Below are 72,089 nucleotides of genomic sequence, written 5' to 3'. Positions count from 1 at the left end.
GCTGATGTTGGATGATTAGCTCTGAATCACAAACACCACTCCAACTCATCCAAAAGGTATTGGATGGAGCTCCATTACTGCAGAGAACACAGTTCCACTGCTCCACAGCCCAGTGTTGAGGGGCTGTATACCTCTCTAGTTGATGCTTGGCAGCTCCAGAGTGTCCCATTCTATTAGCAATGATTTTCTATGGAGAAAATACATTCTATGTGATCATAATTAAGCACTTTGTGAGGATTCATGCCAGCAAAGCACAACTAGTAGTTGCAAGTTAATGTTGTAGTTTTGCTACAATATAAATGTAACTGCACAAGTAACACAATGAATTACATTTATATTTGATTTACATCTCCAACACACAATAGTCTGCACTTCTGACTGTTTTCTGTTTAGAGGCCAAGAAATTACAAATTCTTGTGCAAAAATGTAAAAGATGGCTATATTCATGACAATACAACAACTTTTCATCAAATTTGGTTCATTATTAAATACCTCCTCTTCTACTCAATACCACAAACGTGGTTATTCTAAACTTTTCACATTTGACTGAAAGGTTAGAATCTGCACTTTCAGCAGAATTTCTGTATTTGCTTTTCTGAGTTATGAATGAGAAACAATTAAACAAAATTTAAGAAGAGCATTTTATAGTGTATATGCCATGGAGGACTTAGCAGGGTTAAATAAGGATGGCAAGGTTACCTTCAGATCTTCAGTTCAAATTGAACTGTCTGGATGAGAGAGAGGAAAAGAGGCATGTCAGTCTGTCTCAGTTTCTACCTCCTCTCTCTTTTGTGGCCGTTCTGAAAGGGAGATGAGTGTCTGCTGCTGGTGATGATCACACACCAAATGTCTTTCATTCCATCACTCCTGTCTTCTGCTGACTGCTGTCCCAGACTGTGGTGCTGAAGCAGGCCCGAGTTCAGCACCCTGGAGAGTGACCAGGTCCCTCAGAACAGTGGATCCATTTTATTCCTCTGGCGAATTAATGTTGTCAGGCCATTTGCATGTGTGCTATCACTGTCTTAATTACTGTGGGAAGAAGTCTGGAATTGGTTTCTGTGTCTGTTAGGGGAGGTGGATGACTGCAGTGAGAGAGTGAGGGTCTGTAGCTGAGATGTCGACATGTCAATGCTCCCCTGCTGAGGTTTTGTCTGGATCAGACATCAAATCTGACACACACACACAACTCTTAGTCTCCCTCTCCAATCACATAACTGACGGAAAAAAACTTGAAAACCTTTATATAGTAATGAGTAGATAATTTTTTATTTAAATTTGTATATATTTATATATGACTCATTCTACTGAGTTGAAAAAACATATGAAAACATATTTCGGGCCTTTAACTCTTAACTGACTTGGACTAGTTTTCCACTTTGAGTGGCATTTAATGTGAGAAAAAATGTTAGTGTTCTGATTATTATTATTATATAAAGCCTTTTGCTGTCAGTGGGACAGGGAATGACAATTAATGAGGTTCAGATTCTGTACTGTCGCCCTTACTAATAAAATATTTGCACTTTTTCGATAAACAGTGCTCAGCTAATGGTTACACACAACACACAGTCACTCACACACACACACAAACACACACGCACACACACACACACACTGCAGGGTGTGATCAGTAGAGAAGATACTGGGTGTCACATCGAAGTGACAGTCAGAAAGGACAATGTGACATTTATCTGCCCTCAGACATTTTCACCACATACACACACACACACACACGCGGGCACACACAAACGCACACACACATACACACACACGCACGCGCGCACACACAAACACACACACACTCATATACAGCACTGCCTTTGTGCAAAATAACTTTTTCTAAAATCATTTTAATCTTTATTTCTTACTCTTATTTATTATTTACATGCTACACTGGGATAGGCAAGGTGGTTGGTTAGAGATAAAATGAAAACTGGTGAAAGCTTAATCTTATCTTACATGTGACATATTCATGACATTCACTGTGCTACAAACTAATGCTAGCTACATAATTTAAGGTCTTGCCATATGGAAAAGTAATACGTATCAACATAACTTAGAAAGTATTTGCAAAATATTATGATACAATTATGTTCTCTAACTAAAGGTACTCAAGATGTAGCCTTGAAGATACCACCACAGTGACAAGAGGGGTACCACCTCAGTGACAGTTTATTATATATAAGACTATTTGAAAATTTTAATAATAATAAAAAAATAATTCTAGCCATTAAGTTTCTTTACTTCAGAAATTCAACATATACAGTCCTTCAAACAGTTGTACAGAAGGCAGCATGTGAGCATAAACTATACATGCACTGATACAGGCACCAGAAACAGAAACTACTGATACCGTAATCTGAAGGCTGACAAACAGGCAAGGGAAGCTGCTTTCACCAAAATCATGTCTGGAAAGCAGTTTAAAATGTTTTATTCAGTATTTCAAGTTTTTGGAACACCAAACAAAAAAAGGTATTAAATAATAAATAGTGTACTGTACTTATTTATGTATAATAACTGATTGATTTGATCTTGTTTCAAATATGAGCCATTCTGGTTGTTAATTTTATTTTAACTTCGTTCTCAGTGTTATACAGCTTTCTCATTCTCTGTCATTATGCAATCATCTACAGCTCTGTTCATCATTCTGCACAAATCTGACCTCTCTTCATGTTTACCCAGCTTCATACAAACCTTCTTACACACTTTCTCCTAATAATCTTTCTCCTAGCACAAACAAAACGTGTACATCATCAATGTATGTTGACACAAGTTTACCTAGAAACTAAACATAAACACCATAAAGATAACTTAGTATACACAGGCACATACATAAATCTACACACACATAAATCAATACACAACACACACACTGCTACATATCTATATAAATGTATATGTATGTATACATAAGCCTACACACAAACACAAACACAAACACACAAACACACACACACACACACACACACACACACACACACACACACACATATATATATATATATATCCAGGCTCATTGTGACTGACCGGAAAGGGAACCCAGCACCGTTCTACGCACATTTTAAAACTGGAAAAAATGCTGTGTTTCTGTTGTTTACCGACTTCTGTGGTGATTGGTTGTCTGTCTTTCTGCTCATCTGCTCATCTGCTTACTGATCTGTTCAGACACATAAGGATGATAAGCTGGCCTGAGCAGCATGGGTCATAAGAATGGTTCAGATAAATGATGTATTAATTTGATGTGCTTTTTAGTACAGTATATGTGGCGAAAGACAAAGAGGAATAAAGAGAGAGATAAACAGAGAGAGAGAGAGAGAGAGAGAGAGAGAGAAAAAGAGAAACAATGAGAGTGAGAATTGAGAGGGAGAGACAGAATGAGAGCGAGACAGACAATCAGAGAGAGAGAATGAGTGTGAGAAAGAAAAAAAGAGAGAATGAGAGTGAGAAAGAGAGACCTGTAATGAGAGGACTAGAATGGTACTTTATCCACTTCAGTTGAAGGAATACCTTTTTCAGTGGCATCAGCACCGGACAGTGGATCTCAAAACTGGACACCTGGCAACCCCAGCTGTGAGACTGCTAACAGCACTGTTAGTGCAGCCAGCCTGCTACTGCCAAAAGTTCACTAGTAATGTTAAATATTATTGTAGGACCCATACAATGGAAAACCATTGCAGTTAGCAAAATTTTTTCTGGCCCACATATGGGTTACATCCTTGGGTTTGTTCTGGCTCAGTATTTTGCTGGGTCCTCAGCCCAGATCTGGCCCACACACTGTAAAATGTGGCTTAAATCTGGCTCAACTACATTGCTGGTTCACAACATTTATGCCAGAATTGGCCCACAAATATAGACTGAAGGCAAAACAGCACGCAGCTGTACAGCATCTGGCTGTAGCTGAACTGTGTGCTATCTGGGGAATATCTGCCAAACGAAAGTTCTCAGACATTCAGATTAGTTCATTACTACTAGTATCCTTTGTAAAAGATTATTAAATAAAAAATATTTGTGCTTAATGGATGACTTGGACGTTGATTTTTCAAACCCAGTGCAGATCATTTGATTGTTGAACGTTTTAAATCATCGCCAGAACACTAGGCCGCCTGAAAAAGCTCAGGCTGAGGTAAAAAAGTCATTAAGCCACACTTACCTAAAATTAATATATTAAATCTATATTGTAGATGTATATGTGATGATTAAACCACTGAACCTTGTTTTCCCAACTGAAGGAGATCACTGAGAAGAAATGGGGAGCTCATGCACAGCCTACCACCTTGCGCAGGGCCAACTTCTCCTCATCCTCAGCTCACCTCTCCTTCATGGGCTCTTACCACTTCATCTGCACAGCCTCAGCCAATTTGTCCTGCTGACCCTCAGGAGGCTCCCAGTGCTCAGCTCAGTCCAGCTCCTGCTGAGCACAGCGCTCCTGAGGTAAAACCTAACACACCACTGTTATTATAGTGTCACTATAACCTCATGAGTTGTAATACATGTTATAGACAGCTGGACATGGTGTCAGGCCTGAGCCTTGGCAAGTTGTAAGTACTGTGACTGCTTTAACAGTTCACAGTATAAATGGAAACTAGGTGTTTTTAATCATTTTGATTTTGGTGGTTATTTGGTAAATGTGAATAAATGAAATAGATTTCCACAGTTCCCATCTTCTGAATAAGAGGACTGACAACATTCTTCTTCAGCTGTCTCAGTGAATCATTGTTCATGTTTGAGTCACTGCCTTTCAACTGTAATGTGGTTTTTGTCATTACCTTTCAAATAATGCTTTCTTTGTTTCATTCTATAGACCATTCTGAGCATCCTGGACTGCTTTCTTCATGTCTGTGAGGCTGGCTGTCTAATTCTTGATAGCCTGGCCACCTTAAACTCCATTTTTACTGATTTTTATTTTAAATATCTCTCTTCTTTCTGGTAGCTCAGAATACTTCTCTCACTGAATGCATTGAAATTGAACTGGCACAGACTGGGATGAGTTTGACTAGCTATCCTTCAGACAAGTCCATGACACTGTTTACCTCAGTAGTTTGTGCTGTGACACTAATGTTTTTTTTATACTTCCAGATTCAGCAATTCAACTTCATAGACAGTCAGTGAGTTGGTGCTGCTTGTAGTCCTTGGACAAGCTAGGCCTCAGATATTTCCAGTAAGAAACTGATTTTGCAATGGAGTTTAAGCCATGTGCTAAAGCGTAGGGCTTGTACAGTGGATTTTGACAGAGTTCATGGATTTCGACAGAGTTCTAATTTAGGATAAAGTATCCTGTAAACTTTGATCACTTTCAGTAAGATGCGAGAGCCAGAGGGATTTCTGGCCCATCTGATGGACATGCTGGACTCCTGCTCTACCACTACCATGTAGGGAACACTCAGGGCAGAAGACTACCTGCTCCTTGTCCAGGTAACAACCAGCATCCATCACACTAAGTGACCTGCATTAGAACTCTACTCTAGCTATTCATTATAATTTAATAGAATAATGGGCCACATTTGATAACAGTTTCTCTTTCGGTGTCTGTCAAAATGAGATACTATTCCTCCTGGATGACCTCCTCTGCATGGAGGAGTACATGTATGCAGATTCTGGGTACCTGACCACTACTGTGTGGAGAGAACGTGCAGTTTTGGATTCAGTAACTCCTGGACATTCCAGAGGCCACAAACATCACAGGATCATTCGTTCTTTCATCTCCATCTTCTCCATCAATATTCACGTCAGCACCTCTCAGCTCTGGTCCTGGAGTCTCTCGCCTGCACAGTTCTCCTTGCCCAAACACACCCAGTTAAAATCATGAAGCCAATGAGTTGAGTCAGGTGTGTTAAGACAGCAGTTCTCAAACATGTTTAGTCTAAGGCCACCTATTGTGGAGAACTTCCCCCTTGCTCCCACTCACTCCCCTCTTCACCCATCCCCCTTACACCCAATAATTCCATTCTCTTAACAAACGAGGACCATGTCTCGTCTTACCAGAATCTTGTTCATATGCTTGTTCTCTTCACAGCACTTGCTAACCTGACATGGCACTGTTCTATGACATTACAGATAACTTGTGAAGTGGGTGCCGGTTGGCGATGAATTATGACTGGTTGTAACATATATTACATTTTAATAATGTTTAATAACATCTACAATTTTTAAACAAGTACCACTTTAGATATGGACAAAGCAGATTTAATAAACTAACTCAGTTAAAGAGATGCAAATTCTGAAAATTTTCAGTGGCCCACTTAGCACCTCCCTGAGCACTTAGCACCTCCCAGTGTGAGAACCGTTGTACTAGGAGCAGGGCAGGACGATCATCTGGATTGAGACACATTGAGCTACACTCTCTCTATAACACACATTTAGCCAGTGCATTTGCTATTGAAATGACCACTTAGCTGTTATATGTAATAATGACATTGATAAAATAGATAAACATTATATTACAGACTTGGGTAGGGCCAGAGTGGTACTTCTTTTCAGACTGGGAGTTACATGCAGACCAGCCCACCACAAACACTAACTGTATTTCTCCTGAAACACACACACACACACACACACACACACACACACACACACACACACACACAATCTTTCTCTCATCCTGCCCTCCAGAAGAAGTTGCCCTCATACTTCCTGCAGTCCTTGGGTGACAGTTGTTTTCTGCGTAACAGGCTACAAACCCCACAGCTCCCCAGTGTGACTCTGACAGGTTGACTGTTTGTCATTCTTCTTGGAAAAACCTCCGCAGTGCTTAATGCCTGAAGGAAATAAACAGTGAGATGGTATTTCAATCTGTAAACCAAACAATCCTTAAATAGATTTCAACTCTGTTAAACTGTCATTGTACAAAAACAATCAAATCCATGGCAATTCACACACAGCTTGGTAACCCTTTACTGAACAGTGGTGTTCGTAAGACTGCACAAGCCTTTTATGACACTGATGTTCGCCTATATAAACATTTATGAAGGCTTATTCAAACAAGCATCAGTTGTCTGAAAGTCAGATGCTTTAGTCAGTTCCACCCCAGATATGTTATGAGAACTGACGCATGTTGGAATAAGCTTTTGTAAAAAGTTAATACGTCAGTTGTCATGAAAGGCTTATGCAGGTGTCATGTAGCCCATGAGCACTGCCCCACAGTGTCACCAACAAGTTGAACATAATTTTCTTGTGAAATAACTAGTCTGGACAAAATGAACCTCATATATTTCCTGTTGAACCTTGTTGCAGTTAAACCAATAAACCAATGTATGAATTAATGAATGAATCAATAAAGTACATGAAATGAATAAAGAAATTTGTTCACCTTAACATTCTGCTCTGTCAGAATTCAAAACCACAGCTGAGAATTGAACAATAAAGAGCACCATAGCCATGTCCTCTGTTCCCTTCTGTCAGTCACATTTGCATTTAAATAAAATTGTGTTCAATACGTCTCCACTGGCTTTAAAGCACGGATGAACGAGATACATACTGACATATTATAGATTTATCAGTGAACATCAAAAAAGTAAATTCAAGATAAGGACTAGCTGGAATGAAGGCAGAATACAGCTGTGGTTTTCATGTGACTTTGAAGAGTGAGTGTGTAAACGGACTCTGAGGAGATGTGTATCCAGCTGGACAGGTTATTATTCTAACGTCTGTTTTAACCCCGCTGTGAGTTCCCGCTGTGGCGGTCAGTGAGCCGAGCTGACACACTCCAGGCTGAATGACAGTGTGTAGTAACACTCGATTAGCTCTCGCGCTCAGCCTCTGCAATGAAATCTGGGAACAATACAATTTCACTCTGCTGTTGAATCCAGTGTGATTGATTATAGGAAGTGCTGCTGGCAGAACTGATTTGATGGGCAGCAATACACCTTCAAATTTATCTGTCAATTTTGCGTCAGGCCTTTACAGTTATGTGATTTGCTGGAGTACAGTGACAGATCTGGAATGTCCTTTCAGAGCAATAAAGGTGGAAAACTTATTTCAGTGTAGTGGTAGAGTACACTGTAAAAGGATCTTCTACCTTTTCTGTCTATTTGAAAGAGAGAGAGGGAGAGAGAGAGAACAGCCCTGTTTCCTGGACCACGTTGCAGCTCATTCCAAACCTTTGACCATATTTTAAGGAGATGTGGGGTCATCCTCCATTTGGAGTGGGAAACCATGTCACAAAGGTTGCAGGGGTTAAAAAAAATCATAAAATATTAGGCACAGCTCCAAAGGTCGGTATGTTCATTAACACAGTTGACCTAAGATTAAATAATACTCTTCCCATATGATTTCTCTGATTTTTTTTTATCCTGTTTCATAGTTGCTCTGCATCTGTAAAACAGCCCATCACAAAACCAATTTTCAACATTTGAGAAAACAATTTTAATATAAAACAATATTTTAAATTTTTAATATTTTTACTTTTAACTCTTTGAATAAATTTGTATAAAACTTTTACTTTCACTTTTACTAATACTTTCAAATCACTAATGTTACACAACATTTTAAAAATATGTATTTTATTCTAAAAATTCATTTGTCACAGAGACTTTGGTCACTGGTGTTTTCAGGACTCGTATGTTACATTGGGAACATGGTATTCTCAGCTCTATTAAACTGCTTCTTTGGTCGAGGGTCATCAGAAAGGAAGCATCTCAAGGCATGAGACAGCGAATACACATTTGCTCACTATATTTCATTAATGATATAGCTTCTATGTGTCACCGGTGTTATGTGCTTTAATGGCTGGGAAATTAAAATTTTGTCAAAATAATGCCATATATCATTTTTACATGTAAATATGTTTGGAATTAAGCTCTTCTTTTTGCGTATATGATAATAGGCGATGTTAATGGACATATTAAGATTGTTTAGTTTTGGGATGAAGGAAATTGATTTTTTAAAAATGTATCCACCTGAATTCACACTCCAAATGGAGAATATGATTCCTATATGGTTCTTGGCTTGAATGTATGGTTGTAAAATCTTTAACTGGTATAGAAGAGTAACATTATGTCAGGGGTTCTCAGTCTTTTCCACTTCAAGGTGTCAAATATAAAATAAATGAATCTAAAAATGCAACATGTGTTACTGAACATAAAATATCAAATATTTTTATACCAGAAATTAGACGGAATGGTGACAAAGTAGCGGAATATTTCTGCAATTTTTATGCATACCAGTGGATGACAATTGAAGTGGACGAGTGTACTTTGTTTCTAGACACGAGGCAAAAAATAGTTCTTGCAGACTTTGCATTAAAACTCTTTACCATTTGTAAACATTTCACATTTCATTCTTCTTATTAACTTTTTTTTTAATTTTTGTTACAAAATGCCATTGATGGCCCACTGTGGACCTTTTGCTCCCCCTCAGTATTGGTTTGAGGACTGTTATGTGGAGGCTCTTTGAACTTTAAACTTCTTCATGCTCACATGTCATTTACAAAAATAGTTCTTCAAAGGACGATCCACTGAAAGATTCTTTGGGGAACCAACAATGGTAGTTCAATACCATCTCTCAAAAGAACCCTTTTGGGAATGAGTACACCTTTTGTGCTCCCATAATCCACCATATTGTTGGCAGTAAAGGGTGCTATTAACTTGCTACACCAAGTATTGTAGAACATAGTTTTATGTGGCCTTCAAGGGACCGCCAGCTTAAGGAGATTTATATCTCACTTGTTTGATAGCAGTGAAAAAGAGTAGTGAACAACACCACCACCCTGAAAACCAGAGACTGCTCAATGCCCTGCTCTGGTAAGAACAGACCTGTGTCAGCACGTAACTACAGACTGTCTATAGAAGATTTTGAGTGAGACTCTTAACACTACATTTGTCTTCATCTGAAACATGAGGAGGCTATCTGTAAATGTGCATGTAATATGCTGTAAATTCAATTAAATTTTCTTCACATACGCTGTTAGAAATAAAGGTTCTGTGCAGGTATGTTTTTGTTCATTAAGGTACAAACAATGTAAATGTACCCTCAAAGGTACAACAGTGGTTTTAAGGCCCAATTTTGTACCTGAAATAAGTTTTTTCCTGGTGGAAAAGTATATATTTGCACCTTTTCATAACTTGATGTTTCAAAACAGAACAATAAAATAAAAAGCCTGGAGACGAGACGGGGTGTGTGGAGTCAACACAACTTAGAAAATATATATGTTTTATTGGATTGTGGTACGATTATTGTGGTTATGTTCCCTGACTAAAGGTACTGAGATGTAACCTTGAGGGTACCACCCCAGTGATAAAAGGGGTACTGCCCAAGTGACAGTTTTTCACCTTTTTTTCTGAGAGTGTATAGGTTGCCCTTTTTCCCCTTGAGCCATTGTCTCCCAGAATGTCTCTGCTCTGTGGTGAAGTTAACTTGTTTTTGCAGTTATTGTGTTCATGTAATACATTTTATTATTAGCAACCACTTGACAAACTTTAATCATGTCAATACAAAGCATCATTTTTTCAGTGTACTACCTCTAATACTACTACTACTACTACTACTACTACTAATAATAATAATAATAATAACAATAATAATTATAATAATACTATCATAGTACCTTTTAAAATCCATGAAGATTAAAATAAGCTCAAACAGGTTGATTGGGGTACAACATACAAGAAAAAAAAATCAATGATATAAAAAAGTAAAAAGAGAAAGTTGAGTCCCAAAGGGGGAAAAGATTCTATTTAAATAGAATTTAAGTCTGTTTACATCTGATAAAAGTCTGTTTTAAGATTCTTTTTAAACACATTGTTTAAGAGAGAACTCCAGAGCTTTGTTACTGTAGTAACTGAAGGCTGATTTCCTCTCTTCAGCCAGGTTTGCGGGATGACCAGCAAATTGTTATTTGATGACCTGAGTGATGTAGCGAAGCTCCACCTATACACTAGCTCAGTTATTGCTCAGAGTTCCTTTCTCTCCATCACTGCTAAGTGAGGCGCTAGCCAGTCAGATAAGAAAGACAGAGAGAGCATTGATCAGTGTTCCACCACAATGAAAAAGCCTCATCTTACATTTGCTTTGGTCATGTGTCAAAGACGGGCACTTCCTTTCCTCTTTGGCCCATAAATGAGTAACTGCAACATCATATGTACAGCTGAAAAGTGATTTGGTTCATAAATTATGAACCTGTTCATTAAAGAACAAATTCTCTTCAGTGCTCAGCATGTTGTCATCATCACCCTCACCAGCGTCACAACTGTGTCTCTGCACAGCCCACACCATCTGCCTTACTGGCAGCCACAAATGAGCGTGTGTCAATTGGCAAAGTGGAGAGCAGAGAGTAGTTGAAAAGAGCAAGGGAGAAAGCGGAAAAGATGATACAAGCACAGATGCTGCCATTAAAAGAAAAGATGCTCTAAGAGAAGCTCATCCTGCATAGCATGGCTCTATAATGGGCCACTAATGACTGCTACATGTTAGAGGCTCTGAAAAATGGATAAGCCATGGGACGCCTCCAGCATGATGAACATCCTGCTGAACATCCTCATTTTCTATATTTGTGAGCAAAGGCCATGCATAAACAAAAGGGTTCTTAGCCAAGGATGGCATGGATGGAGGGGTCTTGGAGAGAGAGAGAATGAGAGAGAGAGAGCGAGCACATGTGTTAACCCTCTGGGGTCGTTTGACTTGCCAGCACAAAGAAAAAGCTTCATCTTGCGTTTATTTTAATAAGTCTAGTGTTAACTGTTGTAGAAAAGTAGTGTAAGATGCACTTTACATCCTCAAGGAAACTTCAACAATGCATTCATGATAAATGGAAAATTGGAACAAAAATGACTTAGACCCTAGAGGTGTTATGCAAAGATGGATAGGAAAGAGAGAACAAACTGAAATGGATTAAATACAGATGAAGTGCAAGAATTCAGTCATGGAAGCTGAATGCAGGCAAAAATGTTTTCATAGGAAGCAAAAATAAGTTGATCCAAGGTTGTAACCAGGGGCAAATGCCTGGCTGAAGGGCAGGCAATAAACAAAGCAGGAATAAGGAAAGCTAGGCTCATAACTAGAAGAAAGCAAAGCAGACACACATACGCAGCTCAGAAACTTAGCTAGTAAAACAGATATTTGGAAAAAACTGTAGTAGCTCTTGAATGACTTAGCATAATGATACATTGGAATGGTCCTTGTCAACTCATCAGCTCATCCTTTTCAGGTCCGAAAAATCTTTAGCAAGTGGTACATTTATCACGTTAACAACATGTTTATATGATGGGATGGACCAATTACAGTCTATCATATTCACCTCAGTAGTGATATGTCACAACTCTTGACCTCAGATAACATGGAACTTGCCCACTGTTTGAATTTACATCTTGGCAGCCATTCAAGAGCAGTCACAAGTTTACGCAGACCGTCCAAATGCACAGTAGACGTGTCTCGAAGTGAAGGCTGCAGGCGAGGCAGGAGAGACCTTGGCAGCACTGGTATAACAAGGCTCTTCTTCAGTGCTCAGTCATGGTGGTCAGATGGTCTGAACAGGCTGTGCCAACATGTCACGGTCTGCTGATGTAACCAACACGACACATTTTAACCATTACATTACAATTTACATTTTCTTACAAACTATGGTGCTGAAAAATGTCACGTTTAGACTGGTTTTTATACAGTTCTGTGCCTAGTATGAAGAATTGCAGGTGATTGAAGGTCTTGAAGGATACACCAGTTTGAGTCTGTCAGTTTCTCATAAACTGAGGGTGCATTTCTTCCACATTGGAAGGATCCTATCAAACGTGACAGCCTTCAGTAACATATTGGCTGAGAAATGCAGCCTTCCTTGCGACTAAGTCACAAGTCTTTAATGAACTCAGTGGGCAGACAGGAGTCGATGATGAAGGGGCCGGTGCTAGGGCAGATCTGGCGATCAACAGGCTGGCAAAGCAATGTGCTGGAGCCCATGAGGAGGTATGGGTGGGGTGTGAAGGCAAGTGAATGAGACAATCTCACAAACAATGCTGGTTCTAGCCTTACTCAGGGCTCTAAGCAAAACTTGACAGCTATCACAACATGAAATTTAGCTTTTAAATTTCTATCTTTGTCAGCCTCTAGGCAGGAGTCTCTTAGCTAGCTAGTAATAACTAAAGTTAGCAAACTGATTATTGATTCTGTTAGAATTTGTTCCATACACCTCTTTATAGGACATTACTTGGGTCGCAAAAGTGTGTCTTACATACAAATAATTCATTATATTGAAAGCTGTGTATACTATGACCGAAACACAAATGATTTCGCATCTTTGCATGTTTTGTGTTGTTTGGGGTTATTCGGCTTATTCATTATCTACGTAATGCACTACATCAGAACTTCAGAGGAATTTCAACTTACATAACTCACTCGATGTAAGTTAGCCAGCGTAATCCTCCTGTGAGCTCTAGCAACAAGCAAGTGACAGAAGGCTTTCAAATATTCTCAATCACTCTCTCACTTGAACACGGCGAGAGAGCATAAGAGCCACCTGCATTTTCTTTCCTCATCTCACTGTTGGCAGCTTTTTGTTGTTTTTCAGCCCCTGAAAGGTATTGGCGCTTCAATCTTTTCATGTCTGGCACTGCTACATCCATACGGATGGCAGAAAAATAGCTCATTGTTGTTACATGTGCCCAATAACACTTTGACTGAACATCACAAATTGCATAGGTGTATTGTGGTACCACTGTTTAGAAATGTATAGTAGGCTTTTCTAATAAGTAATAATGAATACCTGTGGTCACACCCCCTCAGCGGCTGGGGACCTTATGCAACCTTTAAAGTTTGCGTCTAAGAAGAACTGCTCATAAAAGGAATGCAACCCACACTCATTCACTCTATCACTCAATCACTAACCTTCAAACTCACACTTCTTATGATTGTCAAACTATCAAAAAGTAATGGATGTTAAAATGGGTAGAACAAAACTTTGTATCAACCAATGTCCACTGTTTCTCCAGACCTGCTGAAAACAAATGGGAGCACTCTGTGCAAAGACAATGCTCTAAAAGAAATAAAGAAAGTTCAATTACACTCACAATGAGGAATGGCTTCCTTCAAAGAAATCTATTATTTCAGCACAGAGCAATAGATTTCCTTTGACCATGATGAATGGGCAAAAGTCAATGACTTTGTCACTGCGAGATGTGATATGCCTAGGGACATTTATTATCGGCACCTTAGCACTGTTCACTCAGAATAGAAGTGCTGTGGTTCAACGTCTTCCTTTGTCTACCTCACAACAACATGAACTACTGTTTATCCAGTCCCACCTGCAGTAAAACAACATAAAATCATGTTAAAGACAAAGCTGCAAAGATCAGAAGGTGGTGACATTTCCTGCCAGCTTCGCTTGTAACTTTGAAATGTAAACACTGACTTTCTACCGAGTGATGATTGATATGAAACAGTACAGACAAGTGCACAGAAGCCTCCGAGGACTGTCGTTAAGACTCACTGTGTATGAGTGTATGTGTATGTACAATCTGTATGCGTGCTGCTTTTGTTGAATGTGAATGGTGATGTGGGCAGGCCACTGGGCACATTGTTCTGCCCTACTTCCTTGGCATTTTCTGGGGATAAATGTGTAGAGAGGAGTCAAAACTGGTAGCTGCTGCTGTTGGAGGGCATTAACAACAAAACGTGTTCAACCTTTTCACACTGACGAAGGCACCAGGCCTGCCACGCTAGCCAAGAGGGCAAACTGTACCACTTAATGCGTGCCCTTGAACAAGTGGTAGTAAAAGTCCTGGAAACCTTTAGCTGAGTTAAAGAGATGCTTACTCAAGAAATGACTTCAATTACATGGAAATTTCACAATTAAAAGCCATTATGTACAACAGTATAGCAAATCCACTCTATTAATTTTCTCACAACTACTTTGATAATAATGAAATTGACCCCGACACACACACACACACACACACACACATGCACACATATTTCTAAAAAGAAACAACTGAAAACTATGACTGTAATCTGTGGTGTCCAAATATTTGCGTGATGTTTGTGCTGGAATTTGGTGCGACAGGTTTTGTCTAAAGTGATGGTGCCCATTGTTTAGCTACACTGTGATATGTTGTTCATTTTTATAGTTCACAGTAAGTTATACTGCGCTATAAACCACACTGAGAAGTCCGCATGACTTTAATGAAGACCTGGATGCGGTTTCAGCATATTGAGAGACGTTTTGGGGATCTACTTATAGAAAAGATTTGTGTGTCTACCCAAAAAAAAGTACTAAACTGTCACAGGGGTGGTACCTCTCTGATCACTGGGGTGCTACCCTTAAGGGTACGTTGTCAGTACCTTCTGTTAGAGAACAGAATTGTTTCCTATTCCATTGCATTTGTATATATTTTGTGTTTACTCCACACAACCTGTCTTGTCCCCAGGCTACTTTAAAACATCAGGTAATGAAAAGGAACAAATGTTTCTTTCCTCCTGGGAAAACTTTAAAGTACACAGTTGGACCTTAAAACCATGGTTTTACCTTTTATGACACATTTACATTGTTTGTGCCAAAAAATGTACCTGCACCGTATCTTTTTTCTGACTATGTATTGACTTCTAGTATTTGTTAACAATGTTAGCTTTGAAGCTCCAATGCTAAACTAAAGAAGCAAATTTGGACAACAAACATGTCTTGGCTGATCAACTACACCTGGGGTAAGTGAAAAATTGATTGATTTTTTTGCCAAACCATTCCTTTAAAGCAGCAATTGAGTACAATAGTCGAGAAGATCTACTCAATTATGTTCATCCAGTGCACAACAATTAGCACGCCCCGTCACTTCTCCCTCTTTAACCTGCTTACTGACCTGGTTTGTTATCACAATGGTCAATTATGAGCAGATCAATGAGTCCAATTTCTTCAATCTGGGATAAAAAAGGATTGTTGGTGACTGTGAAAGAGTGCTTAATTTGAATTAACTCCTAAAACCAATCAGTATTCACTTTGTTCATCACACATTCACTGCTGAGCCAGCACATTTCTAATCCAGACCTGCACAGATGACCTGTTTCATCTCCCTCACTGCTGATCCAACACGCTAGGCCTGGCCAATCCTGAGCCAGTCACAGTCTTCTTCTTTGCGGCACTGTGTGGTCCTATATTCACAGGCCATTCAAATGTCTAGTTAGTGTGACCACTGACACCGTTTCAATCAGCAAATGTCTCTAAATCCAATTCCCCGTCGCTAACCCCCTTAGGGAACGGCTGAGGAAAAGCACATCAACAGGAGCATTTGAAAGCGAGTTTGCTCATTGATGCTTCACAAAGGGGGCTTCTTTCAGCGATGTTAATAATGCCGGATTTGACTGTAAAGCAGAGGATGAAGATGTCATTTCCATAGCTCAATACTCCTCCTCAGACTAGATCCATAGTGAAATCCATTACAGGAACACTACACATGTAGCAATAAGCCATTGCTGGTACAGATAAACATAGCACAGGCTGGATTGACAGTGATCTTTCCCACGAGGCTCTGGGGGCAGGCGTGGCGCCATGCTTTGGCGAGACTGCAGGCGGGCACTTTTTGTCCAAGCTGTCAGTGGCAGTTAGGGCCACTTCTCATCTGCTTTCACCTGCATCCTCAATCTTTTCTCCCTCCCTTTAGTGTCTTTTCTTCGAGCCATCTTCTGCTCATCTCCCTGACACTGCATTAACCTACAGCAACAATCTGGAATAATGGAGTGTGAGGGGCCTGGTGACAGAGTGTTATTAGAGCTAGCTCTCAATTACTAACAATACCCACCATGCATGAGATGAGCCCATTAGACAGTGCAGGCCACTAGATTGTGAAATAGATTATGTCATCACTCTGAGGCTGGTCACGTGACAGCAAGCGCAACCTTCTGATTGGGCAGCGCAACAGCAGTTTAGCACAACTGTAATCTATTAAGTGTTCCCTGGCTGAACTAGAGCAGCCTTTGCTACAGATTCAGTGACTGACACGGCTTCTAACCAGCAATTAACCCCAGTGACCCGGTGCTGGCTAAACTGGGCTTTTGACTGAGGTGTCACACGCATTATGTTCAAAATGGCAGTGTAATGTATCCCACTGCCTGGAGTGGAGAGTCTAGTGCACTGATTCATGCAGCTTGGATTAAAAAAGAATCATAAATGAGGACAGGCATCAGTGCGTAGCTTCTAATCACACCGGACAGCTTCCCCCAGAGGCACCCAGGGCTCAGGGCGATCTTTAACACTACATTAAGCTGAGGAATGCAGACAGATGCTCCATACTAGCAGCAGACTAACAGTAACCAAAGGCATAATACCCAAACACTATGTAGATAAGTGTGTATACTGTACTTTACGTTGAAATAATTAGCAGATCCAGATCACTTGGCTTGGTAAACAGTCAAATTGAGTTATTCATCATTATTTGTCACATGTGCACCATTTGCTTGGCTAATATAGAAGTACTGTGTTTATGCATGTGTTGGTATGTGTGTAGAGGGCTGTGCTGATAGGATGGGATATTCATGAGGGAAAAGGAAAAAACTGCATCATGGATGCCACAGGAGACAGTGTATGTGTAATGAAGTGACAACTGCATCTGAAATATACTGCTCAGGCATGACACACAATATAGATAGATAGATAGATAGATAGATAGATAGATAGATAGATAGATAGATAGAAACTGTTTTGGCAATGACATCAGCTTATTTAAGCAATGGAACGCTTGTCTGTGTTTACACTGACCTCCTATCAGTCATTTTATAAGACACTTCCCAATGCCACATTGCTCCACAGCCATCTCCTTGTGTTCAGCTAAGAAAACGTGGACAACAGTCCAGTAAGCGACTAGCGCTGCCAAATTGTAGTACTGTGGGAAAAAACACTGTTCTGCCAAAAAGCTGTTCAATAAGAAATGTGCTAAAACAAGAATGAATGCTGGAAGTGGTTTTCCAAGGAGAGAATTGTTACATGCAAAAGGGATGAAGCTGAACACAGAATTAGCGATGCTCCTCCTGGGTGCCCCCCTCTGCTACGTACAAGCAACCACACTCAAATGATGAGTATAGCATACATGAGCCAAGTTATAGCTTTGTGACAACTTGCTTTGATGCTTAATTTCATGAATTTCGTGAAGGAGTTCTTCTCAATTCAACCCTTTTTTTGAGGTTACAGATATTTCGCAACACCCTCTTTGTCAACCCACCCTCCTCTCCACACACATACCATATTCATAATCGACATTAGCCTGTCTTCCATGGCCTGAGGGTGGAGCCACTCAGCATAGTTTGTATGGACATGTGAAAATGATTTTCTCTGTGTTTAATAAGGTACATGTCCTGTAGCAACACTCTCATGACCCCTCTGAGACCACATAGCGACCCCCAAGGGGGTCCCTGACATCCAGGTTTAAAAACCCTAGAAGTAGATAAATCTTTGTCACTCAGAGAGGCAGATAAAGTAATGCTTTGGATGAACCTCCTTCATAAAGATGTATGTAATAGTCAACTGCGTCAAACTCCTGTGCAGGTAACAATGCTAACCAGCTGACAAAGATATTGTGATGTTTTTTTGAGTATGGATTTGCATATTTTCCCACCTGCCTGTATGTTGACCCCTGCCTGCTACAACAGTAAGTATCAGAATGCCCCCAATACAGTCATTTTGTGCTTGCAACCTGACTCAGCCCTTATGTTACATGCATAAGTCATGGTGCTTTATTAACCAGCTTATGTTGGCCACAGCTATGCTGTACATAAGCACTTTTCTCTTTACTAACAGCTCGTTCACTCCCCATCTCATGTCTAACTCTCACAGCTCCCTGCTCACACACACATTTACCAGGCCGCTACTCCCCCCACACTTCATATTAAGAGTCCTTGCTAAATAAACCAGTACATAAGTGCTGGAGAACAAATAACCTAAGCCTAACATGCAACAACATTTCTTGAACATGCACAATATTGTGCACTGAATAGGGTGACATTCAGTCCTTGCAATTGCTCACTGGAAAATTCCGTTTTAAACTGTTAGATATTTTGCTGATGCATTTTTGGAAAAGCTCATAAAGGGCAAGGCCTTTATTGGATATTTTACTTTATACCTAAGCATGGTTGCATCACCTGTTTAAGATGTTTTCGTGAACAATTCACAATGTTCCTAGTCTGAAACTGCCCCATCCCAGCTTTTATTGAAACATGTTGCAGACATCAATTTCACAATAAACATATATTAATAAAAACAATGAAGCTGACAAAGTAAAACATTTAATATCTAGTCTTTGTACTGTTTTCATTTAAATACCAGTCAAAGTAGATTTACAAATCACTGCTTTCTGTTTTTATTTGCATTTTAACTGCACAGTCCCAAATTTTGGGGGAATTGGGTTTGTAAATCTGAATCTGAATCTGAGAGAGAGAGAGAGAGAGAGAGAGAGAGAGAGGAAGTAGAAGTCCTCGTTGAGAAAAAATCCCCTGCAGAACAACACTAAATTGGATCGATGCACTTAATGAACTCAGGTATTTAACACCAACAAAAGTTAGAATTCTTTGCAGAATCCTGAGGATATTGATTTTCCGGGGCTAGAGGAGGCTACTGATGCTATTCAGATGAGAACTGACACAGCAAATCTAACAAAGAATAAAGAAAAATACAAATCTGCCTCGTCTGTATGAATATAAATAACCACACAGCAAAATTAACACCCACAACGTTGCATCTGCAACCACACTGCTCAGCCGAACACAATTGAATCCTATAGATGTTAATTCAACTCTGTGAGAATGAATTCAGCACCGGGGGATGTGCATAAGTAATGGCTCTGCTTCTCTTGGTCATTTTCAGATAATGAACGCAAAACTGATTACAATTTCACTTTAATAATTTGTGACTGCAGTTATATTTATTTAGACTGGGCTCAACATGCTTGGCCTTCATAGATACGAACAGTGATGACGCTGAAGGTACTTCCTGATGTCCTGAAGCATGTTTGTCACAGAGTGTACTGTCGTTTAATCTGAGGTCAGCAGAATGAATCAGTAACATGATTCCACTCAGTACTCTCTCACGTCTTACTAATCCATGGTGGGTTTTTTTTGTAAATACTTTATTGTAATGATTTTTAAACTCACTGGGCAGGTGTTACAGTAGGCTTCTTAAATCAGAACTACATTTGTTCATGATCTGACTGTTTTATTCCTCGTCCTCCCTCTGGGATGCTTTACAGTGGCATACAGCTCTCACTTTACAAGTTTTATCATTATATTTTAGACTAAAGGGATCCCTAAAAGAGAGCTCCTAGCAGATTTGAGTCCCTATGCTGATATATGAAAGATGTACTAAAAAGTTGAACTGCAGTTCTATAGGGAACGCAATACTTGAGTTTTTGGCACTTTTTCGATTTAGGCTACTTTTACTTCTGTTTGACTCAGTATTTCATTGAAGTAATAACTTGAATAAGGTTTAAGGCTACTTCATGTCCAGTTACAGTGTTTAACCAGAATATTTAGCCAGATTTTGTTTTTGCTGTTGTTGTTTGAAAGGGATGGTTTATGTCCTATGAATCAGTATGAAGCATATGTAGTTATCAGTAAACATCGATGTGAATAAAGTGAAGTTAATTCAAAATGGTTAAATTGTTAACATTTTAAATATTTCCTTATATATACAGTTCTCTGATAGACCACATACAGGTAATTGCAAAAGTTTGAATCAAATTTGGCATGTTTTGTTGATTGTCTAAGTGAAAATAAGTTAACAGATCCTCTACAGGCAACACACTTAAATAAAGAATTGTTCTGCTAATTTTAGTGCACAGTTTTTGTTTATTTGCTGAGTGTAACTTAAAATATGTGCTCTGATACATGTTTTTTTAAGTATGTTAAATTCAGAAAACAAACAAACACACACACACACACACACACACACACATTTTCTAAGTCGCTTATCCTTCTGGGTCACAGGGGGGGAGCTGGAGCCTATCCCAGCAGTCACTGGGTAAAGACAGGTCACCAGTCTATTGCAGGGCAGACAGACAGACAGACATATACATTCACACACACACACACGAAAACAAACAGTAATTGTACAGTAATTGAGTAACACATGCTCAGTAAAAACTGTACTTTTCAGGGTACAAACACTGTCACTGGGGTGGTACCTCAAGAATATTTCTTGACTCCAGGCTTTTTATTTTATTTTTTACTTTAAAAGTTAAAAAGGTAAATATGCACCTTATCCTGGGAAAGTGAATGTAATGTACCTTTAAAATACCTTCATATACCTTGAATTCATTTAAGGTAAACTGGACCTTAACATTAACATTACATTTACATTGTTTGTACAAAACAAAACAAAAGTGTGTGGCCTGGTACTTTTTTACTTCCACTTAAGTTGGTTTACTGTACTTTTACTTCTAATGGGCTCAGTATTTCATTGTCATAATATTAAGTTAATAAGTAAGGCTGCTCCATGTCTCAGTTACAGTGTTTAACCTTGTCTTCAGACATGTTCAGGCAAAACCTTTTGCTTATTTTCTTCTTGTTGTTCGAAAGTGATGTTACATGTCCTTTGAAAAGTATATATACAGTCATATGCAAAACTTTGGCTGACATCCTCTACAGAGGACACACTTCTGCTCTTTTTAATGCACAATTGCTATTTATTTGCTGAATTTAACATTGGAAAAAAAAGATGTGGCTTGTGCAAAAGTTATGGCACAGTTTATATGTTATGTTTTTTTTTCTGAAGTGCTAAATAAAAAAATAGAAATGATGCACTAAATTTGCAGAAAAATACCATATTTTAGTTTCTTCCCTGTAGAGGACGTGTTAATATATTTTCTTTTGAAAAATCAACAGAATGAGTAATTTGAGTGGGGGTATTCAAGCTTTTGCATACTGCTGTAGTTATATCAGTAACAGCAGTGTGAAAAAAGTGAAAGAAGCTGATTTATGATCTTAGAATATGCACAAATTATTAACATTTGCAATAAAATATGAAGCTTTCTGACAGACCACATATATTAACTTAATTTTATTTAAAAAAATATCATTTTAATTTCAATTTGAAAACATAAAAACTATAGAAAGAGTTTGCAGAGTGATTATAAAGTACATGTATCTAACAGTGCATTCCATCTTACTCTGTCTGTTAGGGCTAGGAGCTGTGTACAAATCTGAACTTGTCTTGAAAATCAATCAAGCACAATCTCATGGATGCTATTTGTAAAATGTTGGTAACAGTAATCTCAACAGGCTGGATTATTCAGCAGTGAAGACACTCCCCTGGACAGAGCGTGTACCAAAGTATTTCAGAGCTCTTTCAGAGCTAAATTGAGCAGATTTGATTTTTTTCACTGATAAATGAGCAGGTCCGCATATGAAGATGAAATTCTTGTTGTGGTGTGGGAATTTTTCCCAGGCTATTCCAAGCAGGCAGGAGCAGAGATTTAAAGGTTAATCCAGTTTAAAATGATGTTCAGATCTGAAGCTGGAGCTGGACAGACACAGTCATCCAGTGAAATCTCCAGCCACGTGCACCCTGGGCAAAAAAAACATCTAATCTACTTTACTGCACATCAGTGCCATCTTTAAAGTTTTCAAGTAAAGATTTCAAGCAAAGATGCTCATGTTGATACTCCTGTCTGAGCCTAGGCCTAGTCATAGCCCCCCATAAATCCCCCTGCCTCCTTATATTTTACATTTGAATTATTATAAAACTTGATTATTATATGTTCAACAACATTACATGTTCAGCTAAACTATATATTACAGCACTATATTATCTATCAGTTTACTTATTGTTGGCTATAATTGTGTTGATGTAATATATTTTGTTAATATGGAAATGAAATGTATCACTTTTTAAATGTAGTTGAACATATAATAATCAAGTTTTATAATCATTCAAATGTAATGATCATGACAAATGTAATGACAGTAAACTTACTGTGTTTAATGCTATTAAAAAAGATGCCTTAAGTGCACTGAACTTGTGTACTATTCATGAGTGTTTTACAGGGACAATGAAAGCAAAGCAATTTATGCTTTATAACTTATTTCCTTATGTTACTTATTTAACATTTAACATAGTAGAGGACTTATGTGGTGTATACATGTATGCCTTTTCATCTACCGTTCTAAGGCCCCCTTTTTATGATATTACACAAGATTATCCATTTTTGGCACAAGGACTTTGACGACAAAGACCCAGATGGTCTTTCTATCTTCAGAACTGGCACAGGAGTTTTTTGTGGTAAGCTGAGAACGCAGTCGACTCTTTTAGACTCTGTCCTGTTTCACTGCCTGTCTTTCCTTGTCACTGACTTTTGACTTACCATCATTGTTCCTCTTTTTACCCGAGGCAGGTTTTTCTAGCCTGGCATATACTGTCATGATTTTTGACACTGCTCACCTCAATAACATTTTTTCTGCTGGTGTCTGAAATTCAGGCAGCAACCAGTTTAATTTCACAGTCTGCTGGATGTCTCAAGTTATGCATATATGCGAGAACAAAACCTCACATCTCCAGAATGGAAGCTTCACAGGAGAAGGTAAAAACATTCTTAAGTTATAAAAGAAGTTGATATAACAACGTTGTTTTCAAAGTCATTTTGAATACAACAAGACTATTTTTAACTATTTCATCATGAAATTTTCACACAATGCAACAGACAACTAGAGTTTTGAGTTTTTGAGACATGGACATGGATTTGCACAACAGCAACGATATATATATGGTCACCATGCCTGGTGCCAAGCGCCAGCCAGAGGGGTATAAAGCTCCCCAATATTGGGTTATGGAATTGTGGAACTGTGTTCTCTGAAGTGATGGAGCACCATACCTTTGGGATGACTTAGAGTGATGTTTGTGATCTAGAACTAATCATCCAACATAAGTACCTGACCTCACTAATGCTCCTGTGTGAGTGCAATCAAATCCTCACAGCAATGTTCCAATATCTAGTATAAGGGTGGGAAACTGCACAGTTTGGTGGGTTTCCTGCTTAAACATACCTGATTCAACTCAGTTGTTGATTACCAGGTTTAGCTGTCCTGTCAGAGCAGAGAAATCCACAAACTGTGCTGGACTCCAGCCTTCAGTGCACCACCATCCATCTCGTGTAAAGCCTACCCTGAGGAGTAGAGGCTGTTCCTGCAGCAAAGAGGGAACAAACTCGCTATTAATACCTTCAATTTCAGAAGAAATGTTGGACGAGGGGGTGTCTTCAAACTTTTGAACAAAGGACATATAGCGTACATATAAATTGCAACTACAAACTTCAAATGCAACTATGCAACATTGTTTAAATTCAGTAATAATTTTAATACCAAGCACATCATGTGTGTTGCTTTAGGTCTGTTTGAGGCCTGAAGGATGGCATGGAAAACAGGCATAAAGAAAGCAGAGAGTGGACAGGGACAATTAGATGGAGACTGGTTACTAAAACAAAAAAATAAAATGATGTCAAGAACTTAAGTGAGGGTGACAAAGATAGAAAAGACAACTCGTAGGGGAAAGGAAGAGTCGAGCTAAGCCAGGGTGAAGCAGATGAAGCTTGACAGTCAAGGTGAGTATAAAAGGCAGAGCTGGAGGAAAAAGCATCACCCGCAACAGGAGAGACACTGACAGAGGGGCAGGGTGCAATGTCCTCTAATAAAGGTCCAGGCCTGTCATCCTCCATTACTGCAAACTGCTCTCACATTTTTAGCTGAAGCTACACTGTGAAAAATGGTTTAACCTGAAAAAAACTTCATGGTAACAAGCAGTTAAACTGGCTTTATTCAACTCCAAAAACTACACTGAATGAAACAATGCAAAGCTAAATAAATAGGTTACAGTGTACTTGATTACTGAATTGTTCACATATTAAACCAATCAGAACATTTGCATTTAACATTAACATTTGCTTCTATTACTTACTCCTATAATTATAACTTCATTCTTAAAAAGTAATCAATTCAAATCTGTATTCCCAGTCATTTCGACATGAACAAAACATTTTTCATCAACAAAATGTTGCCTTTCAATTTACTTTTGTCAGTAATTAATACAATCTGCATGGAAATTCACATCAGTCAGGTAAATTCAATGCACTGCTTTTTAAGTGTATGTTCCTTTGTTTTCCATAGTTACCGAATAACAAGCCTTTGGATGTGGACCTCCATGTACAATAATGGGTTAACTCTATTTTATCTTGTTATCTCTCAAAACACTGAATTGAAGTGTCATGAGCACTTTTGCTAATAAGTTGAAAAGGAAGACTTTAAAAGTCAAGCTTTGGCTACAGTTTCTAACAAGTCAAAATGACAGCAAAAAAAAAAAATCTTTTAAAAAGTGGAGCTGCCACTCTTGTCCTTACCATAGAGACCAGGGAGTTTGAGGGGCTTAGCCGCCAAGCCCCTTCAAAGACATGAAAAACCTTTGTAGCCCCGCACAGTCCTCCAGATTACAGCAGGCTGATGAGACAGGGGCACCCTTGGGCAATCGCACAGCTCCGCAGGTGAAGAGAGAGAGCCTGATGGGCACATGAAACACTCAGGTATCTGACAGGGGAGCACACTGCATCGCATCAGAGGAGCCAGGAGCTAACAACATGAATCCAAACTCTCTGAAAACATGCATCGTTTGGAACCATATAACGCAGCAAGTGGTGAAGATCTTTTATAAATGTGCCAAAGCCCACTTGTGTTTATTTGTATTGTGGTGAAGGCTCTGATTTTGGTGTTATTTTAGGAAGGTGGTAGCAGCAAAGCAAGCCCAGTGGTGTGTCAGATTTATGGTGTGTTTTTTCCTTTCAAATGGGAATATCACCATGGGCAAACATTTCTTTTGATGGTTTTATTTCATCTTCCCAGTCTTTTTGGGTGTCTAACGTCTGAAATTTGAAAAGTCCCAGCTGAGTCTCACTATTTTAACTTACCAAATTGATCTAAGCGTTTGCTAACTTCTGTCTAATAGCTGTTCTTCTGTGCACTGCAGACAAAAGACATGAATTTCAGGGCTCTTGGAAAAAACAAAACCATTGTTGTTTGCTTTTTTTCCCCCACCGTAAAAGTAAAATTTGAGGGTGACTACAGGCTTTAGTTAAAATACAAGACACAAGACACATGATATGAAAAGAGCAAGAACATCTCTTAGCAGTAGCGAAGTAGCTAAGTGCTTTAGCACACTTGGGCAGAGGGATAGGTGATATAGGACAAAAATGACATCACAATACTTGAAGATATTTTGACAGTATGATAAGTGCCACATTTACTTACGTAATTAATGAAAAAAAATCAATCAACTGGTAAAAATCAGTAAAATAAAACAATTGCATAATGGGCAGCTATTTATTACTATGTAGTTAACACAGTTAGTGTACATTACTTGCTGTTGTTAAAGGCATTATACTATAATTTGTCTTTTTTATGATACACGCAGTTATCCAGTGTTCTAAAAGTACAGATGATACCTGTGATATTCAGGTCAAACTGATTTGGAGTGCCCTTTTAAAACAGGCATCACAAAGCAGCTTTACAGATATCTGGGCCTGCATTCACAAAGCTTCCCAGAGCAGGACAGCTGACCAAGGATCAGATTCCTCTCTTATTTACTATGACATTACATAGAAGAACAGATCCTAGACCAGCACTTCTACTCTGACCAGTTTCATGAACGTGGGCCCTGGTCTCAAGCCCCCTAGTGAGCAAGGCAAGGGCAAGGAAAAGCTCCCTAAAAGCAAGAAGAAACCTTGAAAGGAACCAAGACTCAAAATGGCAAAACAATAAGAACAATAAGTATTTCCCACGCCCCCCCTTGTGCATCACTTTTGTACAACAATCCAACAAATGATATTCAAAATGCCAAGTAATGTGGGAATAACATGCCTGTATCTACTCTAATCCTTCATAAATGTTAATTAGGCCGAGGCCGAAGCTATCCCATCTGTATACGGATCCATTTATTCATTCGCTTACAAATCCAGTGCCATTTATGCAGGGCATAAACCTCTGTGTGAGGAGATGTACAGCACAAGAAAAAGTTAATTTGATTCATGAGTAGATTTAATGGAGAAACACTGAAGCGTAAGAGCAGATATAATGTACCTTCCAAGAATGTCCCCCATAAGTTCTGCCCAGCTGTCAAACCCACTAAGTACTCCTCAGCTACACTGCTGCGGATCGAGCGCTCGTACAGGCTGTACAAACCTGGCTGTGTGATTATCAAAAGACAAAAAGAGATGAAGAAGAAAAAAGGAGACAGCGACGAGGGAATGGAAGCAATCAATTAACATGCATTCACCCATAAGTGGCCTCCCTTGTCTATATTTAGCACTTGTCTGGATAAAATGCATAAATATTAATTAATCTGCTAATTGTCTGCCTCTCTGCCTTTAAATGTCTACTAAATGATATCAGAAAAAGCTCTCGATGAACATAATTGACGTTGCGGGGAAATCACTCCCATAGTTTTTAGCATGTGCAACGGCAATTATCTTTATCAATTTTTGTTTATGCGTCTGGGTTGAATAAAACTGCATTAAAGCTGTTTAATTCTGTTCCCCCATGCCGCTTCCTTTGAATAATCATGCTTGGCAATAATGATGTGTTTTGCAATGCAAAACACTCACACACTGCTCGCTGTCACACACAGCCCATGTAACTAGGGAGGAGGGTCCCTTTGTGTCGGTCTCAGACTGATACTGGCAATGAACACCCAGCAGCATGAGAGGTGAGCTACCAAAATGAAGACTGGTCATTCTGTGTTTTATTTTCAATCATTACTTTTGTAACTGTTTGAACTGAAATGTAGGTAAGAATGAGCACTATTCAGGAAAATAATCTGATGTAAATGTGAAATTCTTTAACGGTTCCTTTTAGAGCCAGAATGAGAGCAGGAGAGAAGGGAGACAAAGACAGACAGAGAAATGTTCTTTACTAAGGCACATGAGGGCAGTGCTGCCTATGAATTATTTAGCAGATCCTATTAACCTGTGTCAAATACAACAGAAATTAGTAGTCCTGCTGATACACAAAGCAGCTATTCACACATGCTTGGCTCACCATTTTCTCTGTCTATAAAACACCAAAACACACGGACCTTTAGAGTTGGTGGCAGCTGTGACTGTGAAAATAGAGAATAAATCTATTGAGATGACCCCATGAGAAGGCTGATGATAACTAGGTTGATATATTTTTGATTGGGGTACTGTAAACACCATAGACTCTCAGAAAAAAGGGTACTTTTTAGCTATTTATGAAGTTGTATTGACTCCACCCACCCTGTCTTGACTCCAGACATTTCATGTTATTGTTTTGTTTTAATACATTAAGATATGAACAGGTACAAATATGTATCCCCTCTTTATTTGGAGTGGTCTTTTGTAGATTAATAAACTCTTAACACATCAACAACATATCAGTGAAGTAGCAGTACACTGTAAAGTACAGTACACTGTAAGTAAATATCTGTTAGATGTTCTGTTGATACATTACTTACATTAAGCAGATGTATTGTAAATATGTTACTTTCATTACACAAAACCTAATCTTACCCAACCTATCCTAAAACCTAACCCTAACCCTGGCCCTAATCCTAACCCTAACCTTAACCTCAACCCAAATCCTAATCCTAACCCTTTGTTTGTCTAATCTAAAAGGACCAGAAGACCTTAAAACCAATGTTATACCTTTGAAGATACATTTACATTGTTTGTACCTTGATGAACAAACAATGTACCTGCACAGCACCCTTTATTTCTAGAAGTGTACCTTTGTTGCTATTTTTCAACATTTTATTGTGTTTTCTTTAAGAGGTGTTACAAAAATGGCTACAGCTAATGAGCTGGTAGCTGGGCTGGTAGCTACTTTCAATGACTTCATTAACTGCATTACACAATTTACACTTGTTAATATCAGGGCAGAATAGGTACCACCACCACCTCCAGTGCACTCTTGAAAATAAAGCTTCTTCTGCTGTTACAAGCTTGATATCGTAACAATAGCAAAACCCTTTTTGGTGCTATATAGAACCACCTTCAAAAAGGTTCTATATAGAATCATTTACAACACATTCTCCATCAATCTGAAGAATGATTTACCATGCAAAGAACCATTTAAGCATGCAAATGAGGGTTCATGGTTATACACAGAATCATTGTCTTTACTAAAGAACCTTTGAAGAACCATCTTTTTTTTTATGAGTGTATGCCCAAGCCAAGGACCCCTGAGGAATGTTCATTTTTTTAAGAGTATGTGGTTGGAGGAAAGTTGATATGTACGGTTGTACGCAGACGTTTGGGCGCTCCTGGTTAAGTTACATGTTTTGTGGATTTTGAGTGAAAATAACACATCTTCTACAGAGAACACAGTTCTGCACATTATAATGAACAATAACTGTTTTTTTGCTGAATGATGAAAAAAGCTGAAACTAAACAAAACGTGGACTGCAGACATTAAACATTTTATGTTTTTCCTCAATATGTTAAACTCAGCAAATAAACAGAAATTATGCAATTTACAGGAAAAAAAATTGTCATTTGTTCTCTGTAGAGGATGTGTTAACTTATTAGAAATAAAAACATGACTGAGGGTGTGCAAACTTTTGTATAGGACTGTACCTTTTCTGATGCATCTGAACATGAAACCTGCCCAGGACTCCAGAAAACGTTAAGGCCCTGGAACTGGAGATAGCCTGCAACAGTCTCTCCCCATGAAATGTGCCTAATAAAGCATGAAATGCAAAGTAGTCCATTACATGTACCACAACACATTTTTGAGCAGCAAATTATGGCAACGCATATTGTTGCTGTCGTAATCTCATATCTCAGATATTGCAACTTAATAGGGGGGAGGGAAAATAACGCTATCACTTTAATGCATGCCAAAGCAAAAAAGATTTTATTCCATGTTTTTTTGGACCTTTCTATTTGTCCAATTATCATGTAATGCAACCCATGTCTTCAAAGGGAGGAAAAAAAAATAAATAAAAAAATGGAGTTACATGCTTGGTGATGACATGCAAAAAGAATTTTTCAAAGTTTCAAGACTCTTGGGAAGACCTTTCTTTGTCATCTTATTTTCAGTGTGAAGCCATGAAGAGAGAAAAGATGAAGACCTAGCAACAACAGGACGAGTCAGCTCAAACGGAAGACGGAAGAGTGAATTCTGATGTAGGGAATTCTCTCCAGGTCATCAAGCATCTCGTCAGGCAACACAGCGTGGTGCACACATGAGCCTTGCCATAGTTTTCTCTTCAGATCTTTCAGAGCCCAGCTCCAGATCACACCCTCCAGCTTCTCCTCATGCACACAAACACCCAGACTACCATATGTGCTTCCACATTCTAGGGCACGAGCTGTGCACACACTTTAAATACAAAGCTCTGCCAGACGGATCTTTCAGCTTTTATCTTTGCTCTTCTCCTCAGTGCTCTTTGAGTTGACCGGATTGCCTTATACCATCTGACCCCATCTGGTTCTTCTGTGCTCATTTGTGGCCAATTAGGCCTTTAAACTGGGGCACCACTCCTCTCATCACGTTTGACCTCACGGAGAAATGATTCCATAGCTGTGAAGGCATGACTTGGATTCAGAAGGGTGTAAATTATTAGCCAAATAACTAGGTATTAGCATAATGCGACTGGGGAGAAAAGTAGAGGTGAATAAGACATGAGGTTTGAATAGCCAGAGGGGAGGGTCAAAAAATTGCCATTCATACTGAAGTATGACCAGTTGTTCAAACACATGCGAAGGAGGCTTCTTACACTTCTGAAGAAACTTATGTAGCCCATGCTGCTCCTGACTGATGGTGCAAATATGAGATTGGGAATTGTCTATGACTCGACTAAGAAACCGTCAAGGTGGGGGGAAATACATTGAAATGATTAAAAAGAAATTCACAAGACGTCCTAAGCTCTCTAAAGTCAAACTCCAGTGTGATTGCGATGCAGCACATGCTTTGAACTGAGCCGAAGCGCTTTTGCTTTCCCTTTGAAGGTGCTCGACATTCAGCTCACCGTCAGTCTGAAAGTCAAACTCTGAGCGCTTTCAAAGGTCAGGAAAGTGAAGTTTTACTTTTTCAGTGATGATTCACTTTCTTTGCTCTGAGTCAAAGAGAAACAGAAAATTGTAAAAAAAAATTAAGTACAGATCTTCTTAGAAAGACATCAGTCAAAAAAAATGCAAATCTTTTCAGGAGGCAGTGCAGGAAGAGTCCACTGTATTGTTTTTATTGCCATGTTCATTGAGTGTCTAAGTCCAGTAGAAATCAAATAGTTTTCCAGAATAATGGTGTGAATTAAGGTAGTGAAACATTAAACTGAGTATCAGGATACTCAGAAAGATGTACAGATATGAAATTAAGCATCAAAGCAAGTTGTCACAAAGCTATAACTTGGCTCATGTATGCTATACTCATCATTTGAGTGTGGTTGCTTGTACGTAGCAGAGGGGGGCACCCAAGGTTACATTTTTCATGTCCAGCAGGGACTGACAGTACAAACAACATCCACATGGGGGCTGCACTTAATCACTCTCACTAACTGCTTGTATAAGCAGATCAGACAATGTTTGATGAACATGGTGCCAGCAGGTAAACAGGGTTTTAATTATCTGATTTTGCAGTGTTTGGGCATTCACCTTTGGGGCAGTTTCTGCCTCTGAATAGTTTACTTGATTGGAAAGTGCAGAGTGGTGCTGACCACAGGAATCTGTGCATGACAGAACTTCTCAGAACCACTGTTCTTACACACTACCGTTGAAAGTTTGTAATCACTTGTGATATTAATAATAGCTGTTATTATATTCAGTAATAACTTATACACCAGAAAAGTATTTTAAGATGTTTCAATTAAAGGTGTTTTATTTATAGTGATTTATTAATATGTTATCCACCTCAAGATTTGACAGTGGCTTTTGAAATATGTAGCGTTCTGGGTTTTATTGTATCTTCATTCTCAATGTTTTACAGCTTTCTCAATTATTATGGATTCATCTAAAGCTCTGTTCATCATTCTGGACACACCTAACATTTCTTAATTTTTGCATCTTGTTGCAGAGCACTAGTGTCAGAATCATTTTGTATAAGTATCTTCAATAAATTAGTTTTATGTTAAACAAACATTGATTTCAAATTTTTGAACGGTAGTGTGTACATAGGTTACAGTAGGTACATTCAGAATATACACAGGTACATCCAGCAAACTGAACGTACCCTGGAACACGTATTATGTTTAGCACGTTAAGTCTATATATATAAAATCCCTGAATTACACTGGAGCACATCCTAGATTAGTGAAAGAATAGGGGGCCTGCTTGAAGAAAAACTAGGGGTAAAATAATTACATTTAGTCTTCATAACAAATATTATGTGCCTGTGGCGAGCGGAAAACTAAATTATCTCCCTGCGTGACATCGACATTAGATGGGCAGTATAATGCTGGTCGTACAAATTTGCAGCTCAGAGGTTTCCAAAGCAGATTAACGCCTCTTTTGCTGTCACTTTCTGGTATTAACTTGATTTGTTAGGGTTGGTTTGTATAGTTATGTTATAACACAGACAAATGCTCTGTCAGTGTTGTTTTCTCAGGTCGTTCCCCAGTTGATTCTGCTTTGAGTAAAACAGAAAGATAGCCGTTACCAAAGCTGCGTCCAAAACCACACACTACTGTACTACACATACTACACTAATGCATGGGCTTGTGTTGGTGGTGCACTACTTTTTGTACTATTTAGTGTGGTAGTATGCGGTTTTGGACGCAGCCCAAGTCATCTCTAAGGGGCAAGCATGAGCTCGCGCCAAAGCGTTGGCGCCCTTTTTTCCCTTCAAGGTAGCAGCCAATAAGCATTCGCAGGAGCGCATGGGCGGAGTTTAGTTGCTCAGATACCGCCGCAACCTGCCTGACGTCAACAGCAACTGACGGTTGGTGGTTAAAAACAAGGCTGTGGGGCAAGATGAGCTCAAACTTTATAACTTTCTAAAGTTCATCTTGGGTCTTGAAAAGTGCGCAGGTTTAAGTCTGCGGTCTTGGAGAGAGTGTTCACGGTACTTCAGAACAGACTCTCTCTGATACTTTCCACTGAGATTATAATGCCGGAGACCATAGCCTTCCCGTTCACCCCGTAGACTGTAGTACAGGGAGCCCTGCAGCAGCTCCACTGCGGGACCGGGTTACCGTCACCCACACAGATGTCCGCCGGAGAGGAGCCGGGACTCACCAGGCTCGAAGGCGAGGATGAGGAGGTCGACGTGGAGACCGTCGAGGCGAAGCGGAGGCCGAGCCGGAGCCCGAAGTGTGCGCGCTGTCGGAACCACGGCGTGGTATCCCGCCTGAAGGGCCACAAGCGGCTGTGCCGGTGGCGGGACTGCCGCTGCGCTAACTGCGCGCTGGTGGTGGAGAGGCAGCGGGTGATGGCGGCGCAGGTGGCCCTCAGAAGGCAGCAGGCGGCCGAGGTGAGCGGACTGCGCAGGCGCGCCTCTCGCTCCGAGTCTTACAGACTGCGAGTTTGTTGCTTTTGATGCATTACTTATTTATGTAACTCCGCGTTGTGTCTCATGAGGTCTCCGAGTAAAAGTGGGCCGATTTACAGTTGACATCCACTGAGTTTTATTAACCGTAACCACTGTCTAAAAAGTTTGTTAACTGTCGAAAAAAGTAATAATAATCCACAGTAATTCAGAATCTTCCAATCCCGTCACGCGTAGAGTAGCTGTTAACTTTTATTTACTAAAGATGCAGACACGCTCTTATGTGGCCTCAAAATAGTTTTAACACACTGTGATGATCAAAAATGATTAAAAACTTTCACAGCACAGCTCATTGTGTTGCTTCAGGTGTAGGCACTGACTGAATGACAAATAACAAGCTGAATACTTTAAAACTTTGAGTTGCACAGCGCAGCGTTGCTTTGTTGCTTTTGGTGCAGTCCGAGTGGATTATTTAAACAACCCTGCAGAAATAGTGTCTCCTGAGAGCTGTATGTTGTATAACAGTAGGCCTGTTTACATCTATTGACTTGTTAACATTTGTAATCCGTATTTAAAAGATTTTTTTTTTATTTTGCACAATCCACAAGCTACACAAAATTAGTCACATCTGAAGTTATTTACTTGAAGCCCAGTATTATGTACACAATCTTAACAACAAACATTATTCACATTTACATTTACAAGTTATTATAAAACATTAGTGGATGCTATTTCATTTTTATAATGAACCTGTTTTGAATACTGATAATAACTGTTGAAGTAATAATTAAAAGGTGAAATAATAAATTAACCAAACTTTATATAATAGGAACTTCAGCTATAGCCAAAAGACTTACTACTTTTTTGGATTACTTATTTATGCAATACTGAATGTTTCTTTAAAAAACTGTGTAAAAGAATATTTCTGTTCCCTGATGCTTTACAACAAAGCTACCTTTTAAATACTGAGTACAGTTATTAATTTTCAGAGTGTAGTTTAATTACGAAATTTATTTGAATTATCCACACTTTACCAACTATAGCTATAACGAAATTGTCACACACGGAGTACAGACCTGTTTCTTTTCTTACGCAGGGTAAGAAGAGTCAGAGGAGTGCTTCTTTCCTCCGTCGCTCAGCGTACCAGTGCTACAGCAGGGCACCCAGTCTTCTGGCAAAGAGCATTCTGGAGGGTAAGCCTTAATGAACACACATCTCATTAACACATCCAGAGGCTCCCAGGCGACATAAGGAGACAGTGGATTAGTTCAGCCATTATGCTGCAGATCCCTCTGCCCGTAACAGAGCTGTTTGTGTTTATTTAAGGTAATTAAAATTATGCAAATGAAGGTAGGAATTACAGTGGAGTGGACTGATGCAAGTGCTTCAGAGACAGAAGGTCCCTGATGTGCTTCATTCAGCATCGACATTAAAGTTCCTGCACTGCTGTTTGTTCTCCAGTTTGATTTTATAATAACCTTATCACTTAGACTCAGTGTTCTTCAGATTTTATTATGGGAAATGCTAATGGTTTATTGCATTGGGGTTGTTAGACTGCTGATTTTATTGAATCATTCATGATATTAGGAAGTATACTGGCCCTTTTTCCCCACATTTGGAATGTCTGGATAAACGAAAAATGATTTATTATAATTAAAGACTTTTAAGATTTTTATTTTTGGTCAAATTATAGCAATGTGTTCATGTTTATACACTATAAAATGGAACATGCCATTAAATTAATGTTGAATTAGTACAAAAATTAACAGACGCAGCCAAACATGGTTTATACCGTACAAAATGAGATTATGTTTTTTTTTTTTTTAATCATGATATGAACATATATTAAGACTGGTCCTTGCTTTCTCTATACCTTAGGCTACAAGCCCCCAGTGCTGGAGGACTGGCCGAAGAGACTCCACTACCCTCCACTGAGCGTGAGGATGAGGAAGAGGAGAGCATTTGCTGATAAAGAGCTGGAGAGTGTGATGCTGGAACGAGAGATGAGGCAGAGAGAGATGGAGGAGCTCCCTGAACTCGTCTTCCTTCAGGCTACTATATCTCCTGCCCCTTCCCCATGTTTCTGCTCACTGTCCGACACCAACTTGTCCAGTCACTTACCCATGTACAAATCCAGTCCACTGCTGTTTGAGTGTGATCTTCACTGCCATACACAAGAGTTTAAACTCAGCTCTCTAGAGCAGTGTCAAAGGGGGGACATTCTCACACAAAGCTGCCATCTTCAAACAGCAAAAGACTGGGAAACTTGCAGTGAGAGGGACTCATGTCTGGAATCTTTTCCGCTGCCCTCATTTCAAAGCTCTCAGTATTACTGTAGCGAAAACTCAGGTGTCAACACAGAACAGACCGTGCCAGAAAATGTCACTGCTGACTCGTCTAGCGGCGTGCCAAACCGTGTTGCTGCTGACAGACTGGATATCGCGTCAAAGCGAGATGGTGCCCTTTCTCTGATTGAGGCAAAGGTGCTGTCACAGGGCTGAGCTGCCAGATAAACACTGCAGGGCACCGGGGCTTGAAAATCTCACACAAAAACACTGGGACACTAAAACAAACTCTGTTAAAAATTCCAATGCAAGGCCCTTACCCTTTTCTGTAGAGGCCTTGCTGATGAGATGATGAGGAGTATTCTCTGCAGAATCCACGTTTTTAAAGTTGGACACTTGCAATGCCACAGAAAAATGTTCATGTGTCAAATGAATTTATTCTCCAGGGAGTTAAAACAGAGCAGAACATTTGGACTTGTCTTATGTTTATAATTGTGTATCTTTTTTGATTCACACAATTGTGTGCTAAATCAAATTAAATATTTTTTTTAGCTTTATTTATTTCTATTGTCCTTTTTTATTGTGTATTCATACAGAAGCTTGTAGTTTTACATTTATGCTGTAGTGTTTTCTAATTGTATCACAAACATGCTTTGTATATCATGAGCTTTGTTTGTATATAAATATATATGTGAATAACTAATTCGCTGCTGTTTTCTTTTAGTCACTGTGCACAATAATATTTATCATCTAGACACAGTGTTGAAGCAGTAGGATTAGTTCTTTTAAGGCAAGACAGAAATTTACCCTCTATTTTTAAAGAAGACTAATAAAGAAAAGAGCCCTGTGGTGGGGAGCAGCTCTGAGTGTAACATTACACTAAGAAAAATACACGAATAAGGAATGAGTTGCATTTAAAGGTGCAAAATATATTAATGTATATAGAATGCTCTTTCAGAAGCATTAATAGGCTTTTCAGTAATTGCATTCAGTAATTACAAGAAAATCATCACTGTCAAAACCAAGCCTTGGTCCCAAATTTTTTGGTAATTTTTTTACTTTTTTACATAATAAAATACTGGCTGCCTATTATACTCTGTAAACATTTCATGATAAAAGAAATAGAAATGGTCCAATATGATCAATTTCATTAATTTTCATAAAAGTTAAAAATGTTTTTTTTCCTCTTTCGTACAGTCACGCCATACCAGGCTTTGTTGTGACAGCAACAAAATGTATGTTTTTGCCTGTGTTAAAAGGACATTTTTACAAACTTTATTTCCACTAACTTTATTTTTAATATTTTCTGACTAACTTGTACTAACAGCACAGTTAATGTGAGGCTATTCACTGAAAAAGATCTGCACATAGTTCTTCTATTATAGTCATAGCCACCTTCATGTGAGATAGATGGTAACCTCACTGATAAGGTTGCCTTAGCAACATTGTTCTTTATTCTTCAGAGTGGCTTTATTCTGGAGCCTCGGCAAGTTTGTTTAACCTGCAGCTGATCTGTATCCTTCCTCTTTTCTCCTCCTTTCTTTTTTCCCATCATTACAATTTCTCTGATTGAGGAACCAGATAGTTTTGACATCTCTGGACCGTGTGGCGTCAACATAGGTGATAGCACCCTGCCCTCTTCTTTGTCTGTCTGTATCTCAGCGCATCTCAGAGCGCAGATAGGGGCTCCACATCGGGAGGCTTTCAGAGGAACCTTAATCGTTCCCACAGGAGAGTAAAGGCAGTACTTTCCAGTGTCTCTGAAGCCCTTTCACAATGAATGTTATACTTGACACCTATGCAGAGCAGAGAAATATGAGCCCTGCATGTTACAATGGGCTATGTATTGACAGGCAGCCTCCCCTGGATGATAAAATTGAACACTGAGCAGATAATAAACTGTCTGTTGGTCGAATAAGGACTTCCATAAATTAATAAATAAATAAACTGAGAAGCACAATGATTCCTGTCAAGAATGGATATCGATTTTCTCTTTCAGGTAAGTTACATTTATATTCATCTGCCTTCCTCACCGTATTTGTTCTGCTTCATAAAGAGATGCTCTTCAGCAGTTTAAAGCATTCGGATCTCTTTTAGATCACCAAGAAGTCAACAAGGTTACGAGGGACGCATTTATCGGAAATGTTCCTGCCCTTTTATGGCATTCTAAACAGCTGTGCTCCAATTTGTCAGCATTATTCTTTTCAAAAAATAGTGTGGTTGGCTATGCTGAATGAAAAATCATGTGGTGGGCTGTGACAGCACAAGCAGTAGGCTGAACCACATCATTACCCTTGTCCCAGCTCGTGTGCCAGTTCTTCTGCTAAAGTATCAACTTTGAAACTCTTTCCTCCTCATTTCCATTTCAGTCACATGTTCCACACCAGGAACCCACCACGTTTGAGACTTGGCTTTGCTAACCCAGCCACCCTTGTGCACTATGTAGGGTGTAGAGAGGAGAAATGTTATTTCAAGACAGTGCCCCTGAACCCCTTCTCCTGTGGATTTATTTATCCTCGCAGCCTGCTCTTAGTGTGAAGTCACCCCAACTTGTTTGTGTAATCTAGATATCAGTGTCTGCTCTCTCCTGACAGGATATCAGCAACGTTTGGTATCAGGGCCCACGGGGGTTGCTTTGATCCCTCTGCCAACTCCCTACTCAAGCAGAATTCATCGGGTTTGACTCCCTGTGCTTGGCAGGCAGGCCTCAATCCCCCCCAAAAGCAGCTCTAGGGTTACACAGCCCCCCATTCCCCAAGCAGGGGTGTCTCTTTCAGTGTGGGTGGGCTGGCCTTCTGCCCCTCACCTGCTGCACCCAGTAAAAAACGCTCCTGTATGTGTCATTGGTCTAGAATAAATGGACGTACTGAAGGCAGGAGAACTTAAATGACTGTGACAAATAAAGTGCTACTTTCTGAGTTGTTTATTTCTTTCTTTCTTTCTATTTGATCCCTTGCAATAGTACAGCATAGTATAGCACTGTGAGGATGAAAAAGGTTATTTCTGCTAAAAATGATAACACAGATAAACAACAACAACAAAAACATATAAAGTAAAGTAACAGATCATGTTAGCATTTTGGTTTGGGAATATCAAAACTGTGTTGCGTCCCTGCAATTCAGTGGAAAAATGAACATAAGTAAATGAAAGTAATATAAATTAATATTGGTTACTTGAACCTTAAACATGGAAATTTCAAGGCTGCCATCCAAATCATCACCAAGAGTCTTTGTAGCAGGCCTGAGTAAACAATTAATACTGTTTCAACATAAACAGTTAATCAGTACTTTGTCTCCTTAATGAACAGAGAAGATCTGGTGTTAAATGTGCTCATGTTCCACTTAACAGTCAAAACACTGACCCAGTAAACCTGAGAAAGAATCTCTCAGCACATGCAGACATTCAAATGTGCTTGTGGGCTCGGGCTGTGTGCTCTCCCATCTCTCTCTCTCTCGCTCTCTCTCTCTCTACTCTATTTTTCTCTCTCACCCTCTTCTTTCTTTCTTTCTTTCTTTCTTTCTTTCTTTCTTTCTTTCTTTCTTTCATCCCCCTCTCCTCTACAGCTCCCCTTTCTTTCTTTCTGTCTTTCTTTCTTTCTTCCTTTTTCTTTCTTTCTTTCTTTCTTTCTTTCTTTCTTTCTTTCTTTCTTTCTTTCTTCCTTTTTCTTTTTTTCTTTCTTTCTTTCTTTCTTTCTTTCATCCCCCCTCTCCACTATAGCTCCCCTTTCTTTCTTTCTTTCTTTCTTTCTTTCTTCCCCCTTCATCTATAGCTCCCCTTTTTCTCTCTCTCTCTTTCTTTCTTTCTTTCTTTCTTTCTTTCTTTCTTTCTTTCTTTCTTTCTTTGACATTATTTGTTTTCAATATCTTTCTTTCTTTTGGCATTATTTCCTTTTTATATCTTTCCATTTTTCTTTCCGTTTTTCTTTTCTTTGTTTGTTCGTTTGTTTCTTTCTTTTAATCCTCCCCCTCTCCTCTAAAGTTCACTTCTTTCTTTCTTTCTTTCTTTCTTTCTTTCTTTCTTTCTTTCTTTCTTTCTTTCCCCAACCCACATGTCTCTCTCCCTCGGTTTCTCTCTCTTTCCACATCTCTCTCTCCTCACCCCCCGTCTCCAGTGCCCACTGCTGCAGCTGTGTGGCTATACTGTTACTTCCCAGCTCCCAGAATCCACTTTTATCCATTCCAAAAGCACAAACCACTGTGTTTCCTGACTCTGACTGTACAGGCTGTCATGGGCTGTTCTTCAGGTGTTACATCTAAATGCCTCATGAGCATGACTTACTTGCTTATAATGGTATAGTCCTGTGCATAAAATGCAGGTTTGAATTGCCTTTTACTAAAGAACCATTTAAGTTTATCCAAACACTAGTGTAACCCCAATAACCCTAACCCATCTCAACTGCCCGTGGGTGAAGGCCAGGATTCCTGGATGCCTCTGGAGTTTAATAGGGTGGGCAGTGATATACAGATGAAAATAGCTGTGTTCCCTACCCTGTGAAACCATTAGCGCGGTATTTAGCCTGCTTGCATTTGGGTCTCCTCTATGGGTAACCTTAACCTCCGAACAGCCGTAACAGCCCACAGTCCTGGAAAGCCAATCCCCCCACTACGTGTTATGTGGTCACTGCTCCGTAAAAGTGGCATACAAACGTATTGGCACCTTCTTATGAGTGATTGATTGCACCAGGGCCAGGCTGCGGAAGAGGAAAAGAGGGGGTTATTGACGCATAAACCTCCATTGATGATGTTGGGTGAAAGCTCAAGGAGCGAAGGGATGTGGGAGATTGGAGTAATAACAGCTGCTTGGCCAAAAGCAATGTGTGGAGGAAGCAAAGAGAAAGAGAGAGAGAGTTGAGTTGGCAGAATGTAAGCGAAGTGAGATGGCGTGATATAGTAGAGAAACCTGGTATTCGGCCCAGCTGTACAGCCTGCACCCCAGCCAAGAACAACACCATGTTTAAGGGCTATTTATTCTAACTGGATTACCATTACAGACATGACAATCCATGCTGTGAATTCTATGTGAAAGCAAGACCAGAGGGGTGGATTAAGAATTGCAGCTCATTCAAGTATCTGTGACAATATATAGCATCAATAAAAACAGGACTCAGCCGTTTGCCTCATGATGAAATGATGATGAAATAGGCAGCAGAGTCCAGTCAACTGGGACAAATGAACTTGTATTAAACACTCTCTCCACAATGTAATGCTGAAATCTCAGTCCAGAAACATCACAATTTTAGCTACATACATTTTCATTTGCAGCCGTTTGCAAGCATTTTGTGGCACTGCTAATATTTTAAGCCTTGTATAATCTTGTTGTAGTGAGTGTGTAATGTTATTGGAAATTACAACCATAAAAATAAAATTCCTGAAGAACTGACCTATCCATGCTCCGCCCACACATTTTCTTCTTTAGTAGCAAGTTGTGAAGTTAGACAAACTTTGCAGAATTTTGGCAAAAAATCCATTCAACAACAGAAATTGCAGCTTAAACTGCAGTTTTTGGCAAAACATGAATTATTATGAATTAGGATCTCTACAAAACGTGGATTTTTCCAGTTTAAAATGCTGTGCTACTGAGCAGCACTGTGTTGTTGGAGCAAATTGAAACTAAAAAAGTTGGAAATGAGAACAACAAGAATGTTTCATTATGGTAATGCCAGCTTGATCACATGATTAAAAACTACACTTAATGTATTCTAACAGTGTAGACACAAAAAAATCACTTAAAAATGATGAAGTGCTCTAATTTTGAATCTTTCTCAGCTGGAACAGCTGGTGTTAAAGAATGTATGTGGGAAGAGCATGGATAGGTCTAGTAAGGTTAAAGGGGGTCACCAAAACACCAAAAAAGACTCAGAATTCCTATTCATAGTACAGTGTGTATTTTCTTATGGATGAGGTGATGTGTTGAGTCTAATTGTTAAGCCTTCAGAATTTAAAATAATCATAGCCACCAATCATTTGATTCATGCAGTAGGAGAAAAGTGCTCACTCTTCCTCACATATGCAAGCAAACTCTCACACAGACACCTATAGCATGTCTCTAAAACAATAATCGACTTGAGTATAAACAGTGGCTCTTTATATGAAAGCCTCATGTCAATATTGCCCTTTCCGCTGCCACTCACGCACTTGCTTCCATTACCACTGAGCATTAGGCCAGGAGCTTTTCACCTATACCCTATGGCCCTCGGGCTATTTGCGCCTTCCTCAGTATGGCCATTATCTGGCTTTGAGGCCCTTCACCTTCTCTGCTCTCCCCCAGGCTCCTGATGGCCTGTCCCCTTCTGGAACATTTGGTCTGCAACACCCACCTTTCTGTCTTGTGTTTTTTCTTCAAACAAAGCTATTAATCACCTTAATCGCCCTCAATTAACCTGTGCCACCAGATGCACTCCGCACGTCAAACTCTGAACTGTTCCAGACAGCCAAACAGGACATAAATCAATGTATGGAGCAATTTGCCCCAGCAATTCCGTCTAATATTTGCGGAAGCCGGATAACAAAACACTAACAACATGGAAACTGGGACCTGGAGCTTAGACAGCTCTGTGGGCCTAAAGCATTATGGGCAGAGTTGCTGGGGAAGGTCCGTGCGCTATACTGGGCTAGGAAAGATTTCACTTTCACCCTCCCAGTCCAAGAGGTGCACAAACCTTTAACTGAGCTCAACTCTGACCAATGCAACTCTGACCAACCCCCTGGGCTGTTGCCAATTGTTTGATATTTTAGACTAAAGTACTTGCCTTGAATGTACACTTACACATGGGTCTATCTTGTTACACCGATACGAAGACTAAATTATTCTGTACATGGCCAAGTTGTTGACAGGTGCAACGCAGAAGCCTGGATCTTGTCTGTGAAGACAGAATTGATGCCATTGTGACATTTATGACACTGTGTCGAATTTCTATGGAGGCAGAAAAAAGGAGCTGTCAGTGCAGTATTAGATTAGAGTCTCATGGTAATCTAGCAAACAATACATGACAGCCACATCATAACAGAAATAACAAACACTGCTTCATAATACATTAGCCAGCAATTGAAACACTGAGTTGTCACATAATGACGGAGAGAGGAAAGAGAGAGGACATTCTCACCTATGTCACTTTGAACTGGAAAAAGCAATATACTACATTTATTTGATTCACATGTTTGCATATGAAAGCCCATTACTGACAAGTAGAGAGAAAAAAATGTTTTGTTTCCCAAAATAATGACTAACTTTCTCAACATTTTGACATGGTATCTCAAAATAATGATTATGTTGAAATAATGACTTGAGAAAAGTAATTGTTTTGGGATAATAAGTCAGTATTTCAACATCATAAATCATAATTTTGAGAAAACAAGTCATTATTTTGACACAGTAAGTCATCATTTGAACACACTAAGGAAAAAAAAAAATGAGAAAAAAGTTGTCATTTCAAGATACTATGACAAAATATTGAGAAGTAAGATACTAAACAGAAATGGACTAAAAATATGTTACAGGCCAAAATCGGAGATGTATCAACTGCCAGCAAATAGAGGCCTGTTTTCATTTTAACCAAAAACTTAAGCATGCAATCAGTGATGAAGCGTGACAGTGAGAGACATGACACTGCCTGTGGCTTTATTATATCAGGAAGTATTTTGGACATTTGCTGGAACTATTTGATTTAGAAGACTTTTATTGGGAAGAGCAGCATGTGAGAGAGATAGACGCACAAAGAGAGAATATCTGTGTGTGTATCTGTGAGTGTGTGTGTGTGTGCGTGTGTGTGTGTATCAGAGGGAGAGATTAAATCAAGAAAGGACAGCATGCAAGAATGCCAGAGTTGCTGGGTGGCTGGAGCCCAAGTGGGATTCTAAATGTCTGGCAGTGTGCCAGGGGCTGAATTTGGGACTCCTGCTGGAGTGTCTTGGGCCCTGATATGAACGTGTAGTAAGGGCTTAGCTGGCAAAAAATGAAGGCCAGGCCCACCTGATCTGCTGCTGGAGCGCTTTGAGCAGGGATCAAGGTCTCATTACAAGGCCCCCGAATATAGCAAGCCCCTCTAACCAGGCAGTGGAGCAGCACGGATCAGCCGCATATATCAGAGGGATTAACAGATAGTGTCTGCTACATATGGTATTAGGTGATCTATCCAGCTTACGCACATTCTCAAACAAAAATATGCAACCAGTGTCAGTGGCCATTGTTAGGCCCGTTATGCCAATCAGGGGTCACCATGCTGTTAGGCCTGCATATAAATGTGAACCGCTATTAAATGTGGGCATTCGAGTCAAACAGGCCAGACTTCTGCCTATCATCGGAGAGTCTGGTAGGTTTTCATCACTTAGTGTGGCTAAGCACTTTATACTTTACAGGAAATGGGCCTTTGACTGACACATAAACTGACCATTCAGATATGATTGTTTTTGTATAACATGTAGGTGCAGGCAGTTGTCAAAACCATGACAAAACAAAGGCAGATGAAGTGGTAGGCCATGTCTACAGGCAAACGTGCAGTATATATATGCTTCCTAGAAACTGCTTCAATCCAAACTCACAAATCACTTTTAAAAATGAGATGCTTTGATTTTTTTCAAGGCAGCAGCTGTCTTGTTTTGAAAGGCTCACTGTTGTCATGGTGTGCAGAGCAGCCAAATGCTTGCTATTGGAGATCAGCTAGCATTTAACATTTTAGACTGATAAAAACGAGTGTATGGAAGTGCATATGCACAGAATAGATCAGCGTTTAACTGACAAATTAAGAAAAAAAATAGATGTGGCAATCTTAGTGTACAATATACATCACACAGTGAGTGTACATGGAGGGCGGAATATCTGAGGCTGAGACTATGAGCCTGGGGAAAACTATGAATCAACTCCATAAGCCATGAGAGTTTTTTTTAAGAAAGCACCTACAAAAAGCTTGGCTGATGCCTGTGAGGGCGTTCCGAGAATGGATGAAATGAAAAATCCTGGCCATCAAAACCCAGACAACCCACACTGCAATCCACAGGGGGCTTTTATAGTAGTTTGTTTTCAGAGGTTTCACACAACCAGCATCTGCCATCAGTGGTTGGAAGGCCAACGCCGTGCAACTCAACCTTGCAGCGACTAGACCAGGCTATCTTTTTATCCACATAATTATTTTGATTTCCTAAGGTGTCTCATTTTGCATGTCTCCACACACTGCCTTCCTGTTTGCTTTGGGCTTTAGGCTGAGCTGGGAGAGCAGGGCTAGCGTTTATTTTTAGTTTCCTTTTACGATGAATTGGACAGTTTTGGTCCCAGGAGTTCCATTATGCCATCAGGTGTGCGGCATAATTTTGACACAGCTCAATTTGAGAGCCCAACGTGAGGACGGAGAACATTAGCACCTTGAGCAATGGTGTTGTGTGCGGTGCTGCTCTGTGGAGATACTTCTTACTGTGTGTTTAACAACAGAACGCGTAATAACAAAATTAAGCCTGAGGGATGTAATGCTGGAAATTGATTCTCGGTTTTGGCTGCTTTTTTGTGCGGAAAAAAGTAGATATTGTTGGCACTTATGCTTATAGCAGCGTGTGCATGTGACATTATATAGGAGGGACACTACACTAACCCAGACTGAGCCATCTGCTTCCAGAAGACATTTTAGACAGGTTTTATGTGCCTTCACTATTTCTTCAGCATAATTGATGAGGTTTATTTTAAACTCTACAGTGAACCTTCAGGTTTCAGCATACTCAAAGGCAGTGGTGTGTAAGAGCAAGAATGACAGAGAGAGTATTTTTCTGCCCAGTTTTGCCCCATAATATGGTGTAATTTGTCACTTTGTCAGACTGACAAATATAGCTACACTTGCATTAACTAATACAGCATGTTATAGTCATGCATTATTTGAGCTCACCACATTTGCAAACAGAGAGAGAAATGTAACATGATGGCTCTTTCACAACAACCTAATTAGGCTAAAGATCTCGTCAAATAAAGAAAATACTGAGAATACAGAGAAAATTGCTTCAAATGACTTAACAAGAACCATGTGTTAAAGACCCTCTGTACTCAAAAATATCTTGTTAACTCCTCTTGGACGGCTTAGTCTGGTTATACAGACTGACATTTAGCCATTAGCTAATCTACTTTTGCTGTATCAGAATGTTACTGTTTTTTGTTAGCACCAGAGGCTAGTGTTAGCTTAGAGACTAGCAGACTAAAACCGCTTCACACACCACAGTAGAGGTTTGGTATCCACAAGTATAGAATATAAAAACAAATTTGAGTCAGTAAAGTCAAGTAGCTGGTGTTTGAGTGACAGAAAAATAGAGACTAACGTGACCCATGGTGTGTTGAGCTAGATTATATGCCTGCTAAACTAGTGCTAGCATAATTGGCTCCACTGTGCTGTCCTCAGCACTGTTCAACATATATCAATTGTTTTTCAGTTTATGGTTTAACATTTATAGGATGATGAATGGAAACTGTAGATAGTCTGTTTTCTAATGATTAATGTTACAACTGGAGCTTATTTTTGTTTCTGCTGTGCTTCATCTCATCTGCTCAATCTGTTCACATATAGGCTGTGTTACCTGTAGACCTCTGAAGTTTGCAGTCAGTAGTTGGAGACATGCCTGTATTAGGAGGTCTGGGTCATCTTCTTGATGACAAAAATCACAAAAGAGTTCCAAACATTTTGTCCTACGTACATTTTTCCCACTGAAAGTCTGAATTACAGGGTCATTAATGAGTCAAAATATGAGCATTTCTATATCCATGCTATTAGCAAGCCAACACTCTTGAAATGACATTGTATTAAAGGAAGTATATTATGTATCATTATTGTATAATAACACCAGCTACTGCAAACGTACTACAAAGAAACTTAACTATCACACTTGACAATGCTTCCTGGTTTGTGTGGGGTTTTTTGGTGCAGTCACCTTTACGATTCAGTCAATGCAGTATGCAGCAGTGTTAGCTTGCATGTAGCATAATTCATATTTTGTCCCCTTGATGACCTTGTAAGTCAGAGGATCCAGTGACATTCAGACGAAAAAAGGAACGTAGGACAAAATTAATCACGTTTGGAACAGTTTTGTTTTCCACAGGGCGTGATAGTGCCAATTTTGGAAAGTCCCATGCATTCCTGCTAGAGAGAAATCAAGCATTGATCCAGAGTTTTTCATAAGGGCATGATGTCAACTACAGAGTGATGACGTGGCTTCAGTGATCTAGTTGCCAAAGGTACTCATATGGAACAAACTAATTACATGGACATATATTTTTGTATGCTTGAAATACATGTCAAATACATTGCAGTCCATGCGAAAAAAATTCCAAAATCTAAAATGTATTTAAGAATATATATTGCTATATTTACAAAACATATTTTAAAATACATTCATTTTTTGATGTGTGGGGAATTATTACACATAGAAACATATGATGCAAAAATAAATATATGTAAATGTATTTGTCAAATAATAAAAATGTATGAAAGTAGCAAAAAATACTTGTCTAATGCACTTTACTAGTTGGAATACATTTATAATGAATATAATGTATTCAAGTATCTTCATTTTAAATATTAGCCAATGAACCTTTAACATGGCAAAAACAAGTGTTGTCTATATTGAGATATATATATATATATATATATATATATATATATATATATATATATATATATATATATATATGTATAGATAGATAGATAGATAGATAGATAGATATTGAACTGTGGAAATACACTTTGATGATTTAATATTCTCTTTATTTGAAATATATTTTGTTTGAGCACCATGTTAGCACATACAAATGTGGTTAATGCTAAGTACAATGCAACACACAGAAGTCAGTGCCATTTAGTTATATCTGTAACCTTTGCTAAAACTGCATACAATTGAAAAAAAAAACATATTAACAAATACAAATAAATGCATTTTTAAAATATATGTAACAAATACATTTTGGGCCATTTTCATACATTGCAAAAATATATTTGATAAATACACTTGGAATATTTTTTTTTACATATAGGTAATAGCGCAGTGTGCACAGTTGTGGGAGAAAGGGTGGGATTTGGAAACCAGGAGACAAGGGGGTGTTTGCAATTACCATCATTGTGCATATTTGTAAACCTTGGCATTCTTAATGAGTGTTAAAGTGTTAAATACTTAAGAGTACATTAATGTAATTCATAAGAATGTGAGCTGTGCTGATTTTTATCAAACTTATTACGGTAACACGAAGCTCTTTCAGATGATAATGATGTCAGAATAGCTGGTTCAGTTGTTTTCTTGTTCAGACCTAGTCTGTGTCAGTGCCTCACTCTGCCTAAGGAGCCACCGAGAGTTGATGAGACCATGATTATCAGTGTGCATGTCTACACACACACACACACACACACACACACACACTCTTACGCACCTACGCATGTATCTCTTTTCCATCACTGCTCCAGTGTTCCTTTGACTGATGTACTTTTGTTTGAATTTCTGCATCTTTCCACTCACTGGTGTGTACTGATGCTATCAGAGAGTATCTCAGAGCGAAAAGAAAACCTTATGTCTCCAGAGAGTGAAAAGATGCGTGACAATACCACCTCTAAATATTGCGACGGTTCATGGAGACACAAGGAAAGAGTCTGTGAAAGTGAAATCAAAATATCCATCAGGGCACAGACAGGCGTCTGTGAGCCGACTTGACAAGACTATGTGGGACAAGAAAAAGAGCACAGTGCACAGAAAAGTGGGCCAGAAACCTAATGTTTATTTTTTTTAATGCAAGGAGTAAAGATGAAATGTTCACTTTGATACATGGAAAAAAGTATTATTGTTTTTATAAGGCAAAAAATTGTGTCACAAAAATTGTCATCAAATTTCTCTAACTGAATGATGAAAGGAAGTTTCCATAAATGTGATGTGAAATGTTTCAGTGTAGAAAAACTTACCAAATTTTCTTTACAATGGTAATGATAGGAACCATGGGTTACAATGTTTACAGCATAAATATAGACATTTTATTTACTATCCAAAACAACCAGTGAACCCACACATGCCTTTTAGTTTTTATATACACACACAAACACACACACACACACACAAACAATTCTGACTGTGTGTGTTTCTTTAGAATGAACCACGCTGAATGACTTTTTTACATCTTAATGTTGTGCTTATGCAGAATTTTGAAAAATTTGTGGAATTCCTCTTTACCTTATTAAGGTAATGTACGGAAACAGATTGGACAGATTGTTTTAATGATAATGAAAAACATCTGGTGCCCCCACCTGAGCTTCGCTGCATAATTCCGACTTTAAGACACAGTGTGGCAAAAGCTGACTGGTTTGTGGATGGACAGCTGCAGTGATTCTGTGAACTCTCTGATGTTCCAACAGAAGACTGGAATAGAAATCCAGAGTGCTAATCTAGTGTTTTAAGGTACAACAAATTTCATGTTTTTTGAGAATACATAACAGCAAGTCATTTTTAATCTTGAGACAACGTGTTCCTACTTCATTAATTATGACAATGACAATACTACTGTTTAATTTAATATTTTAGGTCATTCTACATTTGTATATAGTCACACATCTACAACAATATTGCAACATATGGTAGCATATTTGAGTTACTTCTAGTAACACACAAAGACAAAGTTTTGGCGCTGTAAAGAATCACATAGAATGGTTAAAGGGTCCCTATCCTACATTTTTCTTGTATTCTTTTTTCCTTTGAGATCCACTTATAATATTTGTGTGTTAATATGTACTAAAAATGTCATAATTTATTTCTACATGACAATTTCCCAGTCTCCTTTTTTCCCTTAGAATTAAAAAGCTTCTTTTCTGTTACTGTACCTTTACAACATATTGTAGCATTGGCAGAAAAATAAATACCTGCAGAAAGGGTCACATACAGACCACTGAAACTGGGGGAGGTCACCACTAGCCACTGGTTTCACAGTGACAGTGACCCCCCCAGCACACAAAACCCACACATTAGCCCACTCGCCAACACCAAATAGCACAAATAACGTGTACATATGACTTAAACTAGCAGTCAATGACATAAACAACATAAGTAGTCCCTTTTCAGGAAGGTCTGTGCATACCATAAGCCTTTGTGTATGATCATCTGCATAGCCACGCCTCCAAAGTCTCAGGCACCAGCTCTAGCGCCAGCCAGTAGCAGAATGGTGCAATACATAAGATAATATAAGATAAATTATACAAATGAGCTTTGTTCTGGTTGGCTCTCCTTTATTGTGCCTCATTGAAAAAGCACTCAGAGCTAAAGCACTCCTTATAACTTCAGTGTGAATAGGTGGGGCTAAGCCACTGTAGACTGAATAGGTGGATAGATGTAAATTAGTTAACTCTTGTGGCATCACAGAAGCAATAAATTTAAAACGAGCTCATAGGAAAACAGAATCATAGTTTCCATATTGGATGGTATGGACTGGGTAGTGAACAGTATGTTTTGAAACTTCAGCAATGTTTACATATTACTTCAAACTCTTTTGTTCCAGAAAAGTGAGGGAAATTCTGTTTTCCATGTTTTGTGCCCTGTAACTAATGATTTGTCTCTGGTTCACCAGAGGTTTTAGCTTCTTTTCTACCTCATCCTTTCATCAGCATGAAGGCATGCTTTATTCAGGGCTGTAATGCTAGATTTAGACCCTACAAATCATATGGTGTACCATGATTTGAGGCTGAGGCTTTGTCACTGTGGACTTATGGCACCCTGCCACAGTTCAAATCATAGTTAGCGAATGTTATTTTAACCATTGCTGTGTTGATTCATCCAACTGGAAAGCTAGAGTTTAATTATGTCTAAATGATTTCAGAGCACTGAGTCCTGAAAAAGAACTATTTAAGAACTCTTATTTTAGTGCATAACTGTCTGAATGACTCTCTGGTGTAGGCCCATCAGCACGTTCTATGGCAAATAATATAAAACTAGCTTGTGTTTGTCTTTCTCATGGACCTACTGCAAGTGTGGGGAAACTGGCAGCTTCTCTGCTGGAACAACATAAGTAGGCAGTGGGTAGAATCTCTGGAGATAAAATTAGTCACTGGCCACCTTATTGGCTCATATTATTAAAAATGAGCCAAATGAGCCAAATGAAATGAACCACAATTTAGCCCTGCTCACTTATGTTGAAGTTATAAGGAGCATTTCAGCCTAGACTACTATTTAAATGAGGGATAGTATGTCTGTCGCACAGCATATCAGTCTTAAAAGCACAGTAACAGAAATATACATTAACTTCATTGTTAAACAACCTTGGGTATGACTAAAGGTATATATAAATGTTTAAAGGAATAAAGAAAGGTTGGAAAATAATCTCGAATAAATGGTACAAAATCTTCTAGCTCTCTAAAGCTAAGTTCTTAGTTTGCAAAGTACTCAGAATGGGCCCAAAAAGGTGGGCTACAATGTTAATCGTACTATATCATTGCTGTTGTCACAAAACCTTGTGAAATGTTTCTAAGAGAAGGAGAAAAATTTCTTAACTTTAATGTGGTCAGTAATCTTGAACTGTATCTATTGGTCCATTCAAAATGAAATGTTCACACTATGTAAAGGGCACCTGGCATTTTCACAAAAAGGACCCTTCAGGCCTAGCGAATGCCAGCAGAAGTTAGCATTGTTGTACAGGTGGGTTTTTCCTCCTGTTTTGATCGAGTTTTGACATTTAGAGAGCCAAATCTAAGGCCAAACACTAATAGTCAGAGTTCACCACTGCATTTTCAGATGGTGTTAAAAAAATAAACATGAGAAATTTAGCATGTTTTGTTATGATACCAACTCATTCACATTTATCCATCTATTCAGCTTACAGCTGTTTAGCAATATGACAGTATGCATTTTCTGAATGAAATAGACCACATGGCTATCAGTCTTGTGTGCTCTAGGATGAAGGTTAGTAATCTTTGAGAAAGCTTAATTTCCTTATATCCGTTGTCAGTTCTCACCCTTGAAACCTGTAGTGGCATGACCAATTCATACACATACACAAAGCACATAGATACCTAACCTGAGTTTGTTGAGAGCTGAAAGTGGGGATGCAGCATGTCTGAACAAAGGAAAGACTCTTGAGCTAAGTGTTTCAGTAAGAGGGGCCTCAGTCAGCGTAACCTGATCACTGTTTGAGCTCTACCTGAGTGACAAACCAGTGATTGGCATCATCCCCCCACCACAGACACTGCTGCTGTTGCACTGGATAAGGAGGAGGAGAGGAGCCTTTGTGTTCTTATCTGGATGGACGTGGAGTCGCCAGTTCAGTTTAGGATCTGTCTAGCTGTCTCTCTCTCACCTCCCTCTGAGAGCTACAACAATAACAATGAACACCACCCTAACCTTAACTAACACGTACAATTCATGCTAAGACATGTGTGAGTATAAACTAGTTTGAAACAGGGCCTGTCTTAGCATTGAGAATTTTCTTCATTTGAAATTGCAGGGCTGTAATTACCATAGACTTGCAGACCTCCACATATACACAGTACATGTACTTAGATGTATTATTTTCCCTTAGCAGGCACTGCACATGAAAATACAACCCATTTATTGAAAAGGTAGGTCACTTAAAGTGATACAGTTTCATCCATATCAGTTAATCCTTAGAAGTCGCAGTTATTGCCAGCAATAAGAAAGCATGGTGTAATTGTATACTACTGTTTCTCACTAGCAGACTGAAACAAGTGGAGAAATAAAGTCAAAGGTGTTGATTTAGCTTTCAATCGATACTGATATAATAGAGGAGGAGATATTTTATTAGGGTTTAAATTGATGTTGAGTTATTGATGTGCGTACAGTTTTGTTTTTGAGAAAGAAAACTCATCTGTTATGTTTTTGCTTTGTGTTTGACATTGACATCAAAAAAAGGGGAAAGAAGTGCAGACTCAAATCCGTCACTACAGAATGTAAATGGACTGTAAATGGATTTCATTATGTAACTAATGCAATTAAATAAATAAAAGTGTAATTAAATTTAGATGTAGCAAAATGACAACAATATCTTACCCTCAAAGCGAAGGCTAGCTACTAAAGCCTGTTCTCCTTTTGAGGCATCACAAAAAAGCATAAAGTTTTGAAGTTTGGATCATAGCACATGGAACAGCATTAAGCACCATTACCCAATTTGCTCTGTATCAACATATTCACAGCAGGATCTGAAGGGACAGTGCAATATGGGTAGCATTGCCAGGTGTGTGATGACATAATGCTGGCAGAGCCGTTTACACTGGCGGACGATCAGGGCCTTGTGTAGACACGCTCTCAGGGCATCCGAATGTGTTTCGGCGGTGGCCCACCGGAGACTGCTTGTCAGCAATTGCTTGTTGCCTGAACAGGACTAGTTGTATGGCACTATCCCCATCACTTTGAGTTCTAGCTTCACAGATGAGTTATACATTATTCAACCGCTTTGTTTCCAACATCAACAAAATTACCCTGGAGAGATCCCGTCTAGAAGGTTTGATTTAGCCTGGGCGGAGAAGTGTGTTTGTCAGCGCTCAGTGGCTTTGACATCACAAGCCGTGCTAAAGAGTAAGTACAAAGCGTTGTGTCATCATGGGGTTTCCCTGTAAAACTCAAAGGGCCAGATGGAACTGACAGCAAAGAGTAGATTGAGCGACCTATTTTTTGGCTTTCAAATTGGACATCAGTCCCATCCGTCAAAGGGTCTTCACTCTCAAAGGTGACTGATAGACTAAGTTAAACAAACTGAAATGCATGACAAGCAGAGAGCAAGTTCTCTCTTTTGGAGCTGAGCCCACGATAAAGAGGAAAGGGGCAAATGATTTATTCAAAGGGGTTTGATAGACAGGCTGTGGTTAGCTGCACCACATTTGGCCTATGAGGTGAACAGCTCATAGTAAAGGTTTAATGGGCCATCTTTGAGTCTCTTTGAACTTAATGGGCCCATCAGTCTCAATTTGAAGATCCCATGGCAGCAATTTCACTACAACTGTGCTGGCTCTGCTCCTGGTATGCTATTAGTCTTTATACTTATGTGGTAAATAATAGTCAAATCATGCCAGTTTCTCTGTCCTCAAGGTTTTCAAAGATTTGTCATGTAAGATGTGTAGGAACCAGGGATGTGGGATGGTGTTTTGAGTTTTGAGAAGCAGTATATACCCAGTCTTTATATCAAACATACCTTGGTATAATGTGATCAAATACAATAATATACGCATTTATCTGACACGTCAAACTGCATATCCATTCTGGATAACCTTTATGCAAATGAGCTCAGCACTGACCAAATCAGATTGTTGATATGTTGCCTGGAAATCAATTTTGTCACATAATTAAGCAACACGCATGAGATTTACTACTCAAATGCACATTGAGCAGGTATAACAGTTAGGAGAAAAACAATACATGTGAAAAGTGGGACATTATAATGTTAAAGGATTTTTAAAAACTTAATAAGAATATTCGGTCACTTTGGGGCACAAAACTAGCCTCTAGTTAACCCTTTGATGCACAAACCTTTTCTAATAAACAACATGGGTCAAAAAGGACCGATATTCATTTCCTATGCTATTTCATGTGTTACTGAGTGTTTCTTTGTTTATCAAACTAAGGATTTATGGTGATCAAAAACAAGTTAATTGAATGATTCGTGAAATCCTGAATGATAAAATCCATTTATTCCAAAGAAATAAAAAATAAAACCTCAGTCAGGTTACTTTTGACCATGTTGTGCATTAAAGGGTTAAATACACTTTCACTCTAGAAACTTCTGGAAACCCCCAAAGCATTTGGCAAGTGGCAATTTGGCTCACTGTAATGAAAACAGTAACTTAAACACTGCAATACTACGGAGGATTTTGGAAATATATAAACAAAACATAACGTAAAATTACATCTGCACCCTAAAACAAGCACACGTACGTCTTCACTATGCTCCGATTATAATTTTTGAATTATTTTTAGCAGTTACCGTGCTGACACCTGTAAGTGCTGCAGGCCCCTCACCACCCCCAGTTCCTGCATCCCAGCAAGGAACACAGCCAACTTTGGCCAACATTGGTAAAGCCTGAAAAACAAGAAATCAAAGAGAAATAGTCAATGGATGTCTGATTTTGGAGTAAAAATCAGTGGATGGAATTCTTTTTTTTTCAGCAATGAATATGAAATAAACTGATGATAACCTCCTGCTTGTCTTTTGAGATCATGTCCTTTTCTTGATTTTCCTTCAGGCCCTTAACACATCCAAACATCATCCTACTCCTGGAACGAGGCCCACGCAGGCCCAAGTCCCAAAGAATACTCTGCAAACATTGCTGGGCTTCTCTAAGGAAACTCAATCCCTCGTTTGTTGCTCGGCATAAGTGGTAGCTGAGGACAGATGTGACATTTAGCTGGCTCGTCAACTTGTGAGGGAGGGACAGCCTGCTCTGTTTTCACCCCATTTTGAAAGAAACGAGGCTGTTTACTTAATATGGCCAACTTTTAATCACAAGGGAAAGAGCTTTTTAAAAGATTAAAATTCAAGGCTGTCTCAATCCTAATGTTGTCAGAAATGCCAACTGCCAGTGTTTTCATCTCACTTATGCATGAAGAACCCTGTGTGTGCCTCAGCGATTCATCAATATTTCAGGAGAATAACTAAAATCTCATACTCTGGCATTTAAACTAGAACCATTTATAACATATTTGTTATTTCAAATCAGTAATACACGACCATTTCATGTCAAAAGGGGCAAATAAATGCAAAGATAAAGACATATCTACTGGCTCAAAAGAATTGGAGAGTATCATTGTGCTAGGCATGCCACTTTATTGTGTCCATTGACATTTACCACCATATAAAAAGCTCAGTAAGGCAGAGCTATCTGATCAGCAGTCTTAATGAATGAACTGTGGAAAAGCCTGCCATGCAGAAGACAGAGCAGAGTGTGTACGGGGAGCATGCTAGCAGATTAAGTGGCCTTTTCACTTTCAGTGATGCTCATCCTCAAATCTCTTCTCACCTGTCAAAGGTGAATCTCACTCGCACTGCATTCCAGGGCGACTCTTACCAAACAACAGCCACTTTACAAAGGAATGTGACACGAGCAATGAACCCATTCTCTCCCATCACAGACTCCACTTCAACTGGTAGGCCAGCAACAATTACTATGGTGACATTTGTTCAGTTTTTGGCCTAGTGGAAAAAGCAAAATGATTTGTGAGCTTCCATTTCTTACATTGCAGTTTCAAACGTGTATGAAACCTCTGTGAGTATTTCCATGTTTAGGTGATGAAGTTAGACTCAGAGAGCCGACATTTGATAAGTTTGTAAGTCCCAGACAGAGTTTAAAGCCAATCAGATAAACTTTCTTCCATGAAGAATAGTGCCAAAGTAAGGCAATGCAAGGATGCAAACATACTTTCACAAATGTCAAACTAATAATGGAAAGTGATCATTTTACAGAAGTGATTCCAACATGCTGCACGTCACGTTAATGTATTCACTTTGGTGTAAAATCACAAAAGTGCAGAAAAGCAACGGAGCTTGACTGTTTGATCCAACTTGATACCATTTGACCATTCGGTTATGTCTTTCATCAACTTTAGATAAGATGTTGGTGAAATGTCTACAGCATACACAAGACGCTGGCAATTACTCAGAGAGATTTAAGCTCCTCCATTGAGAACTACTGATGCACTCCAAGCAAGATGTTACTTCTTCACAAGAATATTTAGGCAGAACATTATGTTTCCAGTCCACATTGTTTTATACATGCTTATCTTCCAGTACCAGAGAACACTTCACATTTCATCTGAACATACGGAAATGAAAGAGAATACAAAAAAGGGCCTTTGATATTGTAGCAAAGCTGTCTCTTAGCAGCTGAGAGTGATAACAGCCTGATGGAAATCTACTCATAAAAAACGATGTGAAACGGTTAAAAAGAGATTGCTTTGTGTTGCATCAAACCCGTATTGTATAGCTCTCAGGTTAACAGTCTCGCTGGTGGAGTGCGTAAAATGAGAATCACCTCCATTTCGCCTGAGGCGCTCCGTGTTGAATGCGAATTCATTTGGCTAATGCTCTTCTAAACAAATTAAAGGTTCGACATGCCTCAAAACTCGCTGTTATTGAAAATGACACCTTTTATAGGACAATAACCACACTCCCAATGACCCTATCTCTCACTGTCTAATGTGTAGCTCCAGGGCTATGCAGAGGTATAATAAACACAATTAGCAGGACTTGTTAAACCCGAGGGTGAGGAACAGCGCCATGGATTTAATAAACAATGGATGGCAGCTGGTTTTTGAGTGAATTTGCATTGGTTTAGTCTAAAAGTGTAACATGCCACTCACACAGCAACAAATAAGTTACAGCACGAAGTTGAATGCGGGGCAAATGAGACTGAAAATGTCTTTATAGTTCTAGCGATCGATTACATCCAGTGTCAGAGAGGATAATGATAAATTATAAGAGAAAAGAGCATAGTTCTTCCTCAGTTTCACTTGAACTACACTAATGGAAAGGGTGTTTGGTGGCACAGGTGGATCACTTGGGCCATAAGGGCATCTCGCTTCATTGCCCACACAGACATTTAGCTAATCATCCTCTGTAATGGGCCAGTGAGATCACCATTTCCTCATTCCTTTCGAGCAAAAACATAATGAAGATGAGTTTGCAGCATTTTTATAATGATACATTCGCTGTTGTAGGTCAGATATTGCTGGTTACTGTCCTCTAGTGGCTCTACCTGCTGTTTGTGGTGTAGAATTGATAATATAGAGGAAAACTGCTGAATTGAGGGTGTACACTGCAAAAAATGGTATCTTGTCAAGTAAACTGATCTTAAATCAAGTCAATAAATCTAATATTTCTCCGGTTGATATTGTTGTAAGCTTAGTTTAAGATTATTTTTACTTATTTCTGAACATGTTAGTAAATTTATCTCACTGTATTGGCAGTATTGCTTGTTTAAAGAAATGTGCTTGAAACCAGCAAAATTACCTGTCAGTATAGTGAGATAATTTTTCTTGATAAACTTACCTAAAACATGTAAACAATGTCTAGAAATAAGCTAGATAATCTTATAGTAAGTGCAAAAGCATCTCAAAATATGAAATATTAGGTAGATCAACTAGAATAAAGATAATTTCACTTGACAAGATACTGTTTTTTGCAGTGTAGTAAAGTCCGATTAGAAAACATCTTCCTTTTTTCGTGGGTGTTATGCATTCTTTAAAAAAAAAAATATTTGAAGTGACTCCTTTTTGGTGGTTTCTTAAACTGAAAATGTGGTTCTTCTATGCCTCACTCCACGGAACCCTTTCTGGCACCTTTATTTTTAAGAGTGTAACTGGAGGAACTATCACTGGGTAAATCCATCAGAAATCCCCACTGATTAGACCACATGTTGCTCAGACTAGTTAATTGGCCATTTGGGAACAAAGTCAAACTGAAGATACACTGCCAATGCTCGCCTTCTGCGCTCTAATCTCAGAGGCTACTGAGAACAACCAACTTCAGCCCAAAGACAAAACACAGAGATTTTGACTAGACCATGCTTGATGGAGCACCAGTATGATAGGTCTAGCACATTACGCCCTCTTTGTTATGCTATAGTTTTTATGCCTTACTCATTATGGATATGACATAGACTGTGTTGATAATGCTGCTCATAGATCAGGCTGAAGGAGTGGAGAAAAGGCAGATGCCCAGGGATACTTTCCCATGACTAGGTGGCGTCTGTACTGGGCCTCAGCCCTAGTGAGTGCATTCAGAATTATCAGGGCCATCAGTGTGCGACTGAGGTTTATCTACTAGATAGAGATTTTTCAGTCGCCCCTCAACAGCTGTGTTTGGGGGAATGGCACAATGAATCGCTCTCAAAGTGGGCAGACCCTGGTACGTTTGATAACAAGGGCATTTATCTGAATGCATATATACGTATACACATGCAGATTCACAGCGCTCTTGTGTCTGAGATAGTGAATCATCATGTTGTTTGTGGAGACAATAGGTCAGTAGGCGGTGCGTGTGTTTGTGCTAGAGCTCAGATTGTGGTTATGGATGACTGCTTGTCAGAGACACACTGGGGGTTCCACGTCCATTCTAGCTGGAAGTTTTCTCAGCACTGTAAGACTGGTATCTAATGTATTGTAAAAACTAATTTACATTAGCAGGCAGAAATGACAGTTTTGGTTCCAACATTTTTCAGATTTTTGGATACATTGGATCTATAACTTCTAGTTATATATATATATATATATATATATATATATATATATATATATATATATATATATATATATATATATAGTCTTCTCTTAAACTGTGATCATAAATGTCAAAAATCAACAGAAATATTTTAATTTCAGTGTGTTTAGTCAACTCACATCCACTTACATCTAACTGCATTTTCCAAAAGTTACTTTAATGAATGAGCAAGCTCCACTCACTCTCAGCATATCCATGTCCCATCATGTATCACTAAAGAGCTTTTGTTTTCCATATGCTCTCGTTTCTCAGTACTGATGACAACATTTACACAAATGGTGCATGTTTTCTGAGATCTCAGTGGATAACACAGTCCTAGGGCCCAGTCTTAAAATCCTTTTTTTTCCTCAATATACATTTTCTTTACACTCGGAACCAAAAATCTCAGCTTCTAGAAAGTCTACACTCATGAATTTTTTATGTTCCTAAACATGAACAAAATAACTGAAGGAATTGCTCTTATATTACAGTGCATAAAGTAACAAAATGATGAGTTTTCAATAATCTGTTCTCTAAAATATTTTTTAGGGCCTGTCTTCACAATTACATAAACATTATAATCATCTTTCAAGGGCTAGATGGATTAAACGTACTCATATGTATGCATATTTAAGCAATGCCTCCTTTGCATATCTATATTAACGTAATTTTGTTCAACTTCCCATACAAAAAATTACTAGTAATATTACATAATCTGGCAAAGATTCAATGTGATATCTGTTATTTAAAAAATACCTTGTTGTCATAATGCCTGATGCAAAGTTATAAATACATTATCTAGTTTGCAAAATCAAAGACTGTACATTAGAAACACTAAAATTAAATATATGAGATTACTCTTGTCATCATATGAATTTATCTGTGTATGTTTTATACAGGTAAGTATGTTTTATGTTGTATATGATTTGGGAATTTCTTAATACAGGACACAGAGATTGTAGAATTTAATATGTTGTGTCATGCAGTTATCTGTTGTGCATTATTTTATCTCTCAACTTCATCAGTGTGACAGAATTTACAGTTTTGTGTTGTTTTCAGGTTTTCGTACATCAGTATTCTCTCACTACAATACCCAGCATGCATTACACAAATACATCATACAATCCCTGTGGTGTCAACCAATGCTGCTTGTCCAGCCACTGATCTATAGGCTTTTAAAAGTTCCTTCTTACCTTCAACATACATCATCAAAAGGGGATTTCCCTAGTCTTTTAACGAAAATCTCCCTCCAGAGACTGCTGCAGTACCATGGTAGGACACAAGCATATTTACAACAGTTGTAGTGATGGTTAAATTTTTATTTTGGCCAGAATGTCCCCTTAATCAGTGAGTGATCTAATGAGTTAAAGTAGGTCTTTTCCACAAACCAGTTTTTTTATGAAATTAACTCATTTGATTCACTCTGAGGCAGAGGCTGAGACACTGGAGAAATGTTTCATTGAGGAAGTAAAAAGTTGTTGTGATTCTGACATGGCTGGACATTGTGGTTGAGTCCTTACAGAGTGATCTGACATGACATCTTGAAGCGCCCACACAGAAACTGCCCGAAGGCTTCTGGAAGGCCACGGCCTCAGCACCAGCAGAAGACAAGCTTCTATTCTTATCAACTTCACAGACATCTGCCTGTCAAGGGCTATTTGAGAGTATCTACCTGTTTGGGACATTAACCCGTTCTGTAAACTAATGGACAACTCAAGCTTAGGAGATGCCTTTCTATTAGTTTGGATTCTCCAGTAAAAGCAATGGCCTTTTTGTTTTGTTTTTCTATCTAAAGTAGAGAATACACCATCCAGTCTGCTCTGATATTCCTGGGGTTTTAAAGTAACTTCTGTGGAGATGCAGGAACTGGAATAGACAAGGATAAGAATTGGACGAAGGAAAAACAGAATAAATAGAGATGTAGAGAAACAACATTTAGCCCTCCAGCAACTTTCTTTGCTCTAAAATACAACTCAGAAATGCCTCAAAGGAGCTTTCAAGACCAGTAGACATTTTTCTGATTGTGTTTGGGCGTCTAGCTCTTAGGCTGGGTTAGAGTTTGGACTCGTGGCTTTGGAAATTCCAAAAGCATTAATACCAGCTGAATTATTCGACAGCTGGGTTTTCTGTGAATTATTTTCTGCCCTCGGCTGCACCAATTTGATACTGACTGGCACCAATTTGAGATTCATGCTCTTTGGTTTTTACTTTGAATAAAAGTGAATTTTTAGTCAGCTAAAGCTAGACTGAGCTCTGGGTCCTGGAGGAAGCTAAGGCCTTTTCTTTGCATGCAAATTCTGTTTAAAGCAAGTAAATGCGTGTAAATGTTTGCAGCTGTAGCTCAGCCTCTTTGTAGTTGGTTGTTATTTTAGTGGAGGCTGCCATCTTTAGGGGTAGGTTGCTAATGGATGCTACTGCTAGTCTGATGTAATTTTTAGTAAATTCACTGTTCTTTTGCACAGTCATATAATACTGTACAATACTGTAAAATACAGTGTTTTAACACTTATTGAGGTCTAGACCTTTAACACTTAAAAAAGATGGTTCTTGAAGGGTTCTTTAGTAACGAAAATGACTCTGTATGGCTTTGCATGATTAAAGAGTTCTTCAGACTCTTGGAGAATGTGTGTTATACGGTTCTATGTAGAACGTTTTTGAAAAAGGTTCTAAATAACACCCAAAAGAGTTTTTCTATTGTTACGATGTCAAGCTCGATACAATAGAAGAACCCTTTTGGTGCTATATAGGAACATCTACAGCTCATTCTCCATCAATCTGAAGAACCATTTCACGATGCCAAGAACCCCTGAATCATGCAAAGGGTTTTTTGAGTGTTCATGGTTCTATATAGAACCATTTTGCTTACTAAAGAACCCTTGAAGAACCATGTTTTAAAGTGTGTATAGGAGCACTTTAGCCTTTGTCTTGTCCTCGCGCGCCCTCTTGTGGAGAAAATGAGACTCACCTTCACGTGTTTACAGTTGCTAGGCAACAAGGAAGCGGAAGCAACGGTTCCTGTTGATGCGCAGCGCAACCTGCGAGCCAGTTAAAACTTTTTGGCTTTAGTAACTAAGACATTTTAGCAAAAATATCACTGACAACATTATCAGGCAGGTTATGGCAGCAGCAGGTAAAGCCAAAGAGAAAGAGCCGGTGGATATAGTTCACCAGAATGCGATTCACGTGGAGACCATCCTGAAGGAGCAGAGGAGTCGGAAGCTGTACACAGAGTTCAGCATTAATCCGTTCAAAAAGCGTGAGTAGAATTTATTGCTGTTTCCTTCACAGCCAAAACAAGTGAAACGAAATTAAATGATGCTGAATGAAACGTTTCAGTCAGACGTTTCACACAGACCCTACATGGTGATTTACTTCCCGTAGTGTGAAGCTGTACTGATCCAGTTCCCGACAGAGGAGCTCCAGAGTAAACCTAGTTTCAGGGCACTGGTCACAGATGGTAGCTACTGGAGTGCGAGAGCAGTTTTGTTACACCTGATAAATACACTAGGTACTGCACTCTTTAGAAAAATGGCTCTTCAAGGCTTCTTCAGTAAAAGGAATCCTTGCTGGAAAAAAGACAGTTAGAACCTGATGGTTTTGCTGTCTAATGGGAATTGGCTTAATGGTTTTCTTTAGAGAGCACTAGTCTCCTGTAGGACACCTTTAGATCCCATAAGGAAACCATCAAATGTATCTGTATTCAGAACACCTGTTACACCATCAGATTCCTTTACACTGTAATATCAACCCATTAGGAAAACACACAATACCATGACTTATTACTGAACACCAGCAGGAACCGAGAGAAACTTTTAATGGTTTCTATGCTTTTTTTTCAGTAGGAGTGGTTTCCATTTCATGCTAAAATGGTTATTTGTATAATGAAATGGTTCTTCAGGTTGATGAATAATGTGTTGAATATTGTTCTGTATAGAACCTTTTTGAAAATGGTGGACAAAATCACTGCAGCAGTAAAACTACAGGTAGGATATTTTGATAGCCTAAATATCCTTATCAGAAAATGCTACCAGCATTTAAATGTGTAGGCAAGATATTTTGATAGCCTAAATCAATTTATCAGAAAATTTTACCAAAACAGGATATTTTAGCCTTAGTCTCCATAGAAAAGGTATTAACATGAAGGTGAGTCTGTACAATAGACCTCAGGTAAGGCTGAAGTAACATTAAATACACAATAAAATGTTCGAAAAACTAAGTTACCACACTATACTCATTAAATGCTCTGCAGGACCACTCAATCGGTAGGACAAATTGTTAGAACACCGGCTAATTGTCTCCTATCTTGAGTTAGTTAATACCTCTAATTTTTCTTTTGATACGATAAACAATAATTAGGCTAATGTTCTGATAGCAGTGCCGACAATGATACTTCTACTACAATGATAAGTTTTCCTGTGCACATAAAATGGGAATTCCTGTGACTCTATCAGTGAAAAACATTAAAAATGTGGATATCAAAAATCATACTTGAAAGCTGTTGCATTAGAGCTAAATATACTGCCACATATATAGACTGTTTAGATCTACTGTTATAGATCATTCACCACGTATCTCGTGGCTGCTTGTGTCTCTGACGGAGGTGGGGGAGCCGGAAGTATCAACTAATCCCCCACACATCCCAATTCATAATACAGTAGCAGTAATGCAATGATGAAAATATAAATGGATCTAGAAAAGTATGGTTACTCAGTACTGGGCTGGCTAAAAGTAAACCACACTGCAAACATCAAAGCAAAAAAAGAAGAGGCGAAATGCAAACAATTCATGAGTGATGCAATATAAAATGTTCTCCTTCTTTCAGTGCACGTTTTGACTGACAAACCCATGTCAAGGACTACACATGAAGAGGCAGCGGAAGACCGTATGTATTTGTTTAAGGAATTTCCATTTTGATATTACTGTTAAAAGAAAGTATCTGGAAACCCTGGCACCAAAGAAGTCTTAAAACACAGAGAAATGGGTATATATGTAGAGAATACATGGTGTACTGAAAGACAATTACCTTGGTGTTTTAAAACATTAGTGGTGAAACAGTATAACAACATTCTGAAATACTAGAAGGTGGTCTGTCTCCTTGATGTTTAAGAGCTTTGAAACACACCAAGTGTTTCTAAGTGTTCCATGACATTCCTTGAGGTGTAGGCAAAAAACATTTATAAAACACATTAAACATATCCTGATTTTTTTTTACAGTGAGCTGCTTAGAGCTTTCAGACTTGATACTATGTCACCAGTAGGACAAATGATCTGTAGCTGTGTAACTGCTGTAGATAATGCAGTCGGTGAAGTAGTTGTCTTTGTTCTCCACATATGCCATCCTTGTATGCCCAAATACTGAGGAGGAATTTGATGCAGTTATTGTTACATACAGAAACATAAGGTTTAGATGAAATGTGAACATGTAGCTAATAAATTTGGAGGCCTACCTCATGGCAAACATGACATGACAACACATCTGTTTTTCTGAAAAGTTTTCATTCTGTTTGACCATAAAATCTAGTTATTGAAGGGGAAAAAGAACATTGTGTGTCTGTAATCCATGGGAGCACAAAACAACCAAGAAACAGGCTTTTTTTAAAACGTGTACGTGCCTCATCTGCGTATAAACTCAAGCTGCTGCATCATTCAGCCAAATTATAACCTCTAACTCAATGGATTGCACCTGTAGTTCATCACCTGAATGAGTTTTAAAAGCAGAGAGTGTCATTGCAGGCTAAACGTCAGGGTCTGTGTTCACAGACCACCTCAAGAATGGGAGTGCTGATATAGAATCAGTTTTTGAAACCACGTCCATCACAAATACAAAGCATCTGACATCTGAGATCAGTCCTCTAACTCAGGACCGCTTTATGAATTTTAGCCCTGGATAGGTGGAGAAGAGGGGATATTGATCAATCTCAGTGCCCCAGTTTCACTTGTATTTGACTGAATCACCAATTAATCTCAGTGAAAGTGTCATGGGCAGAAAGACAGAAGTTTGCATTTGAAGTCTGTAAGGCCTGAACTATAACCAGGAAGTAGGCTAGGCCTGTGAGCCCATGTCCATGTTAAACTATGTGAGATAAAGCAGAGCTGGTATTCACAAACCCATCCTGAGTAAGAGGACTAACTTCAGATCACATTTTTCCATATTTTTGGTGGTCGAGCTCACATGGTTAACCTGCTTTAGGAACAGCAGATATCGCATTTGTATTCTTTCTCGCTGATGAAACCAAGGAACCAAGAGCTCCCCATTGGTTTCTGGTGCCAGCTGTTTACATACTGGGCAAGTCTTTCCCCTTATTTTACTTACCCTCCTACCTTTCCTTTTGTTTGCTTTCCCCTCTGGTCTCAACTAATCTTAATGGTTCCTTGTGAACTATGCTCACTGTAATATGATTTAGTTGTGGTGAACAGGCAATTAACCACTTTTCTTATCTGCAAGTGTGTTTTCTCACAGGTGTGATGTTTTAATGTGAATAAAGGGTTATCTAACCTTATATATCTGGTTATCTTAATTAAAATCCCTGAAAGGCCTAAGATAGGCTATGTAACAGTGTCCACCCACAAATAGTCCAAGATAGCTATGATGTAATTCCCAAGTGATCTTCAATGTGTGTATTCATCTGAAACCAGAGTATTCGACAAGGATTCAAACTGATTCAAACTTGCACAGCTAGCTTCAGTATGGATATCATTAAGCTTGCTTTGAGGCATATCCTTGAACTATATTTATCCAGTGGATGTCCACTTAAACAATGCCTTAAGTGCTGGTCCAAGGCCATGTACTGAAATCCTATTGGAATATGCTGAAATTGATATAAACCTTTGGAATCAACAGAAGTTAATAAATAAATCTGTCTTTGCTGTGATAACAGTCATTGCTTATATGGTATACTGTCAAAAGAAAAATCCCCAAGTGGGCCAGTATTTGGGGTATTGTAGTATTGTAGTAGTATTAGAACTACAGGGTAGCCTTGATTCTGTTGTGTACAATACCACCGGTGCCTCTGGTTTTGTTTTTACATTATGAGTTGCACCTTAGTTTTTGTCTCATGTTTTTTAGAATTTGTTAAACAATTAAAGTGTTGGCTGGCATTGTTTTTCAGACTGCAGATGCTGCCAGTAATTCCCCACTATTTTTGCTCAAACAGGAAGGAACAAATACATAAAAATATGGATCATCAATTATTGAAACTTTAGTGTAACTTTTACTCCGTTACTGTTAATGTTGTACAGTAATTTGTATAATTAATTTCTTTCTTGTTAGCTGCCTTCCTAAAGATTATTCATGGAGCACATTTGGAACCAACAAAGAAGTACACTCATCCCATGACGGAGTCTCAAGAAATTGGATGGATATCCACTCCACTGGTAGGGGTTTTAGGATTTTTATGCTGTGTAATCTGTGGCTAAAACTATAGAGATTTTTGAAAGAGTACAAATTTTAAAAAATTACAAAAAAATAGCACTAAACAGTGAAACGAAATAGGTGCTCTGTTATTACTTCATTATTGTATCATTGTGGTACACTGTAAAAACTTTCAGTGTAGAACTACAGTAAAATACTGGCTACTAAGTGCATTGTTTTTACTATAATTTACCATATTAACAGTAAATAACAGTAAATTAGCAACTTTATACTGTGACTTCATAGTCACCTAGATCTCAGGATTACTTTGATGTAGCTGTACACTTAAGCTGTAATTAAGATACAGTAATTTCCTGTATTTTATTAACATAATAACTGTGGATGCATCGATACTGATACTGGTATCAGGTATTGGTCTGATACCATGCTTATTTACTCTACTCATAAAAAATCCCCCGATACCAACATCCAATACCACCTGCCACCATACCAATACCAACGACTCAAGCTGGTATTAAACAAGGATCTGCTCACACAGAGAAGTGCCGTTGACACCGTGGTTTTAGTCCATTTTTAAACCCAAACAAACACAGTCACAACCACTTCACCAGTACCGGCAGAGTTGTAGGCTAGCAAAACAGAAGGCAAAAAAGTTGATATTTGTGGTACTAAAGTACAGATATGACTACTTTATTCAGTTTGACCAAACAGAATTGTGAAGTATAAACTTTAGTGCATTGATTTTTTTTAATTGTCTTTGTGTTGTCCTACCCATTTACATCATGGCCTGGTTTTAGTTTCAGTGCACAGTGTGGTGCAAGTTAGCAAAGCTGCTCAGTTCCTCAGCGTTTCTGCTCAGTACTTGGATGCACAGAGTGTTATTTTAAATGAAACAGCTTTATTGATAATTGTTCATAGATAGAACTGTCTGTCGGGGCTGCGTTCCACGTAGCATGTTATTAGACTGAGCATTTTCATATAGTATGAACATATAAATCATACGCTTTGTCTGTACAAGATGGTCTATTCAAGGTACAGTGTGAGTCCCTAAAGAAAACAAGATTTCTAAAATCGCATATGTCTATGTCTGGCTACATCTCCATAGATGTGATTTCGTCACTGTGCTACAGAGACTGCTATTGAAAGAAACGGATTAGGAAAACAGGACCAAAACTATGAAACATACTTTACTTACAGCTGTAAAGAGGCACTTTAATGACACTTTAATGACATACATTTTTAACTTTCAGCTGTTGTATCCCATAATGCTGTGCTGTAGAACTTCAACCTCACAGTAATTTGCTGTGTTACTGCAGAAAATATCTTAAGATGAGTTAATGTCACAATTAATTGATGACTACAGTTAAATGTTTTGAAATCCTGGGAATAGTTTATGTAAAAGTGCATGTGTTAAGGGTTGGTTTTAATTCATTATATTGAACAAGCAGAACTTTCTCTGACATTTTAGATTGTTTCGGATCGCGCAGACAGAAGACTGAACTTTCCACGGCAGAATTCAGAAATTACCAAATACATGGATGCTGCCTGGCGTCTGAAGGAACAAACCCAGAACCTTGGATGAAATTCACAGTTTTATCTGTAACTGCCATGATGTGTTGCTCTCAGGATTCTCCAAACACAGAAAATAGTTTGTCTTATTGTGCTTACTGTCTTATATTAAATCATAGCACCATATGATGAGCAAGAGTAGTTGTGCAGTTTTCCAGACATCATCCTTGGCTGTCTGTTATTAATCATTGTGACTGAGAAAGCATGACACGTTGGATCAATTCTACAAAATGTCATGTCATGTCGAAACATGAATCACATAGAAATATTTTGCAAATGTGGTCTTTACGAGAGAAAAATCCATAAACGTTAAGACACGCAGCTAATGAACAATTGACTTACATGTTTTATGCAGGTGCAATTCTGCTGAGTCAGAACTACATCTGGAAGTGAAAATTAGATTTTTTCCTTTGTATTCCAGTGATATATGACAGTTTATAAATAATCAGGATGTGGCAGCAAATGTTGGTTTGTTCTAGAGTGATTTACTGTACTTTGAGAGGGGTTAAATACATTAATGTGAAATTATAGTTTCACATAGCCTGTATTATGCATTTATTTTCATTTAATTTATTTCATTATTTTCTTTACTCACTTTTTTATATCATAGAAATTCAGAGAAATATTCTACATTCACTGTTGATTTTTGAGTCTGTCCTCTTTTTAAAGGGGTCCTGTAGACTTGTCACCAAATAAGTAACAGATGTATTCACATAAAACAAAAAAGTTTTGATAGCAATTTTATTTGAATTCTAAATATTTAAAGAGAAACCTTGTTTGATTCATATATGCATTACACAACAGCTGCACAATGTTAGCAATTGACAGTTTGCAATATAATGATTGATGTGTCCTTAAGTGATACTTCCTTCATCAGCAGAAAATTAGTCAGAATTAGAAATAGAGATAATGAAAGGCTGTTAGTGAATATGCTCTTCTGAGGTAAGAAAATTTGCTGACCCTCACTTTTATATGATGTTTAACAATAAATAATGTGCAGGATCAGTTAGCTATTGTTATAAGTTATATTTTCTTAATTAAGCTGTTAATCATAAACAAGACTGTTCACATAAAAACATTCTGTGCAGAGAAAAATATTACTGTATTATTTCTAAATAATAAAACATTTTCAAATAAACTCTTTTGTGTGCTTCTAAATTTTCCTGTGCTCCTGAACTTTTAGATCTGTTAGCACAAGTGCTACAGACACTACCAGGTGAACTTCAAGTTTAACAGATTACTAAGATTGACTAAGAGAGCTAGGGCTTTTATGGCAAATGGACATTTATTAAATAGTGAATAATATTATTTTTTTTATAGATTAATGTACAGCGCAACTGTATAACCTCAACTGAATAATGTCATGTTTCACCTTCTTGGGTACCTCATAATAAATGAACAAACAAACACTCCACTGAAACAGAACAAGCTTTAACATTATTTTTTCATATCAGTCACCACACAGAAACATTGTGAAGGCAATCACAAAGTCAAGCCTTGGTTTAGTTTCAGGTGAGTGTAAAACTGTATTATTCTTAGTCATTCACATCTACCTTTTAGCAATAAGGCTACTTTCAGACGGCGGAGTGTATCCTGCTCAAAAACGTTCAACTTACGTGGATGAGTTCTGTTCAATGTTGTGTCATTTTTGACAGGATAACAAATCAAAAAAGGGCAGGTGAAACTGAATCAGAGAGCACACACAGAGCTGTTCAGTATGACATGGTTTCCAGCTCGAAGATGAATGTTAAATTGCTGACTGTTAAGCTGGCAGATTTTCAACTTGATCCGTGGCGGAAAAAATGTGACCTGTGGCGGAACGAGCGGAACCCACAGAATCCGCGTCCTGCTGTAGGACATGATGTCTTTTTTTTTTTTTTTGCCGGATACTCTCCACTGTCTCAACGCAGCCTTAAGCCAGCCAGGAAAGAGAAAATACCTGAATTGATCTTTTAAATCCAATCAAATGTGATGTATTTGGCAAGGAAATGTGTTTCTCAGCCGAGTCAGAAAACTCAATAAGGTCTTAAAGATTTCAATTTGGAGCTGCAAGGTGCTAAGCAGAGTGCTAAAAAAACTTTTCCAGAGCTTTTCTTTTTGTGCACCTCTAGATACTGACAATTGGGCCTGGGTTTGTCATGAACTACGCTGATCAGTGTTGGTGGTGCAGTGCCACTACACCCTTGGCCTGCGCAGAACAGTAGCCAACAACGTCTGCTGCTTTAATGAGCATTATCTATCCATCTGGAACTGACTGTGTGCTAGAGTGAACACCAGAAATGGCAGTAGTTTATTCCAGATACAGCCTAGTTCCTCAACAGACCAGTTATAGTTCTTACTCACATTGCATTCTCCTCTCCACTGGTGTAGAAAGATAGCAAGGCATGTACTCACTTGCTATGAGCTCAAATCTCCACTTCTTGGCTGCCTCTGAGTGTGGAGAGAAAGCCATTATCACCATTAACAATGTTTACAGTGCCAAAAGAAGGTCCTGAATGGAGGAGATGGGAAGAAATCTCTGTGGCTTTCCTTTCATTGGGCAGCCAGGAGCACCAGACTACACCCTGTGCTACTGGATGTGGGAGAATCAGGGATTGATGGCCATGGAAAGACAGGCTGTATGGAGAACCCAAAGACTGGCCATGCTGGATCGAATTAGCAAATGTTGGTGAAAGGGTAAGTTTTACTTTCTGGGTATGTAGAGTAGCAACATGAACATAAAAATGGAATTACAAGGTTTTCATACACTGAAAAAAGTAAAGGTGTACCCTTATCATTCATATTTCCCAGGTATAATATGGCTTTTAAATGTGTACATAGTTTCCATTATAACCCATTTTACATACATAATTATTGCAAAAATAAGTGAACTGAAAGACTAAACTGTATGGATGTGATCTGTTTGATTCATGTGAAAATGATGTATACCTTTCAATCAAGTCAATTCTATGCATCCCTTTAGGGTTTTGTGAAAGATGAGGTTATGCTTTATGTATATCCCATATTATACATGGCAATTATGAATACTAAGGCTACTACTTTAACATTTATTTAGTTTATTCCTGCAGTTGAGCTTTAACCCTGGGAGCAACACTGTAGTGAGGGTTTTTTAAAGTAGTCCACATTGCAGAAACTGGACTCCTATGACATCCTGTCTCATGTGTGGCTAACACAAGAGTGTCTTATTGCTGGTACAGATGCTGAACGACTGCTTGTAGAACAGTCAGATGACCTACGCTTGGACATTAGTGCAACTTCCAAGGCCGGTATGCAGCACAGACATCGCAAGACATACACTGAGCTATTACAGACTGAAAAGCTGCTGTTTGTGTCATTTGAATTTTGATGGCAACATTCTTTCTTGTATTTGAGTGAAATGTTGATGAAGCATCACTGTTGTTGGTGTTCACTCAGTGTGGCAGAGGTAGATGAGAAAGAAAATCTGCCTCATTTGCCGCAGGTTATGGCTGTTGCACCTCACTCCAGGCTTCGACTGTTCTGCAGGCCCTGGGATTGTGTTTGTTTGAGAAAATCAAAGGTAAAGACTACTACAGGAAAACTAGAGAGATGCGAGCAAGTTCTTTTTAGGCATTGTTAAATAGACCATGCAGTACATCAGTATGTGCATATAACTTTTAATTGAAAAACAACAAAACAAAACAATGTCTTATGATTCTTGAAACTGAAAAGACAAAGGAGAAGAAAAAAACTTTCTTAACTTTAAATGGAAGTTAATAGAACTAGATTTTTTCTTCAAATAAATAAAAACATTGAATTTTAGCATGTTGTAAAAGCACGTTTTAGCATGTATTGCTACTTATATTTAATACGTATGGACGTATTAATACATATACATACACTCTTAAAAAAGATGGTTCTTCAAGGGTTCCTTAATAAAGACAGTGGTTCTGTGTAGATCTATGAACAAGCAAAGAACCATTTGCGTGATTAAAGGGTTCTTTGCATCTTTAAAAGGTTCTTCAGGTTAATGGAAAATGTGCTGTGGATAGTTCTATTTAGAACCTTTTTGAAAATGGTTCTGTATAGTACCAAAAAGGGTTCTGCTGTGGTTACGATGTCAAGCTTGTAATTTCTAAAAGGTTCTATATAGAACCATATAAAACACATTCTCCATCAATCTGATGAACCATTTAATGATGCAAAGAATCCTTTGATCATGCAAAGGGTTCTTTGAGTGTTAATGGTTCTATATATTATACCATTTTTTAAGTGTGTATTGTTACTAATGTGTATACATATTGCGTTGCTGCCATCAAGTTCTAAATGTTTTTCACGAAATGGTAAAATGTGTCACT

General features: G+C 38.7%; 2 protein-coding genes across 2 annotated transcripts; both read left to right on the top strand.

The window, feature by feature from the left end:
* The first annotated feature begins 25,218 nt into the window (after positions 1-25,218).
* On the top strand, positions 25,219-35,864 carry dmrt2b (doublesex and mab-3 related transcription factor 2b). The gene is made up of 4 exons (XM_036569659.1): positions 25,219-25,249; positions 33,125-33,348; positions 34,460-34,556; positions 35,242-35,864. The coding sequence occupies exons 1-4, from the start codon at positions 25,219-25,221 to the stop codon at positions 35,862-35,864; spliced, it is 975 nt and encodes a 324-aa protein (XP_036425552.1).
* Positions 35,865-61,836: 25,972 nt separating this feature from the next.
* On the top strand, positions 61,837-68,816 carry fam183a (family with sequence similarity 183 member A). The gene is made up of 4 exons (XM_036569567.1): positions 61,837-62,088; positions 63,655-63,714; positions 66,103-66,206; positions 67,673-68,816. Exons 1-4 carry the CDS (start codon positions 61,950-61,952, stop codon positions 67,784-67,786), a joined length of 417 nt encoding a protein of 138 aa, XP_036425460.1. The 5' UTR covers positions 61,837-61,949; the 3' UTR covers positions 67,787-68,816.
* Positions 68,817-72,089: the final 3,273 nt, after the last annotated feature.

Source organism: Colossoma macropomum, unplaced genomic scaffold, assembly GCF_904425465.1.
Source record: "Colossoma macropomum unplaced genomic scaffold, Colossoma_macropomum, whole genome shotgun sequence".
In the NCBI taxonomy this organism is placed as follows: Eukaryota; Metazoa; Chordata; class Actinopteri; order Characiformes; family Serrasalmidae; genus Colossoma; species Colossoma macropomum.
This window is presented reverse-complemented; position numbering and strand designations above follow the sequence as displayed.

What these genes read in the sequence shown, in the direction of transcription:
- dmrt2b (XM_036569659.1), top strand. Translation starts at nt 25,219, where the DNA reads ATGACAGCAAAAAAAAAAAATCTTTTAAAAA. An exon ending in AAAAAAAAATCTTTTAAAAA is followed by an intron (nt 25,250 to 33,124) that starts GTGGAGCTGCCA and finishes CCAGGCTCGAAG; the next exon opens with GCGAGGATGAGGAGGTCGAC. An exon ending in GAAGGCAGCAGGCGGCCGAG is followed by an intron (nt 33,349 to 34,459) that starts GTGAGCGGACTG and finishes TTTCTTACGCAG; the next exon opens with GGTAAGAAGAGTCAGAGGAG.
- fam183a (XM_036569567.1), top strand. Translation starts at nt 61,950, where the DNA reads ATGGCAGCAGCAGGTAAAGCCAAAGAGAAAGAGCCGGTGGATATAGTT. An exon ending in TGAAGAGGCAGCGGAAGACC is followed by an intron (nt 63,715 to 66,102) that starts GTATGTATTTGT and finishes CTTTCTTGTTAG; the next exon opens with CTGCCTTCCTAAAGATTATT. An exon ending in GATGGATATCCACTCCACTG is followed by an intron (nt 66,207 to 67,672) that starts GTAGGGGTTTTA and finishes CTGACATTTTAG; the next exon opens with ATTGTTTCGGATCGCGCAGA.